General features: G+C 37.5%; 3 protein-coding genes and 2 long non-coding RNA genes across 5 annotated transcripts; 4 read left to right on the top strand and 1 right to left on the bottom strand.

Annotated features, from left to right (window-relative positions):
* Positions 1–13817: 13817 nt before the first annotated feature.
* On the top strand, positions 13818–37790 carry LOC120328515 (E3 ubiquitin-protein ligase HACE1-like). The gene is made up of 22 exons (XM_078114455.1): positions 13818–14358; positions 17100–17154; positions 18725–18814; positions 19177–19281; positions 20035–20125; positions 21888–22004; positions 22865–23044; positions 23440–23544; positions 24104–24229; positions 25323–25386; positions 26197–26283; positions 27763–27910; positions 29166–29256; positions 30026–30199; positions 30801–30908; positions 31927–32075; positions 32864–33045; positions 33587–33681; positions 34111–34216; positions 34413–34537; positions 35522–35721; positions 36816–37790. The coding sequence occupies exons 1-22, from the start codon at positions 14283–14285 to the stop codon at positions 36916–36918; spliced, it is 2577 nt and encodes an 858-aa protein (XP_077970581.1). The 5' UTR covers positions 13818–14282; the 3' UTR covers positions 36919–37790.
* A 2663-nt stretch (positions 37791–40453) lies between these two features.
* On the top strand, positions 40454–42280 carry LOC120328281 (caspase-2-like). The gene has a single exon (XM_039394722.2). The coding sequence runs from the start codon at positions 40659–40661 to the stop codon at positions 41820–41822; it is 1164 nt and encodes a 387-aa protein (XP_039250656.2). The 5' UTR covers positions 40454–40658; the 3' UTR covers positions 41823–42280.
* A 5484-nt stretch (positions 42281–47764) lies between these two features.
* Positions 47765–56065, top strand: LOC144425031 (uncharacterized). The gene is made up of 6 exons (XM_078114154.1): positions 47765–47989; positions 48667–48813; positions 50208–50291; positions 50511–50630; positions 53603–53829; positions 55652–56065. Exons 1-6 carry the CDS (start codon positions 47788–47790, stop codon positions 55826–55828), a joined length of 957 nt encoding a protein of 318 aa, XP_077970280.1. The 5' UTR covers positions 47765–47787; the 3' UTR covers positions 55829–56065.
* Positions 56066–58362: 2297 nt separating this feature from the next.
* Positions 58363–61391, bottom strand: LOC120328269 (uncharacterized). The gene is made up of 5 exons (XR_013477365.1): positions 61306–61391; positions 61139–61213; positions 60727–60836; positions 60479–60553; positions 58363–59960 (listed from the first exon to the last, which is right to left on the bottom strand). It is a non-coding gene; the product is annotated as an uncharacterized LOC120328269 (long non-coding RNA).
* A 7363-nt stretch (positions 61392–68754) lies between these two features.
* LOC120328408 (uncharacterized) lies at positions 68755–70379 on the top strand. The gene is made up of 3 exons (XR_005567646.2): positions 68755–68845; positions 68936–68991; positions 69075–70379. It is a non-coding gene; the product is annotated as an uncharacterized LOC120328408 (long non-coding RNA).
* Positions 70380–72089: the final 1710 nt, after the last annotated feature.

The following is a 72089-nucleotide window of genomic DNA, read 5'->3' as shown; positions in this document are numbered from 1 at the left end:
TTCGAAGAAAACACACGTCGATAGATACACCTAAGTAGTGTTCGAGCAAGGAGAAATAATTTTGTTTTCTGGTAAGTGTCAATGGTGGCAACCCAAATTTTCTAAATTGGAAAGAGGCAATACTAAAAATGAAACGGAGAACACCATAAGTTTTATTTTATGATGCTCCGCGACCGATTAAAAACGCTTTTTAGACATTGCAAATCGCAAAATTTCGAGTGCCACCGTGGTATACGTACCAGGGCATTTTCCCTTAGGATTCTTTGCTTTACTGCCTCCACATTGGTACGTACAGTACTGGAGGGTGCGCTGTAAGTGTTCTACGAGCAGCTCAGGTTTGTCGAATTCACAAAATACGAATCAAAATAAAATTTAACCGTGCACTTTACTAAGCATTTTTCTGTCCACGGATTGTCGGGATTTTTTCTGAGTATTGTTGCTTTTATTTTGTCAACAGTTTTTGATTTACTAATATACTTTTAAATACAGTGGCGGCGCGTGGTCATTTTGACAACCGGGGCAAGCTACTGCGGGACCAAGTCACCCCCATGTACGGGGACAGGATGAGCGCTGTAAGTTCTCCCATCATTTTATGAGTATAAAAACCATTTCATCGGTAACAACCAATCGGCAGAAGCGACAATTTTTAACGATAAGAAAGTGTCTTTAAAACCGGTCCAAGTCAAGGGATTAATAAATATAGACATAGTTTATTTTGAAACCTCTTTCAAAAGGAAAGGCAATAAATACAATGACATATTAACAGAAACTTCAGGAAAGCAGACAAAACCTAAAATAAGGTTTAAAACGTTACTATGAAGAAAGGAAAGGTAATGCAAAGATAAGGACATGCGTCGCTCACTCATAGATATATATGCTGCTAGACTTCTACTGCTTGAACATATATGCAACACGCCGCGGTTTCTCGGAAGCAAAATGCTCAATAACGCGCTGATTAAAGTCATGCATCCCAGAAATAACGTCTCTGTGAATGGATAAAACAGCCAAGGAATTTAATCTATCTTGCTTCATTGTGTTTCTGAGATACGTTTTAATACGCTTCAGCGTGCTGAATGTTCGCTCTGCGTCGGCGGAAGAAATAGGCGTCGTCAAAATGATGTCCAGAAATTTTGCAGACGCCGCAAAGGTAGTTACTAGAGTGTTATCTATGAGGAACCCATAGAGCGCGCAAGTTGATGTGATGTTCAGAAAAGTTTGATTGGTGTATATACATCGCAATTCATTTTCCAATTTACCCAGGTTTATCATGGGGTAAAATTTGGAGACAGTAGCCAACAAATGGATGGGAAATTGACGTGCAAATTTTGAAAATTTTATGGGGTTCATCAAAGAGAACGCGGCAAGGTGTTCAGTGCGCAGACGATCGCCTTTTTGATTCACCAGAATGTCACAGAATTCCTTTGCAGACAAAATCAAACGCTGCGTTGTTTGCCCGCGGCGTAAAGAAGCACTCCATGTGTCGTCGTATTTTATTGTTTCCCGGATACGAGATACAGCATCGCAGAAGTCTGAAATACACGACTGCACAGACGCTCCATCCATTAGCCTTGACTGCAATGCGCCGTATAATACATCCACGTGATAGAATATTGTGGAGAAAAAAGCGAGAAAAAATGAAAACTCACCATCTTCTAGCAGACGCTTTAGACCTGCCGCCTGCCTCACAGAGCGTTCGTCCCAAACCGGAGAGCTCTGAATGCCATTGAAACACTCAATGAGCTCAGACCTAATATCGGACACGCCCTGCACCACGCGTAATTGGAAGTTCCAACGTGTTGGTGCACAAGCTGGGAGACGGCGGCTACATATCTGGCGAAGGAGGTCAGAGCGCTTCGGCGAAACGGAAAAAAATGAAGAAAACTCCGAAACATTTGCAAAAAATATACGGACGAGAGGGGTATCAAGACAAATATTTTTAATAACGAGGTTGAATTGGTGTGCATAACAATGTAAAAAATGCGCATGAGGAAAATCTTCTTTTATATAAACTTGAACACCATGTTTCGACCCACTCATGACTGCCGCGCCGTCATAAGTTTGAGCTATCAATTTTGGCTTCGCGTTGTAAGGCTGTAACACTTCTTTCAGTACAGCCGATATCCCGCAAGCCGTGCGATCAACGATTGGTACAAAGCTGTGAAATCTCTCGGTAGACTGAATCGAAAGGAACTGGCAATTCTCAATTTCCAGAGCCAAATGTTGTAAATAAATTTTATACATTGAGTCGAGCAAATCATTTTGGATATCCTTAGATGTCCCTTTCGAAACAGTTGCGGCATCAAGATGATCTCTCAATACTGTATCTAGGGATGCGGTGTATTCCACCATATCCAAAAATACCCCTCTATTAGAAGAGCCAGCCCGTTCATCGTGCCCACGGAGGGACAGCTCGTGACAACCAATGAACTTCAAAACATCTATCAATCGACCGAGAACATGGCGGTTTTTCTCGACGTTTTGGTTGTGCCGACGAATAGAAACCGCGCGTCCTTCATCCAACTGTGCTGCAATATTAACATTTCCAAATGTTCGGTATTTTACTGCATTGTCCAGATGCTCCATAGAAGATTGATGATCCCTGGCACGCTCGGAAAGATGTTTAAGATCTCTAAAACCAAATTTACACCAACGTGAGTCACGGGCGTTAGCAAAAAGTAGGCAATAAAAACAAAAAAGTGCATTTTTGTCCTCGCTGTAACACAACCATTCGTGTTTTTTATACCAAGTTTCTGCGCAGAATGTACGCCGACGCTTTCCTCCGTCATGGGATTGTTCCAGTGAACAATTTTTTGGTTGATAAGGCCCAAGACGTTGTACCTCTAATTTTTGTTCCAGCGGCAGCTGCGAAAACGGAGTGCGAAGTGGTGCATCAACCTTATTCATCATGAGGTCTAAGGCTAAGAAATGCGAAGCCGGAAAGAAGTGAGGAGCTCAAAAGGAATGTGGAAAATCGAAAGCAAATGGACTAAAGATCTCTAACTGATTCAAATAGCGAAACAAGCGACAAAAACGAAGGCGAGGAAACTATCAACTCTTCAAGCAACCAACGAACGAGAAAGAATGCGTGAATATGTCCACACGTTGTTGTTAGAAACGTCGGCATTGTGTCGTGATAATTTCGGGGCTAGCCCCGATGATTTAGTAAAAAAAACAGAAAACAAACGAGACAAACGCGGCGAGTGGAAGATAAAAGAGAGAACACGATATACAATGAGCAACCGGGGCAAAATCGGCGTCGCCCCGTCGACGTTCGGCGAAGGCTTTGCGAGCGAAAAATGAACCATGTCGGGAGAATATGGCTAGTGTAGACAGTCTGTGCAACCGATATTGAGGTATTTTTCGAATATTTTTCATTATATCGAATGGCCCTATTGACGCGCCGCCACTGTGTATCCGTATGCATATAATGCAAAGCAGCTATAGCAAGAGTGAAGATAATTATCCTAAGTGATTCAATAGTCTTGCTGCACACTAACACAAATATGTGCACCCAATATGTTTGTATTATTATTATTATTATTCAAAATATAATTTATCAAACTGAGCAACAAGTTCACCCCCAAAACGTAATGCCCGGGGCGATTGCCTCTTTGGCCCCCCTCTAGATACGCCACCGGCTATACAATAAAAAATAGGGGCTGCTGAAGTATGCGAACCAAGATGGCGGACATCGAAATGTAATATGTGTACTAGGTTAGGGTTAGGCCATAATTTTAGGTACAAATACTACGGGAAGCACTTGGCTAGTCTTCGAACTTATAATAGAACTAAAATAAGGGAAATTGGAATAAAATTATGGCCTAACCCTAACCTATTATCCGTGCTACGTTCCGATGTCCGCCATCTTGGTTCGCATACAAAAAATATTTCGACTGATTAGGACTCACGTAAAGTTAAAAGTTTACAAGTCCTAGAACTTAAGTGCACAACACAACTTAAGCAAACAACAGAAATCTGATAATATATTTGCTGAAACACTCAAGCAATGTTCAAAGAGACACTTTGATGTTTACCCAGTGATATAAGGTGCGCAAGAACTTGGAATTATTGTCGCAGTTAGTCTGACAGAAGTGGATGGATGCCATAATGTTGCGAGTCTAATAGAAGAGAAAAATTATAAGGCGAAAAATTTTACGGCGTAACGGAAGGGGGGGTATTTAAAAGATATACAAAATAATTGTTCATTAAATCTAAGAACGTTGAACAGAGATTTGGAGAACTCGAGAAGTAGGCAAATACAACAAATTATAAAGTAAATCAAAGTATATCAGTTTGTTGATATTTTTTCAAGGATAAAATGACAGAGTTTCAAATTCAGACAAAATCATTTATTTAGTCGTATTTTATTTTTTAAATTTTTAAATGGGAATATTGGAACAAGAATGATTAATTTGACTTTAAAAAAAAAGAAAACACTTTCACTTTTAAAATAGTAGTTGTGGAATTGATGAGGCGCGCATAAAGTTGTTCCCGCGAAAATAAAAAATTATTTACACTTATGTTGATGTAGATCTATACATACATAGATAATATGTATATAGATTCAAGTTTCAGAATATTTGACTTTGTTTTTCTCGCACAGCTAGATTCAATCTAAGTAAGAAATGTGTTTGCCAAGCGATATATGGAAAACATTGGGTATATTGGCAACATTTGGCCTCACAATAGCAGATTTCATAACTGATATTCTGTCGGTGATCGTCTACTGGGAATTGGAGAGTGAGACTGTAGCAATTCTGGCTACCGTGTCACTTGCCCTGGGTGGGATCGTGTTCATCTGGTATGCCTTATTCATCTTGAAATTAACGTGCTGTCACGAGGGTGAGCCTGATGAGGAAACTTTATCGGTCATCAAGTGCCTTGAAATTGCTTTCGAATCCATCCCACAGCTTTGGATTAACCTTTACGTTCTCTCCTTTTGCGGGGAAAGTAATCATGTGCTGTTGTATATTTCCGCTGCTATATCATTTATATCCTCAGTCGTCGGTAGTATTAAGGTTGACAAATTCATCGAAGAAGGTTCGACAAACAATGATCTGTATTATTTGATTTTGCTTTCCGTTATCAAGTCTATCGCACTGTCGGCTCGAATTCTTATTCTTGTGTATTTTGTTTTTTATCTGGGATGGTGGACGGCTTTGTTTATGGGAATTCACTATGTATTAATTGGGATTTGGGTCATTATCACAAAACTGGACAAGGGAGGCTGTTGTGTAATGGTCACAAGATTCTCAATATGGAGCACTTTCTTCCTGTTCAGTTGGATATCGTTTGGTAGTGTCAGGATTGCCAATGTCGTATTTTCAATCCTTTTCCCTGTTGAAAATTTAATCGCTCTAGCTATTTCATATAATGTGCATGTTTACGACTATGAATATTGTCTCTATGACAACGTACTAGCTATCCATTTATCTCTGAATGTGGTGGGCCTTGTTTTGGCGGGAATTTTTTATGCGTACACCCGGCATTGTTGTTTGCCTAACAAAATTCACCCCAGCCCTGTGGATAATGATGACACGATAAATATACCAGATAGAAATGTTCAGTTGCCATCGGTCGACTATGAATGCTCAACTGCCTAACTAAACCAAGGTTCTTCAATCAGGGTTGGCGCGATTCCACAAAGCATTTAGTTACTATGGGGATTACATAATTTTAAGTGAGCTAACCATGATTTGTTCCATTGTATTCACCCCCAGTAAGTGAAATAATATTAATAGAATATATTTGCTCTTAATCTTCATAGAAACTGGAACTTGTAATTTGACGAAAAAATCTTTTCTAATTGGTGTTCAATGATTTTTGGTTCTCAATAACATATCATGCAGCATGTCTTTGGTCAACTGTCCGAATTCTTTTTCTCACTAATTTGTATGACGTAAACATATGCCATCAGTAATTGTTAATATTTTCTAAATGTTAAAATAGACCATTCACAACAAGCAAGTTCATCGGTGTAATTAGGTTTTACGATCTGGTATAGTACAGTACCAGAAGTACTTTTAGTTGTCGTTGCTCAATAATTTTTGAATATGTCATTCTTAACCCCATATGACTATGTCATCGAAAAATAACTCCATAACAGTGTCACAGTGACCTACCAAGCACGCTATAAATATATCATTAAAATTTCAACCCCCACTACTATTTTTTGAAATGTATTAAATATAATTAAACTAATTATTACACTACCATATGCAATCGTTGTTATTTTTTATCGTTCAATGCTTAAATTAAGACTCTAGATTTCATTTTATGTAAACTAACCTGATTGGTGAAAAATAAAATCAAAAAGCAATGCTGTTATTGTCTCACCACACATTTTTGATTAACTGATCCTTCCTATTTTAAGTCAGTAAAAATCTCTAGCCTAGCACATTTTTTAGTTATTTGTTACCCGAACTATAACAGAATAAACCTCGAATTTGGATACTTAGAAAACAATTTTTGTTCGAGTTACGTAGAAGCCATGAAGCATCATTTCAGTTAGCTTGGGTTTTACTTATCGATCTTACGATCGGTAAGTATGTTGATAGGTATTTGTCTGTGTGTATGTCTGTCTGTCTGTCTGTTAGATGAACGCGATATCTCACAAACGCGAGGTTGAATCTGCTCCAAATTTTGCACATGCATCATATCTTGGACCAGAAGCCTATTGATTTTGGGCTAATTATGTCGGATGATTAGCGAGTTATTAATTAATTAATTATCGCTCGATCGATGTCTTCGGTCTCCGACCGATATTCTCGTTTTTTTTTATCACTGCGGCTTATGATTGAGTTAATTTGTATATACTATGCATTTTCTATTTAACTGTGTTCGAATAAAAATTTTGCAAATTATATAAATTTGGTGGTTATATATGTATGTATGTTTGGTATCTGCCAGTATTAAAGGTAGCTATCGTTCCTAACTGCCAAAGTTGATTAGTGTTCCCAATTACTAAAGGTAGCTAGTGTTCCCAACTGCCAAAGTTGAGTAGTGTTCCCAATTACAAAAGGTAGCTATCGTTCCTAACTTCCAAAGTCGATTAGTGTTCCCAATTACTAAAGGTAGCTAGTGTTCCCAACTGCCAAAGTTGAGTAGTGTTCCCAATTACAAAAGGTAGCTATCGTTCCTAACTTCCAAAGTTGATTAGTGTTCCCAATTACTAAAGGTAGCTAGTATTTCCAACCGTCAAAGTTGAGTAGTGTTCCCAATTACTTAAGGTAGCTGTCGTTCCCAACTCCAAAGTTGATTAGTGTTCCAATTACTAAAGGTAGCTGTCGATACCTAACTTCCAAAGTTGAGTAGTGTTCCCAACTACTAAATGTAGGTATTTTAAGCTTGATCACTCAAGATATGAACATTCGTTTTCGAAATCCTATTCATTATACGAGACGTTAACTCCGAACAAGGTTCTGTATAAGCAGTCAACAGTATGTAAGGAGAAACTATTTCTAAAGAGACCGATAATATGCTTTTGCTCTTAACAGATTCAGAACTAAAACTAATTCAGTATTCGTCGTTAGGAAGAAGACACACGAGATATATTTCACCTTATCAAGCTTCTCCCTACACAGGACAACAAAATGTTGATTGAATAGGTTTTATTTGAACACATCAATACAAAAGCACAGTAAATCACAATTAAAATCACAAAGGGTATGTCTATAATGCAAGCAAAATGAAATGATGCCTCATGGCTACTTTTTTTATAATATATAAACCCATAAAAAGTGATTTCATGTAATTCCGGTTGTGCGACATCGCATTAGCAAATTATTTAACTCAGTAGTGATATCTAACGAAGTAGATAAATAGACAATGCAGAATAAATCAAGGCAGCTTTATTTTTTAACCAATAAAAAAATCAGTTTTACACAAAACAAGATAATAACACAATTTTACTGAGGAAGGGAAGCCACGAGGAACCAAAGCTAGTTATTCGAGCAGCGACACCCAAGTGAAGATTTGTTTCGGACTACTGTTTTTGCCACCAGTATAATTTGCATACTGTATAGAAAATTAATAAACTAATAAAGAGATAGATAATTATCTGAAATTATATTAGAGAGCCATCAGGCCATGAGATTGTCAAGGTATACTCTACTTCAACATTTCTTTGAGCAGAGTTTGGGAAATTTTTGAAGGTGACCTTGGTCCAGCCTATTTGAGTAACAAATATTAGTTAAAAATATCGCTAGACTAGAGATTTTTACTGACAAATTGATTCGAACAAAATCTGCAGATATGAAAATGAGTGGTGGGCAGAGCTGCGCATTTCGTTCAGAATCGGTTTAGAGAGGGAAATTTCGAATCGCCGCCATCTTGTTTTTTTCTTTCCGCCAATATTTTCAAAGCAATTCTGACATATGACTGTTTTCTGTAATGAGTTATTGATGAAACCATGTCCCTTATTGTGTGTGAACGCTCAGCAATCTGCCTGATCTGCCTTCGATTCGCAAAAAATATTCGATTCGATTCTGAAATCATCAGGTATTCGAAAATGCACAGCCTCAGTTAGTGGTGGAACAATAATGAATGATTCAATATGGAAAGATAAAGCTATTTTCAAACATTGCACGAAACTAACATCAACGAACAAAAACTGCACATAATTACTTTCCCAACAGTATGAAAGAAAGTAAAGGTTAATACAAAGCTGAGGGATTGATTCCAAAGCAATTTCAAAGATCCTGATAATTGTTAGGTCGACTGAAACATCGTCATCAGCGCCACATGCATTTTGGCACATCACCTTCGAGATGACGTAGCAGACCAGAACGATGAACACGATCCAAGCGACACGGTTGCCACAATTGCAATAGTTAAACTCTCTGATCTCCAGTAGACAATCACCGAAAGAATGTCAGTAATGAGATCTGCTGTTGCAAGGACTAATGTTAGATATGGGTTCACTTTGTACCAGAGATCGCTAAATTGACTCCAGCGATTGCTCAATGTATATAATAGACTCATTTCTTAATCAGAATCTGAATCTTAATTGAATCTGGCTGTACGAAAAATACAAAGCCAAATGTTAAATATATATTATCTATGTCTGTATATAAACATAAATTGTAAAGGAGATTTCTGTCTTTGAGATTAAAACCTTATGCGCGGCTCATCAATATTACAACAAATCTCAACATATATGTTTGTTCCTATTCGCATCTGAGCTTTTTGTGCTCGACTGTATCATCTTAATCTCATCAGTTTCTTTGACCAGATATGAACAGTATTTCCCTACATTAATAAAGAAGTTTATAATTAACAAAAAGGTAGGCGATATTCATTAAACATAGCAAGATACACATGGCAAAAATATAAACCTATTTCAAATAGAATCCCAGAACTCGTCACGTCCTCAGTGTTAATGAACAACTAACTATTTATATATCTTGTCTGACAACCTTGTGACGTCCATCTAATTCTCCCAAGCTAACTGTGTTCAGGAATGTAGGTTCTGGCACCTCTTGTCACTGGGTGAATATCCGAGTCGTTTCAGCAAACATATTAAATGATTGCTTTTGTTTGCTTGAATTGTAAAATGCATTTACGTGAGTTGAAATGAAAATATTTGTCATAGAGCATGTGAAGCAAACACGTAATGTACCTACAACCCACCTCGACAGTAATAGCATCCATGTACGGACAAATTAATTTTTACTGGGTTTACTCGATATGTAAACAAAACCTACTTTGTTGTTTTCGGAATATTCATTTATTTTATCAGGTGTTTACTCCGAACAAGACTCTTTACAAGCAGCTAAACAAGCTACTTTTTTTGGAAAGATCGGAATCATGATTTTCTTATTGATAGAATCAAGGGCGAAGAACAGACTGGTGTCACTTTGGTGTGCGACCTCACTTGCTTAACGTTATCTCAATTGTATACTGAAGGGACATTAATTTTGGTGCCAATTTGTGTTTAATCTCATAAAGACATTCTCATAAAATCCACTGTCCTAACTGACCCCAACTAAAATCACTGAGATCCCAAAGTAGTAACAGAATATCAATACATTTCATAAATTTGGGTTTAATAACAAAATTCTTCCGCAATTGAAAGGTCGTTGATATATCATACCCACACAAATCTTATCAGACATTTTCCAACAAAGAACAGCAAAGTTTATATAATTTTTATATGAAGATAGATATAGCGAAAATTCATAATAAATCACAAAGCTACCTTTAGTAGTAGGGAACCCGGCTTTGAGACTTGGGAACACGATCCAGCTTCGGTAGTTGGGAACACTACGCAGCTGTGACACTTGGGATACCTACCTTGGGACACATACCTTTGGTAGTTGGGAAAACAATTTAACTTTAACATTTGGGGAAAACGACCCAGCTTTGACAGTAAGGAACACTGCCTAGTTGACAGTTCGGACGATGACATACCTTTAATAATTGGGACACTACCAAGCTCTGACTATTGGGTACCTTACACAGCTTCGGCAGCTGAAAACACGACCTAGTTAGGCAGTTCCTAAACACTGCCCTGATTTATCAGTTGGGACGATTACATACCTTAAGTTTGGGTCGTCCAACTCGCGGGCCACATTTGGCCCGTGGAACGGTCTCGAGTGGAGTGCTGTATTTTTCGGAATCAAATAAAAAAAATTGAAGGAAAACTTATTTTCAAAATGCTTTGGGGTGATGTAGTACACGAAGATGTGATACAAACGATTTGTTTATCTTCCTAAAATGCGCTCTGCCTGCGCCATGCTCAAACGAGTCACGAGTGCCTATTTGAATCGAAACGAACTTGGAGATATAGATACATGAAGGTGTCATAGCCGCTTACACACTTGGTCTTTTATTACTTTTCTATTTTTTCACATGGTCTCTCGTTCAAATGTATCACTAATCAAATATCACTTGATCAAACCTGTCGGGGGCATAAATAATGATTGCCAATGCTGTATGTTTAGTCGTAGTACGTACATACATAAAATCCTTGATGTTTCGTCGATAAGAAAAGATAAAGTAAAAAAAGTATCAAAATGTCTTCTAGAAACTTTTTATGCACCAGGAGTCAGTCGTGGAAGTGGGGTACTTGGTGGGGAAATATTCGTAAAACATCGAAGCCATTCTCAGATTGAGAATTCGTTAAGGAATGTATTGTTCGGGTTGCCTATGTTCTACGTCTGGAAATAAAGGTGCTTGCAATGATAACTCTTTCAAGAGCGACCATGTTCATCCTGTTGAAAAACTAGGGAATTCTATAGCGGAAACTTTAATTGCAAAAGCGGGAAAGTTTTTATCCTATTCCTTGGCGCTTGACGAAAGCACACACATTAAGTCTACTGCTCAGTCGGCTTTCCTCTTGCGGGGAGTTGATGATGATTTTGAATTTACCGAAGAGCTTGCAGCCAGTTTCCCCAATTAAGGGCACGACTAGAAGCATTGATTTGTTGGGAGCTGTGATGAAAATGATCAAGCGTCTTGGCTTGTTTTTGGCGAAACTTTCGGGAATACCCACAGATGGCACCCCATCAATGGTTGGGAAAACAACAGTTCTAATAGTTGTGAAAGTTTGGTGTGAGGGTATTGTTTGTTTTTTCATTAACCTGTAGTCAGTGTAGCAAAACTAGTACATAACTATCATGTTAGGTGGCCCGCGCAATTATTAGTAAACCACATGTGGCCCTTCGGCCAAAAAGGTTGGACGACTCTGGTCTATATAATTCGACAAAATCGTACGGTACTCACTACTCACCGCCAATAACAGTAGTTTAGTATATAAATTACCCGATATTTTTAACTAGATATTAGAACCTTGGATGCCGCTGCTCGATAACCATCTTTGGTTCCCCGCGGTTTCTTTTCGCCAGTAAAATGATATGAATATTTCTGTTTGAATATGGCATATGATTGTTTTCTGCTGGTTGGAAAAAATAAACTTGACTTGACTCGAGAAGAGGTATGACTGTACAGTACTGAGAGATGCTAATTCACAAAAAAGTAAGGTAAATATTTGCAGTTGAAGGCACGTACACACCCAAATCAGACCAATCATTAAAAGCATATCACTTAATAATAACAACGTCATATTTATGGCACTACCAGTGCTGCAGACGAATTCTCCATAAATGGTACCAGCATTTTCTCGCAGGCAGTGGTCGAATGCAAAGTTTTAAGAACGGTTTCTCATTTGTATTAAACTTCCTAACAATCTCATTTCACAAAAATATGTATGTATGTATCTATACGTGCCTACGCACGAAACGTTAAATGAAACGCATGTTGTCAGCTGCGGTACACGTTACCCATGCACGACGAAGATAAGTTATCTGAATCATTTGATGATATCATCTAACGACTAAAAAAGTGCAAGAACGGGTTCGCTGATATTACCACCTTTCAAGAATGAGGACTTGCACGGGTCACGTGACCTTGTTTACTGGACGGCAATAAAACAAAAACGTCCATTTGGCTTCTGTCAGTTGCAAGTCGGATTATACGTTTACGTTTTGTTTGGCTGTTGAAAATGGTTATTTCGCATTGTTCCGCTAGCTGTACGTATAGTATAGACAACGAAATGGATCTTCAGTTATATTCCACTGTTTTCAAAAGATCCGGAACGTCGCGCAATGTGGATATCATCTATTGGCAGGACTGCTTGGTGTCAAGTCCAGAAGCCATCTCACTTGTGTGTCACTGTTTGCGGACAGCACTTCGTTGATGGTGAGTCATAATGTGCTGTTATCAATTTTTTTAAATATTCATAAGCTCCCTCATTTTAATGGAAAGCAGATGACAAACTACTGTTATTGGTAGGCCTAGGCGTAGGCCTACTTGCAGACTTGACTCGTGTAAGGTATTAATCAATAATTGCCATAAGGTATTGTTTCCCTAGTTAGCAGGTAATTTATTAGTAAGTGTGAAAAGTTAAATAGATAACCAAAGTTTAACGCCAGTGCTAATGCCAAAAATAACCAGAATTTCATTGAATTCTCCATCTAAGAATACGCTCGCCACCGCATCTCTGATCTCCCTGGGAGTTTCACAGGTTCCAATCCCATGCGAGGATAGTTATGTGCGAGGGGATTGCAGCTCTCCTCCCACTGAGGGTGGTTCACACGACCGCTGGTCGATTACGACATCCCCACCATCAAGTCCATGCTTCTAAAACAAATAACTGGCTAACTAATCCCGACATCGAATGGTAATCGTACGATGTTGCACCTTGCAATCTGTCCCCAACCACAGATAAATTCTATCCTAAAAACTACGCGCCGGACGAATTTCCGCCATTCGTCCGGCGCAACGACACTGGTGCATCCAACAAACTCATAATGAAACATCCGCTCGTTTATACTCAAATCTCTTCCTTACATTTCCCCTCGTGTGTAGCGCAGCGACCGTCCCTGGATGGCGAATTCAATTGAATTCTGGTTATTTTTTGCCTGACCACTGTTGTTAAACTTTAGTTATCTATTCAACCTTCCACACGTAGTAATAGATTATCTTCTAATTAGGGAAACAATACCTTATAGCAATTGATTAATAATTCCTTACTGTCTTACACAAGTCAAGTCTGCAACTGCAAGTAGGCCCACGCCTAGGCCTACTAAAAACAGTAGTTTGTCATCTGCTTTCCATTGAAATGAGGGAGCTTGTGAATATTTAAAGAAATTGATAACGGCACACTATCACCATATTATCACTCACCATCAATGAAGTGCTGTCCGCAAACAGTGAAACACAAGTAAGATGGCTTCTGGACTTGACACCAAGCAGTTCTGCCAATAAGCAATAGATGATATCCACATTGCGCGACGTTCCGGATCTTTTGAAATCAGTGGAATATAACTGAAGGTCCATTTCGTTGTCTATACTATACGTACATCCAACGGAACAATACGAAATAACCATTTTCAACAGCCAAACAAAACGGAAACGTATAATCCGACTTGCAACTGACAGGAGCCAAATGGACGTTTTTGTTTTATTGCCGTCCAGTAACAAAGTCACGTGACCCATGCAAGTCCTCTATATCTGGTGTTTTAGTCAGCTTGAAGTGATTTATTTATACTTATTCCGATTTTTGGATTACTCTTGCTCGTGTCTGTAATAAATGAGAAAAATGAGCAGATATTAAATTCAAAATCCGGTTATGATTCTTGTCGACTCCTATTCACCAAGAACGAACTTATTCATGCAAAGAAAAATAAACAAAATTTCGCCAGGAGCTGCCTCTTTCTGACATTTATTGTTCAAGATGGCTTAAATTTTTGCAGTTATCATCGTTTATTCTACGAATCGATATGTGGAGCCCTAAGGAGCAATTACTGCGATTAACAAGATCACTCAGGAGCGCCAGGACTGTGGAATTGCCCAAAGGTTTGTACGCTATACCGGTAGGTAACTGTACGGCTGTCTGGCTGTAAGGTACCGGTATGAGTTTATTTCGACTCCCATAACACTAACAGGCGATAAATCTATTGATAAAAACAAAGAAAATAAAAACGGATTATGAAATCAGGAGAGCATACAAAACCTTAGATAAGTTTTGAAGCATACAGAAAATAAGATGGAAGGTTTTATCAAAGTGTGAAAAAGAAATGTTACCGTAAAAGCGCCTAACTTCGGACAAAATTACTATATTTTCGTCAATAACTCGGCCATTTATTGTCCAAACGGCGCCAAAATTGCTCGGTAAAACATTCGTGCGGAAATTTACATTCCCTGCAAATTTCGGTTCAATTGGACTATTTTTACTATTGAAATAATCGATATTTCTTGCCATTTGACCGTTATCCTTCACTGCCCTAACTTCGGACAGTCATTTTCTTCACTGCGTAACCGCGACGCACAGAGAGAAAGAGGCTTCCGATGCGGATGAGGTAATCACGTCGTTGCGTGAAGATAAGACGCTCGATCGTCGTCGTAACGTAACATTGACGTCACGACGAAAATGCATTATTTGAAACTTCCGTCGTCCTATGTTTACATCTTTCGTTCGTTATTTTCGATACTTCAGATGAGTATAATAACACGTTAGTCATTTTAATCAGGAAATGCATACGTAAATATATCTGATGCAAACCGTTTCAATCCACAATGAAGTATTTTAACGGGCTTCTATCGAAGTCTTTGAAGTATTAATATTCTCGACAGATAGCATTTTTTTATTCTGCGCGGTTATCTTTATAAATGATAATTTATATCAAACACACGAAAAATCCGATTGTGAAGTTTAATTTAAAATTCAACTTAATCTTGTAAACATGTAGGTCCCGTTTATTTGTTGGAGATTAAATTTATTTTTAATTTCGAGTGAATAAAATTCACCCAGGCCGTATTCAATAACTGTCATTTCGACTACTAATCATAAAATAATGGCGCACTGTGCCATATGGACGTTGGAATTATCATAGTTTTATATATTCGATTTTTAACGTCATCGATTAAGTGTGACATGTATTTTCATTAATGTAATTTTGGCATATATTCATACATGACCGAACAAAATACAAAAATATTACGTTGGAACGCCGTCTTTATCTTAACGGAAATTGTCATATTGGCTCCGTTGTGTCTGGCGTCAAAATTCATTTCCGCGACGCAGTGTGACGTCGTTTCGGAAGTGAGCGAAAAATAATCTACGTGAGGTTGACGTAATTTTTGACGCTGCGTGAAATCTTAATATTCTTATGGAATTTATAATTCAGAATTTTAGATTTTATTTAAATCTCGTACGACATCTTGCGATCACTCAAATAAATTATATACATTGTTGTCGCCCTCTACCGAATGATGGTATTTTGACGACGATAGCTTCAGTAGGAGCGACGCTCTGCGCCGTTGAATGCCGGGCAGTCAATTTTCGGCAAAATTTCCGTTTTTTTACCAAAAAAATAATTATGCAACATTAAAAAAGATGAGAATAGATGTAGATATAACAGCACAACCTATAATATTTAAAATTAGCAATATACGGCGCGTTTTAGCCAAGATATGGCCGTTCAAAAATTTTGTCCGAAGTTAGGGACTGTCCGAAGTTAGGCGCTTTTACGGTAGGTGTTCACTCACCTAAAACTATTAAATTTATTCCTACACTAAGCAGAGCTAGGTCTGTGCATCAGTGCATGGTACACAAAGACACGATACCTGACTAGGAATGATAAGACCATACTGGGCCTGCTGTTTGCCATATCCTGTAGGCACAATGTCTTAGAATAGGATTTACATATTTATCCCGGGGGAGAGGAAAGCCGATAAGACGGCTTATCCATATGGCGAACCACGGCCTCTCGTCCGGTTACCATTCCAAGTCGGGTATGGGATTAGTTTTACTGTATTGTTTGTTTTCGGAAGCATGGACTTGGTGGTGGAGGAAGCCGTCCACCCAACGACGGCGAGGAGTCCAGCAATCCTCTCGCACATAACCATCCCTGCATGGAATTTAAACCTGCGAACCCACGCAGAGTAATTAGAGGTGCGGTGGCAAGTGTATTCCTAACGCTTAGCCCGTTGAGCCACATCGCCGCGCCATTGAGCCACACCGCCGCGCCACTTGGATAGACCTTCATGCTGAACATACCGTACACCGAAACAATTTTATTTCTGTTACATTTCCATTGTATTGATGACTATATTCTTGGATAACAAAATAATGAACTCTCTCCACAAAATGTTCTTTGCGAGTCAGCAGGGTCTAAACAACGCACTGTCAGACTGTACTAGGCTGAACGCCTTGTCAAGAGATGGGCTGAAATGTTGGTTGGTCAGTTGGTGGCCTTGTATTACTGTATCGATGGAGCAGTGCTTTTTCGCATCATGAAAAAACTTGTGCATATGCAGTATTAAAATTGTCAACTTTCCATCCACTTGTTCCATGGTCCTGAAACAAAACAAGAATTTTGAATTTGCCCAATGATTAAGTTCTTTTAACAGTACCATCTTTTGTTTTCCCAAAATAAATTAAAAAAAATTCTATTATGATTCCTATGTTCTTAATGTAAGTCAATGTAATTATGAGAAAATGATAATTTCACAGATTTACTGGGGAAGGGAAGTTGCAGGGAACCATAGCTGGTAATTGAGTAGCGGCACATGATTTGTTGATGTTTTTATTTCAGATAATGAAGCAGCTGCCAGATATCTGATGCCACTAGTCTTCGGAAATCAACAAAAGTAAGTATGAAGATGAGGAAAATTTATTTAACACCTAAACTTGTGTTTGTGTATGATTGTACTCAAATGTTGGAGTAATCTAGGACGTTTCGCCGGACTTATTGCCACCGTAAGGTGGTTCACATAATCGCTGCTCGGTTATGGTGTCCTCTTTTGTTAAAACGAATAACTGGCTAACTAATCCCATTTCCGACATGGAAGGGTAACAGTAGGATAGGCCGTGGTTTGCCATATGGTTAAGTCGTCTCACCGACTTTCCTCTCCCTGGGGATAAATATTTAAATTCTATCCTTTGCACTAAAGTCATGTCTTTCTAGAACAGTAGTTCTCAAACTTTTTAAGCCATGCCCCTTTTTACTTATCGATCTTGATCGGTAAGTATGTTGATAGGTATTTGTCTGTGTGTTAGATGCACGCGATATCTCACGAAAGCGAGGTTCAATCTGCTCCAAATTTTGGATGTGCATTCATCTTAGCTCGGATCATAAGCCTATTGATTTTGGATGGATTATGTTGAATAATTAGCGAGTTATTAATTAATTAGTGATGGGACACACGGTGTCACTATGGAGTAAGACCACTGTTTTGGAGGATCCCCTAACCTTCTATCGATAAGTCTTCGGTTTCCAACCGAATTCTAGTTAAGATATTGTCAAGTCTCGCATCTCACCTCAAAAATAACTAGCTAGCAATAAGCTACAAATAAAAGATAGTGAAACAAACATCTAACAAATAATTTTTTTAAATGTTTTTGCCCTCTTGTGTGGAGCGATCCCGCTGATTGAGAACCAATGTCTTATAACAGGGGTTTCCAAGCTTTTTTCAGGACGACCCCAAGGACAACTTTCAAGTGTCCAGTGCGACCCCAGGTCAATATATATATTTTTCATGGAACTTAGAGCTTCTTTCACTGGACTTTTGAGTTTGGTCATGTGGTGGTATTAAGTAAAATAAGCTAAAACCAAACAGTGATGTCACAATAAGCACCTACTTTTTCTATATCATGAGCATAGAGCGATGCCATGGTTCAAACTGCTAAATTCAACATAGTTTGTCAAATCTTAGATGATTTGTACATCCATCCTCTACTATACCTCAGCGACCCCACTGACCCCATGACCTGTTTGCGACCCTACCTACTTATCACTCCGACCCAATTTGGGGTTTGGGAACCCATGTTCTAGAATATGTTCCAACTGATCTGGATTCTGTCGGTACACCCTAGATATATTCATGTTGACTTTCAACTTTGTGTTGAGCAAGTACTGTATAAAATAGACTATTCAAATTTGACTCGATAGCTAAGCGACAAGTCTGTCTGTCTACTATACCTCAGCGACCCCATGACCTGTTTGCGACCCTACCTACTTATCACTCCGACCCAATTTGGGGTCGCGACCCCTGGTTTGGAAACCAATGTTCTAATCTAGAATATGTTCCAACTGATCTGGATTCTGTCAGTACACCCTGGATCTATTCATGTTGACTTTCAACTTTGTGTTGAGCAAGTAATGTATAAAATAGACTATTCAAATTTGGCTCGATAGCTAAGCGAGGAATTCTTTTCAAGGTCAATCTCTGATCTTCTGGAAAACTCTGAGTTTGATGTAAATTTTGCCTTCGGAAGAGTTCAAAGAACATTGCTGCAAATCGCTGCAAAGTAGGTTGCTTTTATTTTTGTTAGTGTATTCAATTGTTTAAATTACTCTAAGGTAGTTTTCTGAGGTTTTTTTCTTTTCGCACATCTGAAGCTGGAAACAATAAACATTTTCTCTCAACCTAATCTAGAATTGCTAAAATCTACTGTTCTAACCGAATAAACTACTCTCCCGAATCGCATATATTCTAAAATAATATTTTTAAATACGAGATATCAAACTGAAATATATACCGAAATCATTATAAATTGCTACAAATTGATTTAGTTTTCCGTTCTCCTGATTGGTACTTTTTAAGGAAGTGAACAAGGAAATCAATACTCATTCAAAACATCCATTTACAGCAGTGTTTTATACATTTCAGTGTTGGCTCTGCAGAATGTCTCACTATATTTCTCAAGCATGGTTCCAACCCCGATTATCAGGATATATCTGGTTGTACTGCTTTACATCTGGCTGCCAGAAATGGGTAAGTTAAAATCAATTTTCTGCTCATAATCACAACTAACTCAGGGTGTATGTAATAAAGCAGTTTTTTGGGTGTCGCTTCTCGACAACCAGATTTGGTTCCGGGCGGCTTCCCTTCCTCAGTAAAAATGTGTGTTGAATTTTTTTTTCTTTTTTAAATTTGTATGTTATTTTTTTGCTGGTGGGATAAAATAAAATTGTGTATGACTATTTCAAACCTATGGGTCGCCTAAAAATTTTCTTGGCTCAAATGTTTTCTTAAACAAAAACTTAAAAGTTAATCATTTTCTTTAAAATTTTATTGTAAATTTTATATTTTGTAAGGGATTGTTGCTCAATAGTAATTTTATTTGTTGGAAGTATCAAAGCCTCACTGTGTGCAAACTAGCGCAGCTTTCTCAGTTTGTTTATATTAGTCATTCAATTTTGTGTCCATAAAAGTACTACACGGCATTTAGTACTTGAGCCCGGATCACGAGATTTTACAAAATTTATTAATTGTCTTATATCTTGACTCTCCGCTGGGATATGTAAATCCTATCCTAATCAGAATCATTTTCAACCTGTAGTCTGGATTCATAGTCAATTGAAAATTTTAACATTCCTGCAATATAAGGTAGTTGATAAAACATATCAGATGTTTCTAGTAATGATTTTATAGTAGAGTACTCGCATACCTTGACGCTTCCATTCACTATCTCGCAACATTTTTATTTTGTTTTTCAATCTTCATAATCAGTTCAACTACTTTCAGAAAGCATCGTTGCGTCCAGAAGCTTCTCGAATTCAAAGCTGATCCAGAAATAAGAAATAATGAAGGATTTACCACAATACACTGGCTTGCTGTGAGTTTTTTTTTAATTCTCATTCTTAAAAACGAAATTCTTTATACTGTAGACCAGAGGTCGGCAACCTACGGCCCGCGGGCCAGATCCGGCCCGATGAGTAACATAATCCGGCCCGTGACACTTCACCGAATTATAGTAACAAAACAGTTATTTTGACGATCATAATCTTTATGTAACAGAATTTATTATGAGACTCGTGTAGACTAAGTTATATTATAATCTAAGTATAAAATGCACAATTACTCGTTTAGTGAGCCTATAATTTAATTATACGGCAACAAAACGTAGAAAAGTTGTGATTTGTTGAAATGCAATGCAATGAGGAAATCAATCTATATTCTATTCGAGAAATTTATCACTGCATGATTTTTATTATAAAAAGTAACATCCGTTCGGTTTTCAACTTTCTTAAAATTTTTGCGGCCCGCCAATGACTTGCAACGCTTAATTTTGGCCCACGAGCGACAAAAGGTTGCGACCCCTGCTGTAGACCCAGTAAAACTATTTATAGCCCGCGGAGCAGCACACATTTCCTAATGTTGTTAAAATAAATTAGAGAGTTCGATCAGGAATTATATTTCCAAGGTCAAGGTCAGTTTTATTTTTTCCAAGCAGTAAAAAAATATCACACAAGTACAAATTATGAAATCCAATGTTCAGGACATTTCCAAATAAATAATACATTCATAGTAAGTAATACATTTGCAATTTTACAACATCTAAATCCAGCAATGTGGAAATTCCCACTATTTGAATAAGTATGAAAATAGAATAGGATTCGGTATTCTGGATTCGATTTAACTATTCTAGAATATTCTAGAATAGTAAATTATTCTACATTGCCCATCCCTAGTTCGATCGGGAATTATATTTCCAAGGTCAAAGCCAGTTTTATTTTTTCCAAGCAGTAAAAAAATATCACACAAGTACAAATTATGAGAAAATGTTAGTTACACAGTTCCATTAGGGAATTTAAGTCGCGGGAACCAAAGCTGATTATCGAGCAGCGACACCCGAGGTTTTAATATCTAATTCAAAAATTTTGGAATTCTAGAGTTTTGAAACGATTAATACTGACAGTGAGTACAGTATGAATTATCTAGCTAACACCGCTTATCAGAGATTATATAGCAAAGGTGGACCTCCTGAGGTATGCGCACCAAGATGGCGCACAACCTGATCTCAGGTTGTGTACCAGGTTAGGGTTCAGGTTGTGCGACATCTTGGTGCGCATACTTCAGGAGTACCGCAAAGGTTATATTAATTTAAGAGCCATAAGACCAACAGATGGACCATCCAAATCTTCCTAGTTTGGCATTGTCTACCCATTTAATTAAGAATATGAATCCATGAATTCTAATTTGCAATACTGACATATTTAAGTCCATTTCTCCAATCCAACGGTGGGCAAACCGCAGCTCGCCAGATTTTTATGCGGCTCTTCTCGCTGGCGATAATTATATATTATCCAAATTTTATTAGGAGAAACTGTAGCGTGACAGTTATTTTTTAATTCATTAAGCGGTTGAAGAATATATACTTTGCAATATTGTTATTATACTTTTGTGTAAAGTTCTTTTCAGTTCACAGTATTCTAATATTATTAATTTTAAAAATTATGCGGCTCTCACATATTTCTGACTTGCTGCATGCTGCTCTTATACTAAAGAAATTTGCCCGCCCCTGCTCTAATCACTCAGCTATCACACCCACTTACCTCTGTCACCCATTTAAACATCTTTTATTATTAATTACTCAGGTAAATGGTAGAGCAGAAATACTAGGTGATGTTTTACCTTATGTGAAAGATGTAGATTGTGAGGACGATCGTGGCCAGACAGCTTTGCATGTTGCATCTCAGAACGGACATAAATCGGTGAGAAGTTAAGTTGGTTGGTGTGGTGATATACCTACCGGTAATAATTAGATCGGGGTTTCTCAAATTATTTTTTCCCTGGAACACCTGAGCTTTTTTTATCGATTTTAATTGGTAAGTATGTTGATAGGTATTTGTCTGTCTGTCTGTTAGATGCACGCGATATCTCACGAAAGCGAGATTGAATCTGCTCTAGATTTTGCATGTGCATTCATCTTATCTCGGACCAGAAGCCTATTGATTTTGGATGAATTATGTCGTATAATTAGCGAGTTATTAATTAATTAGTGATGGGACACAAGGTGTCACTATGGAATAAGATCGCTGTTTTGGGGGATCCCCTAACTTTCGATCGATAAGTCTTCGGTCTCTGACCGATATTTTTCGTTTCATTATTCTCGCAGAACACCAAGAAGCTTTACGATTATGAACAGTAAATGAAAACGCCATGCTTTCGCCTGTATACTTGTTCAGTTAACAAGGCTTATCTGAATTGGAACACGTTCACTTTTTTTATCTTGCTGCAAGAAATTAGAAGGTGAAATTGATGGATGGTTTCCAAAATATTCAGGCTATGGTAAAAGCAGAAAGTAAACTTGATGAGTGGCGATTAAAAATTCAGGCCGACAGTTTACGATTATGAACAGTAAATGAAAACGCCATGTTTTCCAGACTGGCACAAGGTCTCTCTGCCTGTTAGATAGAAAGGTATGTTGGCCTGTTTGTCGCCAGTTGGGAGACAAAACTTACGGCCCAGATTTGCGGAAGAATGGCTGAGATCGCTCATACTACTAAAATGGTGTATCGAATTATGGCCATTCCGGTTCCTAGCCTTTTAAAAGTAGCTTTTTAACTCACAGACTGTACAATGCCTTCTGGAACACAATGCAAAAGTGGATAAAGCAGACAAGACTGGATATACAGCGTTGCATTTTGCTTGCAGTCACGGACAACGGCACACTGTACCACTACTTCTTGAGCATGGAGCATTACATATACCTGACCAAAGTGGGGAGACGCCCTTGAATATGTGCTTAAGGGTATGGTTTATTATTACAAAATTACTTTATTATAAAAAATTATTCAAAATCTTACATCAAAACTCTCCTTTAGTACAAACGGCTTCAATCCATTTTTCTACATGGAATAAACAATTGCAAATATTCTGTACTTAGAGATAGATAAAGTCGCTAGAAAGCTATAACTTCCATTTTTTTTTTATAATTTTCTCGATTCCTTAGGGACCTGACATAACATCTAAAATTTTGCTGCTTTTTTCTGATACATGAGCACACTGTCATATGACATCCTGTTCAATTATTATGACATTCGGTAAATCTCTTGAAAATGGCCTGAAATTTTGCTGACATTGCTGTATTAGGTCTTCGACCATTTTTTAAAATATTTTTTGAGCATCGTTGTCTTGCTATTTTAGGGAGGATACGGTCCAACGCTTCAGCTATTACTCGACCATTTTCCCAGATTGTTAAACACACTCGTTCCTGCTGCTGCAAAAATAATGGAATCAAGATACGATTCTGTAAGTGGTTTCATTGATTGATTTTGGGTGTACTTCAATGCTATTTAGATTCTTTTTTCACAAAGAGTCAGTGAAGTGTAACTGGTCGGAATATTCTTATTCTGATATAACATGTTTTTATTTTTAAAGGTATTTCAAATTTTAATGCAGTGGTTTTCAAACTTTTTGCGTTGCGTCCCCTTACTAGATTTTGCTCGAGTCTCGTGCCCCACCTCAAAAATAAATAGCTAACAATATACTAAAATTACAGATGGTAAGGCGAAAGTATGTTTTATTCAAAAAAACATGTTGAAAATACGTAGATAGAACGTAAATAATGAAATAGATATCCAAAACAAGGCAGGCAAGATCACATATAAAAAACATTTTTATTTTAAATTAGCTTTACGGCCCCCTCAGAAAATTGTCTAAATACTGTATTTATATATTGTATTTTGCGCATGTTTGGTGCTGTATTAATCCTATTTAAAACACACAACATGCACTGTATGAAACTGGTTCAAGGCAATTTTTGGGGGTAAGTTAATAAATTCACTCAACAGCTCATTTTATGTTTTAGGTTATGTGTTGTTTCCGAAACTTGTGTTCGGTCCAGAAAAAAGAATCCATTTTGAAAAATATTTCTGAGTTTACAGCAAACAGCGGGTTCCAACTTCTTAGTGTGTCAAGTGATTATGAAACACAGGTAAATTTCAGATGGATTGCTGAACCCCATGAATGGTTGTTACTTATCGATCTTAAGATCGGTAAGTATGTTGATAGGTATTTGTCTGTTTGTCTGTCTGTTAGATACACGCGATATCTCACGAAAGCGAGGTTGAATCTGCTTCAAATTTTGCATATGCATTCATCATATCTCGGATCAGAGACCTATCGATTTTGGATGAATTATGTCGTATAATTACCGAGTTATTAATTAATAAGTGATGAGACACACGGTGTCCATATGGAGTAAGAGAGCACGAATCGAAACCACAGTTTCTGTTTTGGCGGCTCCCCTAAATTTCTATCGATAAGTCTTCGGTCTCCGATCGATATTCTCGTTTGTTAAATTGTCTAGATTAAGTGGTTATCTGTTTATTAGCCAATTAGGAAGTTAATTTTGAAAAATAATTGTTTCTAAAGTATTTAAAAGTAGCATTCTTTTATGTTCTATCGGTCAATTTTAGTAACCCCACAGGTATTCTTAAATTTTGTTCATTCCTATTTACCTCTACCACCTTTGATCACTAGAAAATTTGAAATCTATTAGTTGAGAAGGGTTTTTCACACTTTCATCTCAGAAAATCGATCCATTTTTTTCAATTTGCATTCATGATCCTCTACTTTAGTAACAGAAGTCTTATTTCATTTCTATTAATTTGCATAGATCTCTTTCATAATAAGCATTGGAAATTTGAAATCTGTTATACCAGTAGTCTATGAAAGCATTTTTCTCACAACAATTAGCTAAAGAATCTATAAATTCACTCTAATGAATAGTTTGATCACATCAACTTCGCTACTCCTGTAGTATGTGAACCAAGATGGCGGGCCCCGGTAGGTAGTATGTGTACCAGGTTAGGGTTAGGCAATAATTTTGTGTACAAATACTACGGGAGTCACTTGGCTAGTCCCCGAACTCGTAACAGAACTAAAATAAGGAAAATTGGAATAAAATTTATGGCTCAACCTTAACCTGGTACACATACTACGTTCCGGTGCCTGCCGTCTTAGTTCACATACGACGGGAGTACCTCAACTTCAGCGTCTCTCTAATGACTTTTTGTTCATTTCAGGTGAAATGTTTTAAATCTTCAGTTGAACTTCTGACAGTCTTGGATGAAGAAGGAAATCTAGAAGGTGAAAAGAAAGAAATTAAATAGTTTGGAGTTTAGCTTGTTTTCACTGGTGTCGAAGCCAGAGTCCTTTCTTCAAACATCCCAGCGGATGGATTTGATAAAATTGATTGTTGCAAATTGCAATCAGGCCTTAGTCTAAATCTGACATGCTTTCTATTTTCAAACCATTCAGAGTCAAAATTTTGAACCAAAATTTTCAATTTCAAATTCAATTTTTACTTCCAATGGTGACAAAAACTCAAAAAATATTAAACTTGCTACACATTCCTAATAAGGGACTGACAAGGCTCGCAAGCGAAGAAATTTGATATTCCCAGTGTATAATGCTTTCGTTCTGGGTGAAAAATGAGAATTCTTTTACAACCTGGGGTTGAGAGCAGAGTCAATTTTAAATTTTCTGCGACCAATCAGGGCTGTGGTTATGAAGTTGACAGGTTTCTACTAATATTTGAGTCCTGAGTTGAAATTTTTTAAACATTGCGACCAAAACATAATAGCTTTTGAACAAGGCTCTGCTCAATTGCCATGTAGCGGGGAGTAGCATATTTTTGGGCTCTCCACGAGTATGTGTACCAATATGAAGGTAACTAATTTTGTTTGCCTATTTTACATCAAGTTGTGTAAAGGGACTGAAACCTATGGGCAGGGGGTATATTCACTTGGCCAACATATACAGTTCCGAACTCGTAATAGAACTAAAATAAGGAAAATCGGATTAATAATATTATGCTCTAACCTTAACCTGGTACATTTACTACAGGAGTACCTATTTTTGGAACATAAGAAATCATTAATTCATTCCTATAATTAGTGTTTCAGAGTCTTGAAGTTCTCTGGTCTTCACTGGAAGAATGGATGATGGTATTAAAAAAGGAGATTGAAGAAGCTAGTTGCAAAGGTAAGAAATAATTAGAACAGTGTTTCCCTACCAGAGACACATGGCCCGCCAAAGAGAGCACAAAGCCTTTGAGGGTAGCCAGAAACTGATTTAACTTTACACTTTACAAGAAAACCCCCTTGTTTCATCGCTGAATAAGGTTATTTCACAGAGTGTTTTCACTTTCTTTTGCATGAATTGTTTGAACATAATAAGATTTGGAATCTACCAATCAAAATAACACTATAAAAACCACTGATAAACAAGGGAGTGCTAAATGCCATGCTACGAGCCAGGGTTGGGAATCACCGGAAGATTTAGCACTGTGATTCCCTTTTTTTTAAATTTATTCCTCCCTTTTTATTCATAAAAACTCTCTTTCTGTTATTTATTCTATCTATAAAGTATATTATCTGTAACTGGACCTCTTAGAAAAGTAATTGTCATCTCCTGGTTTTCAAATGTGTCACGATGATACCAAATAAATAAACAATTTCTGAGTCTAGGGCAGGGGTTCCCAAGCTTTTTTCAAGACGACCCCAAAGACTACTTTCAAGTGTCCAGTGCGACCCCAGGTCAATATATATATTTTTCATGAAACTTTAGAGCTTCTTTCACTGGACTTTCGAGTTTGGGGTCATGTGGTGGTAATAAGTAAAATAAGCTAAAACCAACCAGTGATGTCACAATAAACACCTACATTTTTCAATAACAAAAGCATAGAGTGATGCCTATGGGCCTGTTTTAAATTGAGCCCTGGTACAAACTGCTAAATTTAACATGGTTTGTCAAATCTTAGATGAGTTTTACATCCATCCTCTACCATACCTCAGCGTCCCCACCGACCCCATGACCTGGTTGCGACCCCACCTATTTATCACTCCGACCCAATTTGGGGTCGCGACAGCTGGTCTAGGAAGTTTGATATTACACCTGGGCTCTGTCTCCAACATCGATAATAACTTGCCAGACTTGTTGATGATGGCTAATGATGCCTCGTTGAGTAACTTGCGTCACTCGCTAGTTTTTTCTGTTGCTTTGAGCATCTATGTTGTGTGTTATGCTGGTGTAATAAAGAAGTGTAAGCGTACTCGGTTGAACCCTTATTCTATAATAGCTTGGGTGTAGAACTTAACATATAACCAAGACATTATTAACAGAACTTTAGCATTTTAATACAATCTTATCATTTTAGACCAGGGGTGCACAACACGGGGCACGCGGGCCAAATTTGGCACGCCATACGCTCAAACGTGGCACGCAAACGGTTTTGTAAAGGAAAATTATTTATGATATACATTAAAATATCATGTTTATATCAAAATCAGCAGTTTTTCAGGACATTGAATTGTTTCAATATCCGTTATTATGTATTATTATTGAAATTTGTTTGTTTTGCGGGAGTTAATATACAAAACCACGATTGTACGTGGCCCGCGACAAGATTATTTCGAAAAATTTGGCACGTATCCTCATTTGAGTTGTGCACCCCTGATTTAGACAACACAACTGAAGATAATTCAGACGATTCTCCTGAATCTACCACTGTGTCAACAGAGAGAAACATTCTCTCAATGACCCATGACAGAATCTGTGCAATTGTGGAAGGTTTTTATCTCTGCATGCAATGTTTGAACCATGAAAAGGAGTAAGTGTACATTTCGAATTTTGCTCAACATTTTTACTTGTCTTTCTCTCTGAAAAAAGCTTTGTTGTATAGAGCAGGGGTCGGCAACCTACGGTCGTAATATAATCCGGCCCGTGACGCTTCACTAAATTATATTTACAAAATAGCTGTTTTGATTCGTATCGTAAATTCTTTACGTAAAAGAATTTAGTGTGAGACAAGTGTAGACTAAATTATATTATAATCTAATAAGTATAAAATTCACGATTACTCGTTTAATGAGCCTATAATTTCATTATAATTAGACAAATGGCATCAAAACGCAGAAAAGTTGATGCTAAGTGCAAAGGGTTCAATGGCGCCGAAATATTCAGATGGAATTTTTTGAGAGGCATTGCAATGAGGAAATAAATCTATGTTCTATTCGAGATATCGCTGCATTGTATCACTGTATTTTTAATATAAAAGTACCATCCGTTCGGTTTTCCACTTTCTAAAAATATGTGCGGCCCGCCAATGACTTGCAGCCCTTAAATTTGGCCGGCGAGCGACAAAAGGTTGCCGACCCCTGGTATAGAGGGCTACCATTCTATTTTTAGGATGGCTACACACCTTGTGTAGCTACCCTAAAAAGGAATTTTGCTGTCTGTATGGCAGCCTTATCTGGGAAGACCATCCAAATGGTGATTGGAACCATATATCCATCCCTATTACTAACCTACTGTCTATAACAGGGGTGGGCAACTTACGGCCCCCGACGAGATTTTGAGCGGCCCGCTGACTGTATCCAACCACACTCTGTAATGTGGTCCGACGCATCATTCATGAAAGTTGCCGATCGCTCTCCTCTCACCGCACTGTCAGTGCGAGCTGGTGAAATAAACAATTGCCTTAGTAAACAAACAATTGCGTTAGCACACTTGTTAAACAAACAATATAAGGTCAGAGCAGAGAGCGTCGTAAACATTCCCCATTACTGTTATCAGTTATATTTGGAATCTAAATATAAAAAGATTTTAGAAATTAGGATTTATATTAAGTTTTATTAATCATGGAATATCCTAAGAAACGTAAAGTTGACAGAGAGTGTCGAGCATTTAACAAAGATTGAATATCGAAGTATTTTTTGTAAAAATCCGGCCCGCCGAGGACTTATTTTTTCACATCTGGCTCGCCGACTAGAGAAGTTGCCCACGAGATACATAAGACTATTGTGCTTATTTTCATATACTTGTCTTGTTTATACATTTATCCAAATATCACACTATCTTTTCAGTTCGACTCCTGTTCGCTTCGAAGACTTTGTCACTCGCCATCACTCGGTGATCAACTATCTCATTGAAAAAGATAACAAGATTATATTTAAGGTGAGATAATAAATTTTAGTTGAATACAACTATTTTTTCATGGCGCACCTTTTGGGAATTGCTGGTTTAAGTACTAGACAAGAGTGTAATATAAGATGGGCGATATTGAACTATAAAGATTCTTTCAAGAATTATTATATTCCTATACAGGGGTTCCCCCAGGGGTTCACGAGAATATTTCCAGGGGTACTTGGATGGCATTCGAGTTTTTGTGTGTGTTTTTTTTTCAATATTCTTTACAAGGGACTAAGTAACTACAGGATGAAAATGCATGCCAATTGAATCTCAGCGTAGATGCCTGATCTAGCGTTGTTGTGATTGTGACGCAACAATGTGAATTGCACAGCTTTTCAGCCAAACTGTGAAATTTCAAAAGACAATGTGATGTGAGCATTGCAGAAAGTGATATCGAAACTTGAGAGAGATCCCAAGAATTCATTAGTTGGGTGGATGGCAAGGACAATAACATCAACACGAATATTTAATTTAGTTACAGCAGTTGGTCAATAAATTGTCGTTGCAACAAGTTGTCAGTCAATATTATCACAATTTTGTTTGGTGTCTGATTACTGGGGGTTTGCGTTGATTATTTGTGACTCGGGGGGGTGTTTAACAGAAAAAAGGTTGAGAACCCCTGCTATGCATTGTCAAATATCTGTCTGCTTGTACAGTCTTGCTTGGAGCAAAGAGCGTGAATAAGCGTCATGTGGAACAAAGAATCACAGTTGTACAATATATTACTAAAATAAACAATATTTCCTGTTTTCAGCATTTCAGTTTTCTTCTGAATTGTCCGACTATTATGTCACAATTTCTTTCTGTTATTAAAAAACGTCCCTTCAACGAACGCTACGAATGGTTTTACGAGAATCTTCACTCTAAGAGAATCAAAGAGGCAGAGCAACGAATACGAGCTAACATGGGACTACCTGAAGCTTTGAAGGTTGGCGCATGAAATGCTAAGGGTTTCATATTTTTTTTTCTTTGGCGCATCGTGCTTAGCGTTAGAAATATACTCGCCACTGCACCTTCGCAGGTTCGAGACAAGGCTGCGTAGGGTGGTTCTCGTAACCGCTGGTTGGTTACGGTTTCCTCCACCATCAAGTCCATGTACCTGAAAAACAAATAACTGATTAACTAACCCCATACCGGACGAGAAGTCGTAGTTCGCCATATGATTAAGCCGTCTCATCGACTTTCCGTTCCCTCGGTATAAATACTATCGTGTCCTTGGGGAGAAAAGTCGATAACTCGGCTTAAACATATGGCGAACCACGGCTTCTCATCCAGTTACTAGTTTATATCGGTATGGGGTTAGTTGGCCAGTTATTTGTTTCAGATGCATGGACAGATGCATGATGGACTATATTAATTTGTGTTGTGCATTCACTCTTTAATAGTTGGATGAATTTCTTAAAGGAGCCTTTCGACTGTTCGTTAAAAATATCGACTCATATCTTATTGAATGACAATGCAAAATTGACTTGATTAACATTGAATTTAGAGTAATTTTACATTTCATTCCCGGTCTTATCTTGTAACAGATTCGTCGCAGTCATGTTTTTGAAGACAGTTGTGAGGCACTGGAGAAAGAATCTGCTGATTCATTGAAGTATTACATCAGCGTTTTATTTCAAGATGAAGAAGGAATGGTTTGTTGTTATTTTTTTGTTTTTTTAGGCTTTGCTCTGAAAAAGGCTTCAAATAAGCATTTATGCATATTATTACTATTTACTGATGGAACTGTTATTAAGTTTGCGCATTCGAAATGCATCCAATTGAGTTATTGACGATGATGATTTGAGTTATTTAGCTTGCAATACGGCGCTCCAGAAGTGTGTATACCAATATTGGGGTAACTAATTTGGTTCGCCTACTTTACATCAAGTTGTGTAAAAGGACTGAAACTTATGGGCAGGGGGTATATTCACTTTGCCAACACAGACAGTCCCTCAGAACTCGTAATAGAACTAAACTAAGGAAAATTGGAATAAAATTACGCTCTAACCCTAACCTGGTACACACACTATGAGATTACCTGCAGTGCAACAGTGAGAACATACATAAAGAGCACTATGCCTGATGTCTTTCTTATGAAACTCTGGGTTTTCCTATTTAAGCGCTGGATTGAGTCATAATTTTTTTCAACCTGGTGTTGGGTGCCAGATTCATAGTCAGAATATTTGTTGAGTCTGAGTCGTTCCAGAAGTACGTGTACCAATATTGGGGTAACTAATTTGGTTCGCCTACTTTACATCAACTTGTGTAAAGGGACTGAAACTTATGGGCAGGGGGTATATTCACTTTGCCAACACAGACAGTCCCTCAGAACTCGTAATAGAACTAAAATAAGGAAAATCGTAATAAAATTATGTCCTAACCCTAACCTGGTACACACACTACGGGAGTACCTGCAGTGCAACAGTGAGAACATACATAAAGAGCACTATGCCTGATGTCATTGTTATGAAACTCTGGGTTTTCCTATTTAAGCGCTGGATTGAGTCAAAATTTCTTTCAACCTGGTGTTGGGTACCAGATTCAGAGTCAGAATATTTGTTGAGTCTGAGTCGTTCTTTAAAAGGCGCGGAGTTTGTGGTCAGATGTAGATTTTCCCAGACCTTGTTTACCAGTTGTCATCGTTTACCCTTTATCATTGTTGTTACACAGGGGGCTGGAGTTCTTCGTGAATGGTTTGACGTTTTATCGAATGAAATCTGCAATCCAGAATACGCTCTCTTTACTCAATCTGATGACGGTTCAACATTTCAACCTAATTGTAATTCAGCCATCAATCCTGATCATCTCAATTATTTCAGGTAATTCGTAGTTTTTGATTTTTTGGAAAAAATTTGCTTAAATCATGCCAATGATCTTCACCCTATGCCAGCATAGGCTCAATGTCCTACAGCAGGGCTACTCAACTTATTTCACCAAAGGTCCGTTTACGAAACTTTAAAATTACTGGGGTCCGGACATTACAGGAAATTTATTTCATTAAATAAACGGAACTTCAAATGCAATAATAAATTAAATACAAGAGCAATGAATGGCTCGCAAATATGGACACAAATGCCGCACATCGGTACCAGTACGACAAACTGTATAACTGTGTATTTAAATTGTATCAAAATCATTTAAAACTAAAACGATGCTTATGCTGCCAAAATAAACAAGCAGACGCGATCCAAATTGAATGGTCGAAAGGTCTGGATTCGGACTGCGGTCCGCCAGTTGAGTAGCCCTGTCCTACAGTTTTCTCCCAATTTCCCAACCGAGGTATCCAAATTTTTTCTCAGTTTTACAGCCCTTATTTACTGGGTTTTCTCCCAATTTCTGGTTTTTACTGGTTTTATCCAGATTTCTGTGAGTTTGAGTGTTCATACCTTGTTTATATTTCTTAGTTTTTCTCCTTTTTTCAATTTTATTCTGCTTTTCCCCACTAGTTATACACATTTTATTTCAGTTTTACAGGCCGCATCCTGGGCCTAGCACTTTATCACGAACAACTTTTCTCATTTTTTTACTGAGCGTACCGATTTTAGAAGGCTTATTTACAGACACTGTTCATATCCCGGGTTTTCTCTCATTTTTTGTTTTTTCTCAGTTTTACAGGCCGCATCCTGGGCCTAGCACTTTATCACAAACAACTTGTGAATGTTTATTTCACACGCTCTTTCTACAAACACATTCTTGGAATCCCTGTCGACTACACCGACGTGGCTTCTATCGATCCTGAATATGCAAAGAACCTACAATGGATATTGGACAACGATATTACAGATCTTGGTAAGGTTCAATTACCAATATTCAAACTAACAGTGTATTCACCATATATCCTCGCACATAAGCCGAAAAAGATTGCCAAACTAAGAGGGTCGTCGGCTCATACACGCATATCTCTGATCGAGCTGAAGGGTCAGCTTATATGCACAAAACTCTGATTACACTCCAATGAAATGACAGTGTGATAATTTCAACAGATACTGCTCGAATCATGCTCATCATGAGTTCGCATGATAAGAGCGCGCGCACACACATACGACGCAGCGATTGTTACGACAGACTGGTATTTGAATAATACAGCATTCTTGCTTTATATGCATACGGATCCACTGCACACAAGCATAGGAGAAGGATAAGTTCCTTGGAAAGCCAATCATTAGAGAAAATAATTGCTGCAATCAAATAAAGCTCAAATTGTAATCGTTAATGAGTATTTTCGTTTCTCTTGGGAACAACCGCTGATGTGGTGGATAAATATATTGCAAAATATTCCTATCTTGCGGTGCGAGAACCACTTGAAAGTTTTTAAATTCTCAATTTTCAGGCTTGGATTTGACTTTTATTGTGGAGACAGACGTTTTCGGTTCGATGCAAGAAATTGAGTTGAAACCAGATGGAGCAAATATTCTAGTTACTGAGGTTAGTTGTCTCTAGTAGGGATTAACTTTTGAATATTTCTTTTCCCCAAATTTGATTCGTATTTTATTGGTATTGGAGATGAAGTCACTGTTTTGGACTCCAATAGTGACAATCTAAATCAAAATTTCTGACAGAAACTCAAAAGGAGACAAATAAAACAGACTGAAATTTTTGAGGTCTTACAACAATATTTGGTCTAAACAGCTTCTTACATCGCCTGAATAATATTTTTGTTATGAAGATTTAGTTTTGTCGGATTCAGGAGTTGGATTGGAATCAGAATTTCCTTAATTGTGAATTTGGGAGTGAACATTTTATCTGGCCATTGAATCGGAACCTTGTATAAGTTCCCTCAACTTCATGAGCCTTTTCGAAATGTTCAACCTCATTACTCTATGCAAATTTTAAAAATTAAAGTATTATTTTCAGAAAAACAAAGCAGAGTATGTTCAACTTGTCACAGAACTTCGAATGACTCGAGCTATTCAACCTCAGATCGATGCTTTCAGAGAAGGATTCAATGCTTTCATTCCTCGTAAGTAGGATACGATTTACGTATTTATCAGGGGGGGAAAGGAAAGCCGATAAACACCATATGATTAAGTCATCTTATCATTTTTTTGCCTGGGGCACTCTATCCTATACTAAGGTGGGAAGCACCGATATAAAATATCCCAACTCACCTTTTAACCATTCTCAGAAGCTATTTTGAGTAAGAATTTGTAATTTAGAGTCTTTGATCCAGATATTCACTGAATCAGAATTAGAACTCCTACTTTCTGGGTTATCAGAGATTGATGTGAAGGATTGGAAAAACAACACAAAATACTCTGGAGGGTATAGTGAAGAACATAAGGTAGAATAAATATGGAAATCTCTGAGATGTGCCGCATTGTGCTAAGTATTAGGAATACGTTTGCCATTGTACCTCTGATTACCCGAAGGTTCCCAGGAGAGTTGTTTCGATTTAGTGACCGTATGGTCCTTCCAACCTCCTATCAATTCCGTTAGTCGATTTATTCTTCTTTTACTTATTGAATGTTGTTGTTTGTGTTTGATTTGTTGGCTGATGACTGGATGATGAATAAACTTCTATCTATCTATCTATCTATCTAAAATCCCATGCGGGTTATTTATGTGCGGGGATTACTGGCTAACTAATCCCATATCCGACATGGACTGGTAACGAGGAGGCCGGAGACGAACGAGAGGCCTTGTTTTTCCATACGGTTAAGCCGTCTTAATTTGTAAAACCCAAGCTATTCTAATAGTTGACAAACTTTCCTGATCTACGACCCCCTCTCCAACGAGTTTCAACACTCCATGACTTACTGCGATTTAATAAAAATCCCTAGTTTTGCTTTTTAAACTTATCAATCAATCGCCTTTGATGATAAAAATGGGGGCTCCCGAAGTATGCGAACCAAGATGGCGGACATCGGAATGTAATATGTGTACTAGGTTAGGGTTAGGCCATAATTTTAGGTATAAATACTACGGGAGGCTCTTGGCTAGTCTTCGAACTGATAATAGGACTAAAATAAGGAAAATTGGAAAAAAATTATGGCCTAACCCTAACCTGTTACCCATGCTACGTTCCGATGTCCGCCATCTTGGTTCGCATACTTCGGGAGCACCTAAAAATCTAATAAAAGTAATTAAAAATTAAGTCCATACTGTGAGAGAATTAAAAAAATCACAGTCAAGTTTCTTTAAATAAATGTGGTCACTGCAAATAGTACCTATAAAAGCCCATAAAAACCTGCCTCATGGCTTCCAATGCCGAGCAAGTGCCCAGTTATGAAACACTGTTTTACACCAGTCAATTTACTTCATGCAGGTTGTCCAATGGTTTTGGAAATCAGTGGATTCTATGTCTAGTGATGACAGAACCCACTTGCTGCAATTCTCTACTGGATGTTGCCGCGTTCCGCATCGGGGATTTTCCCAGCTTCAATCAGCATCTGGGGGCAAAGAAACGTTTGTTATCACATATCTTCCTTATCAAGATAATGATGAATTACCGACTGCAAGCACTTGGTGAGATTAGTAATAGTAGCTTAGAAATATATGAAGGGTAATTAGTGCATGGTGTCCTGTTATTTTCGTTGCCAAGCTAAGGAGTGCTCAGACCCCCCTCAGCATTTTTGTTATCTTCAGTTTGTGTGTTAGAAAACAATGCTAGTCACTAAGGAGGGATTGAATATAATCAGTAAAGTATAAGTTTAATACATTATATATTGGATTGAATCCTGGATCTCTTTTTACCTATATACTGACCACGAAAAACCTCAGCGTCTCTGTTCCCACCAGTATTGTGTGATAATAACAAAAAATAATTTTTTCAGTCCTTACCTAAGCCATGGAAGCACTTGCTTTTTGTTCTTCTTGACAGGCGACGCGGCACATGTTGCTAAGAATTAGGAATACTCTTGTCATCGCACTGCTGATTTCTCAATCCAGACTTGTAGTTAGGCAGTATTAGGTGTAGAGGTAAGATCGGGCCCAAAAATTCCAGCCCAACCCGACCTGGGCCCGTGGGTATTAAACCTAATCTGACCCGAGCCCTTCTAATTAACTGGATTCGCAGGCCCGAGCCGGGTATGGTAAAGTATAGGAAAAATATTTTCGGGCGGCAAAGGTCGGGGAAAGGTCCATTACAGCTTCTCTGTTTTATTCAAATAAAATAATTTATAACAAGTATTCCTTTGTTTAGTATCTACACATAGTTTAAGTATATATTTTTTTTATAAACATATAGTTATTTAAAAAAAAGTCAGCGATAGCGAAGCCTGACCCGAACGTAATGATTAACATTTCAGGCCCGACCCGAAAAGTCAGATCTTAGCTCTAATAGGTGCTTACATGGATAGGTCCTAGACCTAGAGCACTAAGTAGACTTATGACTTATTTTGCTTAATTGTTGTTATTTGGGTTGATTGATCTCGACCAATTGATCTCAAATTATCAGTACCTGAAGATTAAATAAGTCGCAATTGCTTGTATTTTCAGTCCTACCGTACCAACCTCCATTTATCATCTGGTGCGCAGTTTCGCAGTTGACTTTTGTTTTCGTATCTTTGAGCATTGCTCTTTGGATTGCACCTTATTAACACAGAATGTAATTATTTTAGCATAAACATGTTAAAGTTACCTGAATATCCAAGTTTCGAATTCCTTGACGAAAAATTGAAGATTGCGGTTCGTTGCGGAAGTCAAGGATATGCCAAGACATGATGAAGCGAAGGAATCAATCTTTCAAAGTTCCAAATATTAGCTATTTTTGTTCCGAAAATGGGTGCTTCCATAGTATGTGTACCAAGATGGCGCACAACCTGAACGTAGTATGTCTACCAGGTTAGGGTTATCAGGTTGTGCGCCATCTTGGTACACATACTATGGGAGCGCTCGAAAATGTTCAACCTTTTTACTTCCCTTTCTGCCTTTGTTCGTAGTGGTTCACACACACAACCTATTTCCTTATTGGACACGTTTAGTGGCCATAACGATCGTTTCAAAATTTTGTTGTTATTGGTATTTGTCTTCGTCTCCATTTTTAAAAAATCGCTTTTCCCTTCGAATACTGGACCAATTGCTTTGATATTTTCAGTGGTTAAAGATAAAATTTTCCTCCAGAAGGCTATTACTTTTTTCTCTCGCTATGACGTCATCAAAATTATTGCCACTGGGTGGCGCTACGTGTCCATATATTTGAGCATAGCTCTCTTGTTTCTATTATCCTTATATCTTGCTATTTTCATATATTCCTACACTCTCGCTCAATGGCTTGCGCAATGCAAGGTTGCAAGAGGTAACAGGTGTGTGTCAAGGACATCAGCGCAGCATTTGATTGTTTTCATGCCCGACTAGAGGTCTAACAGACGACATATTGTTTGAGTCATATTTTTTACTCTAAATAGTTGGTAATTTGTGCTTCACTTTCTTATACATAAACTCATCTTTTTACCTTATATTTCAACCAGAACAACTTTTTATCGTAAATCTGCATTCTCTGTATTTGGAAGTAGTTTGTGGAATTTTATTTATTGTAGTTTGCACAATTTAATTGAAATATATGCAATTATTTGAATACATATAATATTATATGAGTTTGCCTGGTCGTTACATCTGTACATTATTAAGATATTAATTCTTTATTTCAAATTCGAGCTAGAGAGCCGGAAAGTTTTATTGGAGCTGCAGCCATGCTTACCATATTAGATGGAGCTGCCAGACATTTTAGTGGCTCCAACTTATGATATATTTTTTATTCAACGTTCATCAAAGACATGTACAAACAGACTTTGATTATTTTTATTCTAATTTCATGTCCATGCATATGAAGCAAATAACTGGATAACTAATCCCATACCCAGCATGGACTGGTAACCCGACGAGAAGCAGTGGTTCGCCATATGATTATGACGTCTTAATGACTTTCCTTTCCCCAGGAGAAAAGTTGCCAGTCCATATCAGGCATGGGGTTAGTTAGCCAGTTATTTTTTTTCAGATGCATGGACTTCATTGTGGATGAAGCCGTAACTGACCAGCGATTACGTGAACCACCCTACGTCTGCGAGGAGTCCAGCAACCCCTCGATACGCCACAATGCCAAGCCTGTTACTAAAACTTGAGCCGTAGACCAATGGTTATTACATTCGATACTTGAAGATAGCAATTTTATTTAGATTGCTCAAATTAATGGTAACTTGGTCAATGACTCCCCAGCATTGATAGGAAGCCTGATTAAAACTGGATTGAATATTCAGTTAATATTCAAAGTCTCTTATTATATTCAGTAATTCGAGGTCCCGATCGTTTGCATTATTTGAGTCACAGTAGCTATGAGTTCATTTCCTGATTCAATGGCGTTACTGTGTGTGGTTGATCCCAGATATCAATTATGATAAAATCAGGCTTGAAGCTGGTAATATAAAGAATAATTATCGATAGATTATAGATAACCTAAATTTAACACAAATTCGAAATTCATGAGAAAATGAATGGATATTTCATGCATCGTGTTGATAAGAACTTATCTGGCTTAATTCGTCATAAATACAATTATAATAATATTATGACTAAACAATCAAAAACTGTGATAACGATAAGGTGTGGTTTTATGGCAGTTACTTCGTGAGCTTCAGGTTAAGGCATCTTTCGGTAGCTTAGCAAAAAAGGCACGCACATAAGTGTTGATAATTTTCATGAAAGCCAACAGGAAAAATTCTCAAATTACGACAGTTGTACAATTATTTCTCTTCAAACTAGGCTTTGTACAAGCTACCACTGATATCCAGGAATGTGTCAGAAACTACTGTGGTTTGAAAGGACTAAAATCATTTTGGTTTAATATTTCCTACACAATTTTTTACACTCAGGGTAAGGTGGTTTATATTCGGGATGATTTGTAACCTGCGATGCCAACTTAGTTTAAGTCCAAGAACCTTGAGTTTCATTGCTTAATTACCAACTTTGCTGCTCCGGGATTTCCCTCCCCCAGTAAAAATGTTTGATTATATTTTTTATCTATAAATTTGGGCGCTCCATAAGTGTGTGTACTAATGTGAGGGAAACTAATTTTGTTCGCCTATTTTACATCAGCCTGTGTAAAGGGACTATTTACTTGGCTAACACGGACAGTCCCCGAACTCGTAATAGAACTAAAATAAGGAAAATCGGAATGAAAATTACGGTCAAACCGGAGTATCGAAATTTGTAAATGATTGATTTTCACCGGTTAATAAAATAAACTTGACTTGATTATTATCTGCCTTTAAGGTCTATGTGTAAAAATATTCGAGAAAAAAACCAGCTCTAGCTTATTAGAATTATTAGACTGGACAATCAACTTCGGGAATCACCGCTTTCTTTGATATTTTATTCGATTTTATTTAGTTGGCTCGATTTCATGACTGCCTAGCATTGCAAGGAAGTCAAAAATGTCCATTAATTGACTTTTGCCTTTGATCATAACTGGAAACTGTTTGATTATTATTTCCATATATCTAGTAATTTGAGCTACCATTCGTTTGTAATATATCAGCGGATATACCGAAGCACATTAGCTATGAGTTCATTTCCTGGTTTAATGGCGTTGCTGTGTGTGGTTGATTCCAGATATTAGTTATAATAAATCAGGTCTGGATATGATATTATAAAGCATGAATTTTGATAGAACATAGATAACTCAAATTTAACACAAATTTGAATTTTTATATGAAAACGAAAGAGATAGCTTCATGCATCATGTTTATAAGAATCTATCTAGCTTGATTCGTCATAAATACAATTATAATGATATTATGACTAAATAACACAAGCTGTGATAAGGTGTGGCTTTATGACAGTTACTTAGTGAGCTTCAGGTTGAGGAAGCTTATGCTAAAGTAGAGCAAAAGCATTTGCGTAAGTGCTGAAGTACTGATAATTTTCGTTGAGACCAACGGAGTATTTTTAAAATACGACGGTTTCTATAGATTACTCTATTAACAAGGCTCTCAGCCAGCTACCACGGATATCTAAAAATATTTTAGCAGCTAATAGCGTAACCAGCACCTAATTTTGGAAGAGCAGATTTTTTTTGTTTATATTGACGTAAAACGATGCTTACTCGTGATTTTTGCTCCGAGCACGGCTAGATAAAAGAGTCCCTAATATCTACCTATATCGTAAAGTTTCTCCCTGCAGATTTTAAAAAAATATATTGAAAATTTCATAGGGGGCCATGACTCTTCTGGAACTAAATTTTCCCGCCGTCTTGAATAAGATGTTACAAACCTTGGGTGTCGCAGTTTAAAAATCAGCTTTGGTAATCTGCTGTTTTCCATCCTCAGTATAAATGCTCGATCATCTTTCATATCTAGAAATTTGTATATGATTGAAATTTACTGGCGAGAAAAATACAACTTGACTTGCTATCATCTGCCATTGCATGTGTGAAAATATCCTAATCTAGATCTGACTTGAACTCTAAGATGAATGCGCAATTCATTTACGATGCAACGGCTGTATTTCATGAATCTCAATGGAAAGAATTCACTCGACTAAAACTAGGTTTCAGCGACACCGAAATAAGAGAAATGGAAGATGGGGAAAAAAGTTTCGCGGAACTCAAACACAAGACAGTTAGAAAGTGGATCGGAGACGATGTGGAAACAGAATATATGCGAAACAAATTGACTTCTCTAAAGCAGAAATATTTCTTCAGCAGATCGGAGTTCAGTTTTTCGAATCCAATGAAAGCACAAGGCGATCTTGTTGGCGAAAAACCAGTTGAAAAACCCAGGTATACATTGGCGAAAAAGAAAGGTATTGCGCTCATCATAAGCAATTCTTTCGATGGCAATGGCAGCAAATTTATGTCTAGAACACCAGGGTCTGACGTAGATTTGGGAAACATGAAGAAATTATGGAACAAAATCATAGGATGTGAGCTTGTAGATGGGAAAGTTCACCGAGATAAAACAGCCGATGAAATGAGGGGTCTGTTGAAAAACGCGGGGGAAGCAAAAGATTACGATTATGCGGTCGTGGTGATAAGTACGCATGGCGGATTTGTGCCAACAGAGGAACAAAAAGCCATAGATCCAGAAACCAAGCAAGAAACAACGCTGAAGAAATATGAAGAAGTGTTATATGGAAACGATGGCAGTTACTTAAAAGCGAGTGAAGTTCAAAATAGTTTCTGCAATAAGGAGGCGCAAAGCTTGAGGGATATACCGAAGTTAATCATTCTTCAATACTGTAGGGGGGAAACACTGGATGAAGGGGTTCCCAGAGATGCAACTTTCAAAGTTGAAGAACGTGATTCTACCGATGCTGATTCATATAAGCAGCAGAAAACAGAAGAGTCCTTTCCTGAAAAAGATTCTTTAATGCCCGCATTGTGTGATATCATCACCGTATACGCAACTCATCAAAGCTACATGGCTCTCAGAAATAGGAAAAAGGGCTCCTGGATTATTCAGCACATTTCTGAAGTTTTCCAAAACCACTACAAGACTAAGCACGTCATTGATATGATTACGCTGGTGAATGATTTGATGAAAAACAGGAAAGGAGACTTAGGCAACAACAAAGAATGCAAAGCAATGAGCATCTACGAGTCCAGCCTAACCAAGGATTTCTATTTGTATTAATATATAAATCAGAAATGGTTTACATAATGATCAAGACTTTCACCCTTTATAAATGGATGTCAATATTTTATTAATCCTTATCAATTATCACTATATCTTATGTAATCTAATCTTCATAAATTTATTTCAGATAAGGTTGTAGCGAATGTGGATTGTAACTATGAATTATAATGTTATTTAATTAAACCATACATACTAATAGTATGTTGCATTCTCTGAAATAGGTCACTTAATGTTTCGCGACAGCGATAAAGCCTTCATATGTATGCCTTCTATGTAGCCGTCTCTGTGAGCGACCAATTTGATGACGTATGTTTCCGGTTCCGTGGAAAGGGCTGAAATATATTGTGCTTGTGATTATTATTCTGTTTTTGACTGCATTAAGAGTTAAGTGTTTTTAATATATCTGTATTTGGATCGCATTGTGAAACTTTCAATATAACAATTGACATCCAATACATTGTGTGCTTCATTGATCTCTAAAGGAGTCCTGATTGCGGGTTACATTCCATAACGTGTGTTCAATAACACGGGAATCGACTATCTATCTATAGGGCTGACTAAATTCCCTAAAATGTAATCCAAATAGACCAACCCATTTAAAAATCTTCCAATAATAATAACAATTGCAACAATACACCTTATTGTTTAAGACTAGTTTAGGTCGATGGGATTCAGATTTCAGGATTTTGAAACGTCGAGCTAACCCGAATACAATGAATACGCATAACTGTTTAGGACTAGTTTAGTTTTCCACACTCAAGAGACGCAAGTTGAGGTGTTTTGGTGGCGCTCCAGAATTATGTATACCAATTATATGGAGGTAACGAATTTTATTCGCCTACTATACATAAAGTTGTAAAGGGACTGAATCCTATGGGCAGGATGTATATTCACTTGCCAGGAAGTATATCCACTTGGCTAACACAAACAGTACGCGAACTCGTAATAGAATTTTAAATGAGGGAAAATAGAAATAAAATATGGCCTAACCCTAGCCTGGTACACATACTACGGGAGTGCCGATTTGGTCATGTAACAATAGGAAGGGGTCTTGCCAAGACTATGATACAAGAAACAGTAAGGAAGGAAAGCCGATGAGACGGTTAAATCAGTAAAATGACGCCCATGGCAAAGTCTAAAAATGCGCCACCTATATAGTTGGTTGACAATTTACAATGACTCTTATTCAATTGAGATACTTGCACGTTATTATTTGAGTGAAAATACGAGTTTTAGTTATTCCCAATTTGACAATATTTCATTGAAACGTTTTATTATTAATACTTTCGCCGTTTTTGCGCCCCTGTGCGAACGGCGCTCATGACACGAGACATGGCTGCCACACCCTAGATATGCCACTGTAGAGAACCACTGCCTCTCGTCCGGTTACCAATCCATGTCGGGTATAGGATTAGTTAGTTATTTGTTTTCAGGCGCATGAACTTGATGGTGGAAGAAGTCGCCCGTGAACCACCCCACGGCGGCGAGGAGTCCAGCAATCCCCTTGCTTATTTATGGTTATCTGTCACGGTATTCGAATCTGCAAACGTAGGGTAATTAGAGGTGCGGTGGCGAGCGTAACGCTTATCACGATGCGCCACACCGCCTGTCAAAACTTCAAAGATACAAAAAACCATGGAATCATTCGATCTATCTTGATACACAGTCTTCTCTGATTCATCATGATAACTTGCATTATTTGTTCATAAAGTGTATTTCGTCTATGGTGGAGTATTAAGCTACTGACTATACTTAATCACAACTTTATTCTTTCCTAAATTAATTATATGTCTGTTTACTTTTTAATTACTATTAAATTCAGATAACTTTACTGTATATTTTAATATCCTATGTAAACTCATATTATAAATTCATTGCAATTTCTTTAAAAATATAATATTGCAAAAACAATAACTAATTCTGCGATGTCATTGTTTATCTCATAATGGTCACGCAACATCGCTAATCCGAAACTGCGTCACGCCATAAGTGCGCGTATGTTTCTCTATATATCCGATTTCGGTAAATTTTTAGGCATAAAAGCATGGCGACAAAAACACATCATTATTGTTTGGTATTGATTGTTGCAAGTAGCTAATAGAACAGTTGGCTAAGATCTCGAAATTTGAAAGTAAAGGATTGATCTTTCAAACTTTTAGACGTGATTCGATACGATAAGATTTACATACCGGTGCATGGTAGGTTAGAACCAGCGCCGGATTAACCGTTAAACAATATAAGCACGTGCTTAGGGCACTAAGCAAAGAGGGGTACCACAGAAATTTTAGAGCAGAATTTTATATAGTTTATTGGTATTTATTAAAATATTACGAGTTTACCAGACGACTCAAACTTCAAAATCTTCGCTTATTTTTCCTCCTCAAGTATTATATTAACCTTCTTTAATGAAAATAAACACTGAAACTTATTTATTGGACACGAAATGGGCCTATGAGTCGTTTTCTTGAATTTTTTTCACCTTTCTTTCTAGTATTCACCTTGTTGCTGCATTTTTGTTTTTAAAAAAATTCTTTTCTTGTCAACAATTGAACCAATGAACTATTTACAATATGTGGCGGTTCCACGATCGCATTTCAACGATCTAGTGGTCAGCGAAGTCGGGAGTTTTTTGATAGGGTAGACCAGGCCCAAGGTGGTTCTAACCCTGTCATGCTGATACCCTCTGTGCGGCTCACAGAACAATTTTAACGTAAATTTGTATCTAATAGAGGAATGTTTTTGAATTTTTTTCAGCTATTCCAACTGGGGTTGGGATCCCGAGATTCGAACCCCTTTTCTAATGCTTTGTGACTTTATTTTAGTAAAAACACTCCTCTGTTTTCAAGCGTCGGTCATGTGACAGTAGTGACGTGACGAAACGCAGAGCCGATTTAACGCCGCGCAGTCCATTTTTTAGCTAGGTCCCGAAATACCAACTTAGACGAACTTGGTGGTTACTTGACGATGACACTAAGCTTGCTCACGCTGCAAGTTTCTAAATTACTCAATACAACAATTCGTAATAAAATGAGTGTCGCATGAAAGACGACATCAGGAAAACACGGCGGAAACGTATTTCCTTGCCCATCACACAGTGTCTGGTTTGATTTCAAGTAATATTTGTCACAAAAGAATATAATTTGGAGCGACATTAAACGCGGGATGCGCAAAACACAACGGTAATTCTCGGGAATTAACTTTGAAATAATTGAAGGCTTTATATATCTTCTTTAAAAGAACGCCACCCATGCAACATAATAATAGTCTGATTAGAACGGTAAACTCAAGTAACTCGCGATATTTCGATCACCTTTGGGTTTGCTCCGACTTGCAGCCCGCGAGACCTCAAAAGTTTTTGCGGTTCTTCAACCTAGCAACCTTGAACCACTCTGAAGTAGACTACTAGGTACCAGTAAAATTTTAAACTACAGTTGTGACTTGTATTCTTTGATAATTCGATTCACGTTGAGACTGGAGGAATCTTAATTGTCACACTCCCTCAGGATTAGAGATCAATCGATATATCGGCCCGATATTGCGTGTTTGCCGATATATGTTATGTATATATATGTGTATATATGTATCAGCAGTAAACGGCCGATATATATATCGGCTATATATAACAGTTGAAAAACCTAAAAATGTTCGTAAAAGTTGTTTTATTTACTGTTGGTTGTGATTATCTTTAATGGATAATACACTTATGGGGTTTATTGTTTTTATAATTCAGGGCTTAGGGCACCGAATGGGCCCAATCCGTCTTTAGTTAGAACCGAAAGAAGGTCATCTTATATAATCTTTGTGTCCAGTGCATGCTTTTGGTGGTTCAGCTGCCAAAGCCGCACTCACATCAATGATAGCAGAGTTCTGAAAACTCAACTTCCGAGCTTATAAATAAAATTAGATAGTGAATTAGATAGTGAAACTTTGGTGTCGCTGCTCGATAACCAATCTTGGTTCTCCGCGGCTTCCATTCCCCAGTAAAAATGTGTGTTGAATTTTATTTATTTTTTAATTTCGTTTGTTATTTTTTACTGGATGAAAAAAATAAATTTGGCTATGACTATGATAAGATATTTCTAAAAGTAAAATGGTAGCTATTAAAGTCATTTCGGCTACTTTTGAAGCTTACGATACTGAAATTTGAGTTTATATATATGTTTACTATAGCGGGATCATTGGCGTATTCATGTAAAATGGCGCCCATGGCAAAGTTTTGAAATGCGTCCATTGTTGACAGCTTTTGCTGAAATGAGATACTTGAATGTTAGTATTTGAATAAAAATACAGGTTTCAATTTTTATAATTTAAATTATTTGACTGAAACATTCTACAATTAGAACTCCTCGCTCCTTTTGCGCCCCTATTCAAACGGCGCCTATGGGACGAGCTATGGCTGCCACACTCCAGATACGCCTCCGAGCGGGATTATGAGTCATCAAGAATGACCAAATTTCGTTAAAAAGCCAGAGCGTAGCGCCAGATGAGAATTTTTGAAGTTTATTATTCGTAGTCTAGTAGTTGTGTGTGCCTCAGGCGATAAGAGTCACAGTTCTTACCACTTCATGGCAGCTCCTGCCACGAACGAACTGATGGCGGCTCTTGCCGTGGTTATGGCGCTATTACCGGTGTATTCACAAAGTCATGTACTAGATTTTAGTTTATCATGCGGAATTTTATCTACTTAAACCTGAAACCTAACCCCAAATCTCTTAAAAAGTGTAACATAAGAAAAATGTTCTAACTTACTCAATATTTGTCACCATCAGAGACAGCCCTGCTATTACAGCCGTCATGCCGTGGTTACGGCAGCACATTTTTCTCCGCCATTGGTTTGTTTTCAATTTGCTGCCGGGCTAACAGCATCTCGCTATTGGTTTGTGGCAGCTTAAAAGTGAGTCGCCATGGATTTGGCCATAGCCCCCTTGGTTTGTAAATCCCGCCATGATTTTGCGGCAGTTTCAGGCGCCACAAGATACTCAAATCTGCACTTGGGCGACGAATTCGAAGGAAATGATCAACTTCGTGGTGTATGGTAAAGATGAACGACTGTTTTAATATATATCATATATGGCCATGGACGGTCCTAACTATATCTCTTTACAAAACAGATCGCGCGACCTATTCAGATTCCAGTTATACAGTTTAAACACGTTGATCTATGATAGTTGAGTTCAATATGAACCTAGAATGAGCGCAGAGTCTCTGGCCCATTGCGGACGTATAGTTTGCAGTGGCCTAAGGCCGGCCATGTATATGGTATATGAATATAGGCAGAGTTGAAGTGATTACTAACTAATTAAAAGACACAGAAGCTGGCTAAGTACCAGTAATTGCCCCACATTCCCTACACGGGGTGAACGCCCATCCTTCAACCCCCAAGCCCCCCACCCCCACCCACTTTTAAGGATTTCAAATATCTCACTGTGTAACCAAAATTTTATTAAAATGAAATATTGAGAAAGTGGCCGGTGAAGATCAGTCAAATACTTAACACATTTATAAAAGTTACAAATAGTTTTATGACTAATAACAAAATGATTCACCCTTAAGCACCCTCCCCCCTAAAATAAAAAGCTGGAGAACATACTGCTAAGAACTAACTAGGAAAATAACAAGTCGGTCAACAAACTCCGAATCGCGAGTTTCAGAACAACTTAAGAGTAAGAGTAGAGTCATTTAATTTATTAGTAAGTCCATGCTTCTGGAAACAAATAACCAACAATTCCCATACCCGACATGAAATGGTAACCGTACGAGAGGCCGTGGTTCGCCATATGGTTAAGCCGTCTTATCGGCTTTCCTCTCCCCCGGGATAAATATGTGAATCCTATCCGATCAGAATAGTAAGCTTATAGTTTGAACGAGATTTGCAGCATTCCAGAGTTACGTATTGCTTTGGAATAAATACAAACAATTTTTATTCATTCAGTTATAACGTAACTACCCTTGAATCTCGAAAATGAAAAACTTAATCGTTTTTATTTTAATCTACGTCATCACATTATCCTGGTGTCAAGATGAAACGGTGTTTTACTGCTCAGACAAGCGCATTGATGAAAATATGCATGACAAGGAATTCCCAATTACATGCAAATCTATGAACGCTACTGAATCAAAGAATACTGGCAATTGGTTTCCTGTCGTAACTAGGAATAGTTTAGGTAAGTTTGAGCTGTTGAACATGATTTGAGTTGGCGCCCCAGAAGTGTGTGTACCAATATGGAGTTAACTAATCTTGTTCGCCCACTTTACATCAAGCTGTATAAAGCAACTGAAACCTATGGGCAGGGGGTATATACAGTATACACATGGCTAACACAGACTGTCTCCGAACTCGTAATAGAACTAAAATTAGAAAAACCAGAACAAAATTATGCCTTAACCTGGTACACACACTACGGGAGTACCTGTTTTTGAACAATTCATAATACGTATATACAAATTGTATAGTTATAGTAGGACTAGGCTAATGTCAAGTTAAAAATATAGTAATAATACAGCTCAATCTGAAGCCCAAATTTTGTTTCTAAAACTTTAAAAAAATGTTGGGGGAAAATTCCTATCTGGTTTAAATGAAATTTAGATTCTAATTTATTGGAGAGCTGACATCTTTTCTTGAGTAAAACGATATTCATTGTAGGTTTACAAAGATATTTCCAGAGAAAACATCTATTTCTCTGGGCGGGCCATGGATGCTCCCGAAGTATTCGTACCAAGATGGCGCACAACCTGAACATAGTATGTGTAGGGTTGTTCAGGTTGTGCGTCGTCTTGGTACCAATACTGTTGGAGCGCCTGAACAAGTATATGAATATGTGAATGTAATTATTTCTACTAGAAATTCGCGAGAATCGTAACAAGATCACAAAACAAACAAACGAAATAAAAGATTTCCGTGATAACACTCTTCAGCAATCTCGTCATATTAACAATCTACTGAATGAAAACAAAGAACAAGACTCTGAAATCAGGGATTTGAGGAAAGGTTAGTGTGATGTTTATGATAGGATAGAATTCACATATTTATCTTGGGGGAGAGGAGAGCCTATAAGACGGCTTAATCATATGGAGAATCACGGCCTCTCGCCCGTTACCAGTCTATTTCGGGTATGGGATTAGTTATTTATTTGTTTTCGGGAACATAGACTTGATGGTGGAGGAAGCCGTAACCAACCAGCGGTTACGTGAACCTCCTCACGGCAGCGAGGAGTCCAGCATTCCTCTCGAACATAACCATCCCCACATGGAATTCGAACCTGCGAACACACGCAGAGTAATCAGAGGTACGATGGCGAGCGTATTACTAACGCTTAGCACGATGAGCCACACCGCCGTGACGTATGACCGTATGTTAATTGTTTCCAATTAAAATCTGGGACTTTCACTATTTAAATCTGTGAGAAATTGAAGTTGACCTCGATATAAACATTCATACGTTTAAAAAAGAGTTGAAGTTATTACGATATTATTAGAACAATAGGATTGGTAATTCACTGCACCCCTTACTCTAAGACAGTGGTTCCCAACCTTTTTTGGCTCGCGACCCCTTTTGGTGGTTTACAAATAATACCGCGCGACCCCCTGCCTCACTTTCTATACTTATCAATAAAATAAGCGGCAACGAAGAGGCGAGGTTCTTACCACTTCATGACAGCTGCTGCCTCGAACATAACGATGGCAGCTCTTGCCGTGGTTATGGCGCTTTTACTGGTATATTCACAAAGTCGTGTACCAGATATTAGTGCATCATTCGGAAATATATCTACTTAAACCTGAAACCTAACCCCAAATCCATCAAATCTGTATCCATAAGAAAAATGTTCCAACCCAACCCATATTTATTGCCATCAGGGACAGCCCTGCCATTACAGCCGACATGCCGTGGCTACGGCAGCAAAATTTCAGCCGCATTTGGTTTTCAATTTGCTGCCGTGGTAACGACATCTCGCCATTGATTTGTGGCAGCTAAAAAGTCAGTCGCCATGGGTTTGGCTATAGCGGCCATGGTTTCAAATCCCGCCATCGCTTCGAAGCCCGCGTGTTTTCCGCGTTGTCACGCGCGGAAATGCAGACGAGTTCGTGTGACGTCACAATGGTTAACTTGCAATTAACACCTCGCGCCGCTTGCTTGGTTTCCAAGCAATTAGCGACATTCTGGGGTCTCACGACAGCTAGTGAAAATCTCTCGGAAGCAGACGAGAGTCCATTCCAGACTTTTTCGCGTTCTATTGCCAATATTTACCCTGAACTTTTGTATTATTTTCTACTGTTTTGTCAGACTTTTGCGACCCTCCTAGAAACCCACCGCGACCCCCCTGGGGGTTGCGCCCCCAGGTTGGGAACCACTGCTCTAAGACTAAGTAATCTTTCTTTCAATAGATTTCGTCAAATTTAAATCAATGAACAGCAAGCTTACGGAAGAATTGGACGAACAGAAGCAAACAAACAATGAGATGAAGAAAGGTGAAATAATGTATTTATAGCTGAGCAAATTTTAAATTTAATGTTTTACAGAATAATGGCGCAATGAGTTTTAAAAAAAATTAGGCATTCTATTCAAAATTGAGAGTATAGTCGAGTTACAAGCTTAGATGCAACCAAGTTGGCCTTTCTGACTCTGACAACATTTAGTTTTCGATAATTCTAGAAATTGACGCTAATTTATTATATTTTTCTATTCAGCAATGGAGCGGATTGAACAAAAACTTACTGCAGTGAAGAATCCTCAACAAGTTCAATTTAGAAACCAAGGGAGACCGAAGACAAAAACCACAACAACATCGAAACCGACCCCACCCCCAGGTAATTTGCATAGTCAGTGGTAGTAAAGGGGTTGCATCAATGTGTATGTGTCCAGCAGTGGCGGCGCGTCAATAGGGCCAACCGGGGCAATGCCCCGGTTGTTTTTTCGGTATAATAAAAATATTCAAAAAATACCTCAATATCGGTTGCACAGACTGTCTACAATATTGCAGCACAGTTGGATGAAGGACGCGCGGTTTCTATTCGTCGGCACAACCAAAACGTCGAGAAAAACCGCCATGTTCTCGGTCGATTGATAGATGTTTTGAAGTTCATTGGTTGTCACGACCTGTCCCTCCGTGGGCACGATGAACGGGCTGGCTCTTCTAATAGAGGGGTATTTTTGGATATGGTGGAATACACCGCATCCCTAGATACAGTATTGAGAGATCATCTTGATGCCGCAACTGTTTCGAAAGGGACATCTAAGGATATCCAAAATGATTTGCTCGACTCAATGTATAAAATTTATTTACAACATTTGGCTCTGGAAATTGAGAATTGCCAGTTCCTTTCGATTCAGTCTGACGAGACAACTGACATCACGTGCGTTTCCCAACTGGCTGTGATTTTTCGGTTTGTGAAAGATGGTAAACCTACCGAGAGATTTCACAGCTTTGTACCAATCGTTGATCGCACGGCTTGCGGGATATCGGCTGTACTGAAAGAAGTGTTACAGCCTTACAACGCGAAGTCAAAATTGATAGCTCAAACTTATGACGGCGCGGCAGTCATGAGTGGGTCGAAACATGGTGTTCAAGTTTATATAAAAGAAGATTTTCCTCATGCGCATTTTTTATATTGGTATGCACACCAATTTAACCTCGTTATTAAAAATATGTGTCTTGATACCCCTCTCGTCCGTATATTTTTTGCAAATGTTTCGGGGTTTTCTTCATTTTTTCCGTTTCGCCGAAGCGCTCTGACCTCCTTCGCCAGATATGTAGCCGCCGTCTCCCAGCTTGTGCACCAACACGTTGGAACTTCCAATCACGCGTGATGCAGGGCGTGTCCAAAATTAGGTCTGAGCTCATTGAGTGTTTCAATGGCATTCAGAGCTCTCTGGTTTGGAACGAACGCTCTGTAAGGGAGGCGGCAGGTCTAAAGTGTCTGCTAGAAGATGGTGAGTTTTCATTTTTTATCGCTTTTTTCTCCACAATATTCTATCACGTGGATGTATTATACGGCGCATTGCAGTCAAGGCTCATGAATGGAGCGTCTGTGCAGTCGTGTATTTCAGACTTTTGCGATGCTGTATCTCGTATCCGGGAAACAATAAAATACGACGACACATGGAGTGCTTCTTTACGCCGCGGGCAAACAACGCAGCGTTTGATTTTGTCTGCAAAGGAATGCTGTGACATTCTGGTGAATCAAATAGGCGATCGTCTGCGCACTTAACACCTTGCCGCGTTCTCTTTGATGAACCCCAAAAATTTTTCAAAATTTGCACGTCAATTTCCCATCCATTTGTTGGCTACTGTCTCCAAATTTTACCCCATGATAAACGTGGGTAAATTGGAAAATGAATTGCGATGTATATACACCAATCAAACTTTTTTGAACATCACATCAACTTGCGCGCTCTATGGGTTCCTCATAGATAACACTCTAGTAACTTTTGCGGCGTCTGCAAAATTTCTGGACATCATTTTGACGACGCCTATTTCTTCCGCCGACGCAGAGCGAACATTCAGCACGCTGAAGCGTATTAAAACGTATCTCAGAAACACAATGAAGCAAGATAGATTAAATTCCTTGGCTGTTTTATCCATTCACAGAGACGTTATTTCTGGGATGCATGACTTTAATCAGCGCGTTATTGAGCATTTTGCTTCCAAGAAACCGCGGCGTGTTGCATATATGTTCAAGCAGTAGAAGTCTAGCAGCATATATATCTATGAGTGAGCGACGCATGTCCTTATCTTTGCATTACCTTTCCTTTTTTCATAGTAACGTTTTAAACCTTATTTTAGGTTTTGTCTGCGTTCCCGAAGTTTCTGTTAATATGTCATTGTATTTATCTTGCCTTTCCTTTTGAAAGAGGTTTCAAAATAAACTATGTCTATATTTATTAATCCCTAGCTTGCCCCGGTTGTCAAAATGACCACGCGCCGCCACTGGTCCAATGTATATGTGTATCAATATGGAGGTAACTAATTTTGTTTGCCTACTTTACATCAAGTTGTGTAAAGGGACTGAAACCTATTAGCAGGGAGATATTCACTTGGCTAACACAGACAGTCCCCGAACTCGTAATACAACTAAAACAGGAAAAATCGCAATGAAATTAATTAGAACCTAACCGTAATCTGGAACACACACTACGGGAGTACCGAATATTTAAACTGTCGGAAGTTGGAGTCGCTTTATATCATACGACAAAGTTGAATTTCACTGGTACGGAGCTACAGCTGGAGTCAAGTTTATTTCAACCCCCAGTCGGAGATCGAATAATATTTTCCCCAACTACACAGCCCTATGCAGGAGACCAAACTGGCAACTTCATGAGTAACAGTATAGTATATATACAATTCAAGAGTCCTGCTTTACCACTAACACAAATGTATTTCTGTAACGTTTCGTCTAACCGAAATCAGCCTTCAAGCAGTTTACAGCAATGCATATTTTGGTATTTTATTCCTGCTACAGCATCCTTGCATTATACGCATACGGATCCACTAGCGCAAAGGCATTGAGAAAGGATTGGGAGTTATTCTCGCGCAACCCATACTGATAAGTATATATATGTAGTTGGCGAAGGTAATTTAATTTATTCAAATCTGTGATCTGTGCTTTAAGAAAATGTCTGGCCAGACACCTATGGATGTAGAACTTGCAATTCGCAAAATTAAACATGGGAACCAAGTATAGAGGCGAAATGTACATGTTTATCGGGTCCGTCAAGCTTCTTGTTGTTTTCAATAATAAAACTTTTTGAATTTGAAAAAACGAAAATCATTACATTTCAGAAAACTGCGAATTGAAGATTGGAAATATCTGTTATTTTGCTGTGATACATGATAACCATGATATCGTCTACGACGAAGCAGTTGATATTTGTAAGAATCGTAACGCAGATATTGGTTTGATTCGAGATGAAGAATCTTACAATGCAATCATGAAATACTTGAGAAAGGTAGAGAGAAAGGGAGACACGGGAATATTAATATGGACAGGAATTCGTTTTGATCCAATGGTTAGTATGCTATGCCTTTTCTATATATACTCGTGAAACAAGGATCTGTTATTAGACAGGTGAAGTGAGGAAAGTCCGCAAATGCAATAAAGATTTGCAAATATTATAAGAACGATTGTGGAAGGCAACGATGATATCGTTATCAAACCGGCACTTTCGACACATCAGTATAATTGAACTTGCTTATTGAAGAAAACCATCAGTCCTGATGATTGTGATGGAATATTGTGAGTCAACTAAATTAGGAATCTGCTAAATATCTGGTTTCGTCTTGTTAATTACTGTAGATTGCGCTTATTAGCATTTGACTCCAATTATAATCAGCTTGGCGAAATCATTTTTTTGTCCTTATATTAAATACTGGCCACTCTTGTTTGGAAATTTTATAAAATTATTAAAATGGTGTGGCAAACAATTCTTATTTTTTATTACATTTCTTATCTTTTATTCTAATTTTTTTTTACGTATTTATTTTTTATTTTTTGGTTGCCATATAATTTATCTACAGTTTTTTCTTTTTTCTAATTTTTTTTATTGCCCTATGATTGTGTGTGTGTTTGTGCGAGTGTGAATGATTTGATTCAATAATTTCAGGTGAGTGAACACGTACCACTTCTTTTGGCATTACCTTCCATCTTATATTTTGTACGTTTTAAATCTTATCCAGAGTTTATTTCTACTCTCCTGATTTCATAATCAGTTTTTATTTATTTGCTTTTAAAGTAACATTTCTTCTAACATTTCTAACACATCAGATTCTTTGGGTACAGGGGTCACTGTCAAAAATACCATGCGTTCGAAATGCCATACGTCCGTACAAGTGATAACAAATATCCTAATGAAGTAAATTTATAATAATTGTGCAGTTTTGGACAAGTCAATCCCATGCAGCGTGAATATAAAGTTTCACTTGACAGCCATGAGAAGACAAAATGCATTTGAAGTGCCCGCACGTCTACAAAGTGATAACGAATATCCACATCAGACCTTATTTTTTATAATAATTGTGAAACCGCATGGAGATAGACTGCCCTTGAGAGACTAGCAGGGACGTAGCCAGGGAGTGGTTTTGGGAGTATCCCCCCCCCCCCCACTTTAAAAATGTAAAAAATGAAAACATTTTTAACAAACTGTATTATACATATCAATTTTTCGTAGCTCTAACGCTTTTTAGACCCGCAGGACTCATGGAAACACACGTTTCCGCCCGCCCCCCTTTGAAAATTTTTCGCTAGGCCCCTGAAGACTAGTGAAAGTTACAGTTGATCAAGTATAATCCATTGATAATCTTCATCTAATTTTTGAACACGTTAGTGGACATAACGATCCTTTTGCATTATTTTTGGACACCTAGTGAAAAACTTAAAAAGTCGCTTTTCTCTTTGATCACTGGACAAATTTCTCCAACATTTTCAATGGTTAAGGATGGAATTTTTTTCCAGAAGGCTATTATTTTTTTTCATTCAAATATTTCTGTTAGCTCTGTGGAATTCGTTTTTTGTTTGCTATGACGTCACCGAACGTTCTGCGGATGCACATCAGCTGATTCCGTGCTCGGCCTTTGCAGCTGGATCTAATCACTTCTGGTGCTTAGCGAAAGTAGGAAGTTTTTTATGCCGAGAGGTGGAATGTGGTATGATTTTCGAAAATTAGCGAAATGGCCTACGTGTCTATATACTTGAGCATAGCTCTCTTGTTTTTCTATAATAATTGTGAAATCACACGGAGATAGGCTGCACTTGAGAGACTAGTGAAAGTTACAGTTGATCAAGCATAATCCGATGATAATATTCATCTAACTATTTTTATTGTTTGTTTCTAGACTCGTGACGTCACACCTGCTGATTCATTTATAAAATGGCGTCCGAGTTCTCCAGCCGAATACAAAGATTATACGTATGTTTCTCTCTATGATCACTCCACCGAGAGATTGCTAGGAATGATGAATGCGCCTTCTTCTTGGAATCTTCGTGGAGTTATTTGTGAGATCAAGATATGATGAAACGTCTGCCTGGTTACATCTTGTTCCTCTTGATCTACCATATATTATAAATCATTGATTCCTAATTTGAAATTGCTGTTGAAAATTTATTAAGAGTTCGATTATCTAATTTTTTCGTGTCGCAGATCTAACTACTTTGCATCATAATGGTATAGGTGTGAAATTCAGAGATTTATTGTTTAATTTGGGTAATTTTAGAAATTCGGAAATAAAAATATTATGAACTTGCCTTGTTGATCCGAAATATATATCTCTTCCATAACTGGTCTGTTGTATTCTGACCATCTAGACAAGGGTGCGCTAGGTTTCGTCCACCCAGACTTGCCGGACATGTAAGTGTGACGTAAAAAGTTACATTTTATAAACAATATTTACAGTGTTACAAAAGCAAAACGAGAAAACAATCTTCGTGCTAAAACTCAATTAAATCGCAATCTCAACAAGTTCCTTGAGTTATATATTTAGCTAAAACATCAAAATTTGGTTTTAGTTTGGTTGTGGAAGCATCGGGCAGGCCAGATTGAGTTACCTAACAGGCCGAATTTGGCCCGCGGGCAGTAGTTTGCCCATGTCTAAATTACTGTTCTTCTCCCTGCCGTGGACTTGAAAAATTTAACTTTGAAAAATTTGGCGTATTTTTTCTTTTCTTTTGTTTGGTCAAAATTTCCGACCCCAACTTGGGGATATAGAACCTTTAGCGGGTAATTATTCATGTTGAATTTAAAATTGCATACCCCACTCTGTATGCAACTTATCATTACATGTCGACTAGGCGCGAAGCATACCTATGTTTTCTGCTTTAGGTGGTCGACCGAATTCAATTTGCACTCGACTTTATATAGCATGGTTTAGTGAATAATTTGATTGGTGAACATCTATCTATCAAAAAATAAATTGGAATAAAAAACACATTAAAATGTTTGTATCATCGTTGGCATTCAATAGATTTCGGCATGTTTTCGAACTCTCCATGTATTGTGAGAATTTTATAGTCAATATTAAATATAATCACATAATATATTGTTTACATGGGATTTCAATATGTTACTAACAAATGATATAGGCTTCTGTGTATCATTTAGGAGGATATCTTCCATATATGCAGAGTTAAGGATCATAATGCATTATTCCCATCACTACTCACAATTCAAGTAAAGTTCTTTTTCTACTAACCGGTAAAATAATAATAGAAAAGTTAAAGAGAGAAAAGGAAGTGCAATATGAAAAAAAAAACGGGACTTCATTCATTTTGTATATAAAACATTAGCAACTTTGACCACGAAAAACTTTACAAAAGATTTATCATGTGAAGGTAACACAACATTAAACCGATGGCAACACAATCCCAGTAACGGTTTTTAGTATATTCTACAGATTGAGCCAATAACAATTATGAATGCTTCAAAAATTTAACATTTTTTCGGGGAGCCATATAAACCAACTTCAGACATCTAGCCGGATCGCACAAAAAATTCAGAATTTTCCATGTGGGAAAGGCGAGAAAAGCAAATGAAGCTATTGTACGGCCTTCTAGTAATAAGGGCACTTGGTAAAACGGCAAACAATTTGATGCAGCGACAAGACCAAAAAAATATATAATTTTTCAGTCGTTAGCGACTTTTTAACCATAGACCCTCGGAGTCGGATTTCATGCTTGGTTGAGAAAAAATCAACCCGCGGGCCGACTGTTGCACACCGCTGTTCTGGGTGATCGTACCCTGTGCCTGCCAAAAATAGTTCATTTTTAACAGATCACTATTGCCTATTAACGGTTAGAAATACTGCAATTTTATTTACAAAGATGACGCACTTTCGCCGAAGTCCTTCGAGAATATGCTAATCATAATTGAACATCGTTTTTCCAAACCATCAGGCATGCGACTTCTCGTTTTGATATTACAACAGACATTAGCCTACTAATTTTCAAAGTTAATTTGTAATGCAAAATTGTGAAGGCGCGTGTCCACTGAAGTGACCTTTGCTACACCACGGTCATTCATGCCGCACTTCTTCGATATATCAGACCCACAAACCTTAGCAACCAAAACCGCATTAGCTCCGACTGTTTCCACATGATAGTATGCATCAAATTGACATAGTTTGTCATAAATGAAAGATATGACCATTAAAAAGTTGGAATGAGTAGCGCAAGAACACTATCGGAGTAAATATTTAAGTTCATAGAGATTTTAGCTGACTGTTTCCACTTCTAAAACAAGCATAAATCATAGCACGACCACATTTGCAATATGGCGTCCCTTTTCTTGGTCGTGATACAAGGGGAATAATACGCAAGCACCCCTCAAGAAAGGTGCAGAAAGTCTTCAGAAAGTCGCTCAACTTTTTATATATTCACATCGTTTCAAGCTCTTTGTAAAAAGCCCACCCACCCCAGCCTCGCATAGACATATGTGATGAAACAAGAGTAATCTTGTCATTTTATTTACTACTCATGTCACAAAAAAGTAATATGTCTGTCTGCCGCACCATGATAAAGATCAACTAAGAGCCCAATCTAGATAACACAAATATCACACCAATATTATTTTTTATTTTCAGTAATTTCATTGAATTAAAAAAAATAACAAGACAGTTTTATTCAATCAAATGAATAGTAACAAGACACAATTTAAGTTAAATTGCTGTAGTTCATGCAACTGGACACTAATTCCAGCTGATGTGTTAAAGAGCCCACCCAAACCCTACAGCAATTAACGTTAATTAAAAAAAGCGATCAACACATTGCAAAGAGAAAATCAGGTAAATTTAAATAAATGAAGTAGGTAACCAAACAAGTTGCATATTCAAGAAAAGTAACATTTGGCAACAATATTTACTGTCTAATGAAGAAAGAAATTAGATTCAAAACATTAAACATTGGAAAACATATGAAAACTAGTATACAGATCTATTCTGTGCACAAATGATACTTGTCAACAAAAAGCAACACACATAACTTATAAAAGCAAAGCAGCACAATATGATCTCAAATGCAAAGATGTTCAAATAAAGAAGTAACTGATTGGTTTTGCGACTGGAATCTGAATGATCTTATACAAAGCTTTTGTGACATTTTATTGTCTGAGGCTTCTAATCAACACACAGAAAAAAATGTTGGATAGCTTCGTGTACTAAGCCCACCTCAACCCTACAGCAATTTTAAAAAATTTCGAAAACACAAAGTTTAAATTGTACGGCAAAAACCATTAAGCAAAATCATCTAGTTGTGTATTGCATAAAATAAAATAGGCCAGATTTTTAATATATAAAATCAGATTTCACATAATATTGATAATGCAAAGTTAGAAAAATAGGATTCTTCTAAAAAAGAACATAAAATATGAACGATAGCTAAGGCAAAGATGTTCAAAATTTAATAATAATTATCGGTTTGAACCTACATAGTCGTTGCTTTGTAACATATTTCGAAGGTTGACGGAAATCAACAGACAAATAAAATTGCTGTAAACCATACACAAGAGCTGGGTACTTCAATGAATTAAGCAAATATCATTTTCATCACCATCTAACTTCGTATAATTAGCCCACCCCAACCCAAAGCAATTTCAAAAAACGACGAAAATGTAAGTGTAAAAGGAAAACCATAAATCAAAATCATAATAATACACTCCTATTAAAATATTGTACAGATTTGAATACATAATAATAAACTTTACATAAGATTGATAATACAGGGTTCTACAAAACCATGGTCAATTTACATTTAGAGCATTAGCTAATAATAGCTTATGTCTCTAAGCATTCCAACAATCTTCGCAAAGTTGGGAGCGTGCGTAAGATCAGGGTCTAACACTTGTGGTAAGATAGCTCAATACAAATTAATTGAATCACTGTTAATGCCTTAACCTAATGCACTGATCATAGTTTCAAGTTAGACAGCATTAATAGTATAATGCGGCATATGACAGTGTTTCTAAGTTAAACAGTGTTGAAAGTCGGCTTGAGCCTCGGAATCCATATTCTGTAATAATCAGTTCCTGAATTCATTTGATATCAATATCAGATCAAAATATTGAAGAAAAACCCATTGATAGTTTTTGCTAGTTTGTGAGATCGGGATTGACTGCTGTATTGACAAATCACATCGATGTCCTCCAATGCGATCGACCTGCAAAGAAACATGATATTACATAAATTTTGACTTAGTTATTAACATACAATAAACAACAAATGACACTAATACACAAGGTCCAGTGACCAGCATTATTTGAGAGTTTGAAAATGTTTTAGACCAGGGGGTGCAACAGTTTCGTTCCTGGGCCATGATATAACCAACCAGTCTCTAGCCGGGTCCCACAGATTTTTTTTCTTGCAAAAGAAAATGCAGCTGTTGCTTAGGTGTAATAAAGACACTGAACAAAATTACAAAAGATTTAACGCAGAGACAAGAGCAAAAAAACATTATTTATTTTTACCCACGTGAGGAATTTTTATACATCAACTTTGGATTCGGATTTTATGCAATGGGGAAAATGTGGGTGGAAAGTGGGTGTTGAGGAGGATCACACTAAATGGCTTGGGAGCCGCGGGTCGACTGCTGCACATCCTTATTTCTACAAATCTTTACAGACCATTGTTATGTGTTGCAAACTAGGCAAACAAAATAAATATTAATGAATTTGTTACCTGTTTCAGTCTTTGCCAAACGGCAATTTGTAGATTTGATGTTAACCACAGTTTCACAACGCCACTGTCATCACGCTGAACAATAGAAAACGCAGTTTATAACAAACTACCTGTAGCGCTACTAATGCACTGAAATTGATGTATTTATTATATTTACATAACTTACGGGAGATCTATGATTTCAAAGAAATTCCGATTTACTACATATTCGCTTTAACTATGTCTAAAATGATTAAATATTTGCTTACCAATGTATTTTCATGGAGAAGCAAGAGTTTTTATGAATACTTTAGATTCTGAGAATGCGATTGAAGTCATTCTTCCAAATATGCTAATGAATACTTCTCCATATGGCAATCTACAAAGAATAGGGTTAAAAAAATCAATTTCTAAACATACAGTCAAAATTAGTTTCCTGTGTGCACCAACAACTTCCGCATCTTCAATTTGAATCACAAAGATTACAACACGTCAAAATGAATTCATGAGATCACATTCGTAAACATTAAATGCTTCTCCACATACTTCTGTGAATATATTGTTCCAAGGACTTTTAAGGGGATTCTAGAATATACTATTAGAATAACTTTTTGAGTTATTACACTATTTCACATTGTGCCGTTCTCTTATGTCTCCTAGAAGGATTAAAAATTTGCTCACCAATGTGTTACTGTAAATACTTTTATTTTACGACTAGTTCAATATTGTTGATGATCATTTCTCCATAGTTAAAATCTATAAAAATAAAGGTTTGAAGAATAACTTTCCAATTTACTCATATTTATACGTTTTGACATGTTTCCAGAAAGTATTGAAACTTTGCTTACCATAACGTGTTCCCGTGAATACTTTATTTTCCGATGAGTAAATCGCAAAATAGTGTTCATGGATCATTTTTCCACGGTGTAAATTTATACAGATAATAAAAAAGATTCAAAAAATTAATGAAGTTAATAAGTATTCAATCAATATATTTGCTTATCAGCATATAAACAACTTCCACGTCTTGAATTTAAACTACAGAGATTCCAACACGTCAAACTTAATTTTTTAGATTGCCTTTGTGAATGGATTGGATGCATTGCTCCATTCTCTCGGGGAAAACAATTGGGCAAAAACACTAAAAATTAGCACCGACTATGTTATGGTGAAAGGTTTACGTTATTTTATATTGTAAAAACCCGATTTTAGGAAAATCCCAACCCCTTTAAAAAAATTAATCATTTTTTCGGTTTTGGGGTGTAACCAATCAGAAAATAATAATTAGAAGTCTGGAACACAGGAAGTGTTATACGAAAGACATTGATTTTCATGAATAACAAATGTTGTATCTTACCCTAATCGGTCAATATCGTTGCCGGTCTTCTTAGATATTCCGATATAGGGAGTTCTTTGTATGAAAATAAAAATAAAACATAGGTGACGCTGCTAGATAACCTTCAATGGTTTATCGCGTCTTCTTTCACACTGAAAAGTATTTTTTTTTATATATGTTTCGTAATTATGTTTGTCCATTGTGTACTTTCGGTATGTGATAAAATAAAACTAGTGACTGACTGACTGATAAAACAATCAATTTATGATTTTATTTTATTCGATGAATATGTAAAAAATAATTCATCTTGGGTGTTGGTTCACTTCGTTAAGCTATTTTTTTTTGACCAAAACTATGACAGCATGAAGAAAAAATAAATAAAATTATTTATAGTTTCAACAATAACCTTTTTAAAGTGGATGATGTATTTTACGATCTTCTAAACATTTTGTCAGCTCGTGATACCGTAAACGAGCATGACAGAAACTTAAAAACAAAATCTGAGACTGATCGTAATTTATACTCTTGATTATTGTTTGAACCACTGATCCAAACTACATCTCCCACGATGCTGACCACCTTACTTACTTTTTGAAGTCGACGATCTCCAAAGAATATAGCCCATTATAAAACAATATCGTATGAAACAGGAATTGCAGATTCGCTGTTGCCTAATCAGTTTTAAAACTTCATTTAAATCTGTGAAACATATGAACACCCCGTTGTTATTATTATTCACCAAAAAAACATCAACTTTTATGCTTAAAAGTGTGCAAAGGAAGACAACTAGAACTACTTTAGATTGGATGCTGATTTCGAATTGAAAATATACATTTGCAAGTTATTATTAAACGCAGTGGCGTAGCAAGACTCTCGTGGCCCCCCCCCCCCCCAAAAAATATTTCGTGGAAATGTCCCTAAAAACTCTCGGTAATAAGCTAAAACAACGCTTTTTTCCCCTTCCGTCAAAAAGCATAACATGTCGCTATTAAAAGGCAATGGTAACCTAAAATTTGCCGTTTATCTTGGTTACTATAACTTTTTTTCATACACGCTTCCTTTTGTGCCCTTTTTCTGCGTTTCTGTGCGCCACTGAGAGGTTTTGTTTCCGACATCATTCTGACAGCCTTCGCAATTTCGCCGGTGCGATCAAACCACAAGACGCCGAAAATCGACGACTCCCTGGCATTGTTACGTAACAAAACGATTTGAGCAGAACTAACATCAACTTCATAAGATGTGCATTACTGGTTTTGCAATGCAGCTTTTGGTTTTGCGGCTCAAATTATAACCGCTTGGGCCCCTTTGCGCTGTGGGCTCCCCGCGACCGCGAGGGATGCGGGGGTGGATGCTACGCCACTGATTAAACGTATTTTGCAATAAAACATTTTGTTAATAAATATTTATAGCATTCTTTGGTTATTTTGAGAACAAGTTTGTAAAACAAACGCCAAGTAACACCCCCGTCACCGTTGAATATGAAAAATATAATTATACAATTAGGGTTATGGCAACGAACATGGACTAACCCGAACCTTAATCCTAACTAGATAGTCATAGTCAAGTTTATTTTTTCCATCCAGTAAAAATGTTAACATGCTAAATTAAGACGAATAAATAATATTGAATACACATTTCACTGGGGAGGGGAAGCTGCGGGGAACCAAAGCTGTTTATCAAGCAGCGACACCCAAGGTAAAAACAATTACTGATTTTTCATTTTAAAAAGTGGCCGGCTGTTTTTTCTCAAATCTCACAATTTTGCATTAGTAGCAGGGGCTTTGTACATAGGATTTTGGGGAGTATGGCCAACAATAGCATCTATATAATAATAACCATAATTACAGCCCCTCGTCTGCTACCATTTCATTTATGGGTAAGAAGTGCATTCACTTGTCTATAACAGTCCCCGAATTCGTACTATATCTAAGAAAAGGAATACTGGAATGCAATTATGGCCTAACCCTGACCTGGTACACATACCACTGTGATAAATTGTAAAAAAAAATTGAAAATTTAATAATGATTGGCGCGTTTTTTCGTTGTTGCCATGGAAACGTATATTCAAACGCACACATCTAGGTTGACAAGATAACTCACATGAGAAATTTCGTCCAGATAGGCCCAGCCGTTTTGACCTATAGGCCGCGAGCCGAGGCCCTGATAAACGCCTAGAAAGTGAGTTTCGTAGCGCACATCAGGTAACTAACTGAAAATGATTTCAAAATGTTCCTTAAAAATTTAGTAACAAATATTGCCTTGTTCCCAATTCCAAAAGTTGCACGTTTTACGGAAAAGACGCTTTTACTACAAAATATATGTGCTACGATCTGTCCTTTATTCTCTACATTTCCGGCAATGAACAATGACTTCTGCATGACGTAACAATTGAATCGAATCAGCTGTTAGCGAGCGGATGAATCTTAGTTATTACTGCTCGATCTTGCGTTGAGTTGGGCAGCCTTTCTTTCCATAGTCCTGTTTAGTTATTATTAGTTAAGTTACGCTTAGACGTTGTTAAAAAGTATAAGTTAGTCACTAAACACTTGTACATCCTTACCACGGATATGGGCGTGAGACGAGGCCTTGAAAAACGCCTAGAAAATGAGTTTCGTAGCGCACATCTGGTAACTAAATTAATTCTTTAGTTTTGTATGAGAATGAATATACTGAACGCATCACGGCTTGTTCCACAATCCTGATGCGGAATTGAATATAAGGTTCCCGGGAATTCAATAACCATAGGTTTACATCAACGCAGCATAAGAACTATGCAATTCAAGAGCCCTACAGCACACTAACACAAATGTATTTCTGTAACGTCTTGCCTGACCAAAATCGGACTTCCTCTGTCAATCATAATTTATTAGGTAAATTACGAAAAATATGGCATACATGTAACCAACAACAAAAAATTTTAATTGCGTGACAGGATTCGCGAAGGACCTCGAAAGGTCTTCAAGCATGGATACCAACAACGCTGATTCAGATTAGCGAATATATTTTATGTAATAACCACAAGCAGTTTACAACAAGAACAGCATAAGAAGTTGCATTCATTTTATGGAAACTATCAAACGTATTTATTTTTAAGCAATCAAGTCACAATTAACATCGTGAGCACAAAAACACAAATAAATCAGTTATTTCTCACTTAGAAATTTACAGGAAAAGTCAAGAAAATTAAATGAATGTACAATATGTACATAACATAGTGAACAGAAATATTACAATTAGTCTTTTTTTAGTTTATGTGGTTATGTATTTGAACAAAGGGAATATTATTTCTAGAAACAGGACTACGACACTAACAGATGTCCGAAAAAAAAAATAATATTTATTAAATCAACTTCAATATCTAATCCACTTTCTTCTGAATTGTTTCCGAAATCCACTATCTTGAAAATCGACCTTTCCTCTATAAGTGTACTGTGGTTTTTGCAGTCAATACAAAAACAAAAATCTGTGTGCAATTTAGGTGGCTTTTGGCACACGTGCATATATTATTTTGACTATTGCCAACACTTGCAGTTTGCCAACTCAAGAACTGATTTGGGGGCTGGAAGTAGATCCATCAATTTAACCCGCAAAGCACCCTTATCAAAAACACATCTATGGCCGATAGGTGGGAGAATAATTGGTCTTGGTTCTAGGCAACAATGATGAAGTCATGCCAGGTAATTTTCCATCAGCTTGCTTGCTTCTTGCCCCACATGCTTCTTCAGTGAATCATTGTTGGGTGGAAGAGTATAATCCATATGTTTGCCAGTGATAAAAAGACGTGCCTGGTATCATTTACGTCAGGGGTCGGCAACCTACGGCCCGCGGGCCGGATTCGGCCCGCGACGCTTCACTAAATTATGGTAACAAAACATTCGTTTTGACAAATATATTTTTTGTATTATAACCTAACGATTATATAATTCACAATTACTCGTTTATTGAGCATATAATTTAATTATAATTAAGCAAATGGCAACAAAACGCAGAAAAGTTGATGCTAAGTGCAAAGGGTTCAATGGCGCCGAAAATATTCAAATGGAATTTTATGAGATGCAATGAGGAAATAAATCTATATTCTATTCGAGAGATGTATCACTGCTTAATTTTTATGATAAAAGAGTATCATCCGTTCGATTTTTCAACTTTCTAAAAATATGTGCGGCCCGCCAATGACTTGCAACCTTAATTTTGGCCCACGAGCGACAAAAGGTTGCCGACCCCTGATTTACGTTATTCATATCCATACAGTGAACAAACAAATTCCTCAGCTTTATTTATTAATGGCTCGTAACCTCAAAAGATCTTCATATTTGAGAAAAAAATGATTTGAAAAACTCAATGAAGTCTCCAACATCGGTTTGATGGGCAGTTCCAATTGCAGAAAAGCGAGAAAGTATTCCATTATAAATAGCCCATCTAAGATGTTTGCAACTGTTATGATTCTCATATACCTTTACACTTCAAGACTTCTTGTTCGATCCATTTTATAGCACTGATAGCAGCAGGGATTAGAGCCTGCGTTTGGTTGAATTGGTGGAACATTGCCGTTTTTTTTTTGTAGTACAGTATCTAAAATGAGGAAGAAAATCATATTTGGAATAGCATGTGTGTAAAAATACCACTAAATACTGACTAATACATAATGCATTTTATCTGATGTACTCAATAAGCGTATACATGCTCATTGCATGTACTACAGTCCTGCAGTGTTTGCATACCGGTACTAGACTATATCTACACTGAATTTCGATTTATCACAATATGAAATGACCTATGGACAATATTTTAAAACCTTAACTGTCTGTCTACAACTTGATTTCTCACCTCTCAATCGCTTCCAGTGCTACTTTTATTTCCACTGCGGCATAACTTATCATTGCTTCCCAGGTTCTTGTCCACTCTATGAATTTAGATTTAGACCAACCGACATCAGTAAAATTGATTATTTTCCTCTCTTTCACACAACCGTGCATTACAGAAACAGCCATTAATTTATATTTCCAAATATGCCGTGGCCTATATAGTAGTATAAGTCTGCTGAATAGTCAATAATTGTCATTTAATTAATCATAAACCTTTCATGCGAGTCAGAAAATATCGTTGTTTGTGACATATTATTCTAGGTCTAGCCTTCCTTGGAGTTATCGTACCTATTTAACAACGCCTTATGAGTAGGTGCTCAATTAAAACTGCTATTTATGGTAAGGGTATACAAGTGTTTAATATCCTACTCATACTTTTTCACCACCTTCTTAGAATAACTCAATTAATAATAACCGAAAAAGACTGTGGAAAGGCTACTCAACGCAAAAGCGAGCAGTAGTACATCTGATATTCATCCGACCATGGGGGATCCACCTACAGCTGACCAATTTGATTGTTACGTCATGCACAAGTCTGCGTTCATTGGCCCATGATACCGAAAAACAGAGAATATAGGACAGGTGGTAACACATATTTATTGTAGTAAGAGCGTCTTTTCCGTAAAACGTGCAACTATTGGAAGTGGGAACAAGGCAATATTTGTTACTAAATTTCTAAGGAACATTTTAAAATCATTTTCAGGTAGTTACCTTATGTGCGCTACGAAACTGAAAGATAAATGTCCTCGGCTCGCGGCCTACTATAATAGGGGCCTCCTATAGCGGAGATCCAATAATACGCAGCGAAATGGCTTGAATTAATAACTTGTAGCAGGATGGGCCTGTGGTCGAGTAGAAAAAATCATAATGCAGATATAAAATTGATAGTACTAACCAGAAAGTTGTTTGATTGATCTCTGCGTAGAATTAATAATATAATAAGGTTTGCATTCTCTTTACAATATTTAACCTATTTTGATACAGATGAGTTTACAATATGCTATATATGCCTATGTCATGTATATTAGGCTGAAACAAGAAAATGAAATGTTAAATGAATGAAATGGACGGCACAGTTAATCAATTTTTACCAGTTGCTAGAGTACACCACTCAATGCGTAAGTTGGAGGGAAATAGCTGTTACAGTCGCACCACGCATTGGACGTCGCCAGCAATACCGATGTCTTGCGTAATCCCATAAAAGCGGCCCAATCAGGAACGCCCGTCTATGCGCGCGTTAAATACCCCGGGAAGACGAAAGCATAAGAGCAGTGGCGCGTGGGATATTGCAAAATATGACCTTGATGACGTGTATCACACACGTCACACACACTCACAATGAAGGTTTTCCCAGACCTTTGATCCCAGAAAAGTTTGCCTATACTTCCAGCACAAGATTATTTTGGGTGTTTTCGGACGCTCTCAACCAATATTTGCAAAACGACCATTTAGTTTCGAACCATCTCAACATTAAGGCCAGGGTGGTCCGAGGTTGTCGGACCCGCGGGCCACAAATTATTTTTGCATTGTTCGCGGGTCACAATAGTGCCAAGTATAGGTAAACAGTGCAATACAAACAAACACTTTTATGGAGCGAACACATAGTTATCAGAAATAACCATTCCAGGCTAATAAAATTCGCTTTCGATTTTGATGCCTATATTGTTTTCGTCATTGTTGTCATCATTGTTTTCTATATTGTTAGCATATATTCCCGACAAAAAAGATAGAAAGCCAGATATTAATTTAGACTGCCAAACACGTCATTCAACTTTGCTAGTTGCCTCAGCTAGCCATAACACTAATCAATTCAGTGACATTAATGATGTAACAACATGTCAAAAGATTTTTCTGATTAATTTTATTACGAAACAACACAAAATGCGATTTTTAGTTACTCTCCGAATGCGACGCGGGCCACAGATAATGGAGCAGTGGGCCACATGTGACCCGCGGGCCGGGGTTTGGACCACCCTGACATAGAATGATTCATTATATGCGTTTCAAATGTAGTAGCCATTCTCGTGGACTCCGGCGACCACAATTACCCATAATTCCTTCGTTACACGTGTGCCGTCTCTTTTTATTGCGACCATGCCGGCAAACGTTCATTTCAGTCAGTTGCACGTTTGCTCCAGGTGTTCGTATCTACAGCTGTCGTGTGGAATTAGCCTGGGACACGTTAGGGTAAATATGCTATTATACTTTACTTTGTATTTTTCATTATTTTGATTTGTTCTGTTTATATGACATAACTTAATCGTCCTTGTTTTGTAGGAGCTGGAAGCCGAAAGAGGATATTCGATATGATCACTTTGCTCGTGGCATGTAAGGTAATAAGGCGGATAAATTTATGCTTTTCATTTTAAATTGTCATGTTTTTTGAGTTATGATGTCAAATTCATATTTTTTAAAGCTGACAAGAGATAGCCCACTGATGATGCAGATTCGCAGCAACTAGACTTATAGAAACAAGACTCCAGCAAGATGCGGAGAGGAGAGTGTGACAAATGAGATAAGTTTCAATATTATATTACTAGAATAGGATTCAGTGTTTTAGCATGGTTTTATTTTAATATTTCAAGTCTAGGTGTTAACATTTGAACATGTTTGTCTCACGCGCATAGTGGCAACGATGCCGTTCGGCTCGTTAATTACCTGAAATGATGCTGTGTACCGGTTTTAAGTATTTGACTTAGTTGACTCGTACCAGTGCTCAAACGGAAGGCGGATAACTCGCTTTTATTTGTCTTTTGATCTAACCATTTGGAATAAATTTGCGTATATAAAACCATGCTTTGAATGTGCTTACTAAGTGGCGACTAATATCAGTTGTAAAATAATCGCGAGCAAGATATACATTTAACTATTGAACTTAATCGTAGCATCAATGAACTGAATGATATTCGAGCTCACCGTAGTTTTTCGTTGGTCGCGCATACTTATCGCTCACGCTTCTAATTTCCTTAGGTATCTCCGCCTTATCCGACTCTTTTTTGACACTTACCTCATACTCGTACATTTTGCAATGGGGCTGTGAAACGCCACATGTTTTTGCGCTATGTTATCAAATAATCAATATGAACTTTCCTTGTGATTATTTATCTTGATTTCTACATCAAATACTGACCTTCCTTTATTATTTTGCATGTCTTTGTCGAACCTGGAAGACGTTTAAGGTTAATTTCAAATTAAAATTTCTCTCTATGACAACGTTGGTTTATTAGGTCGGCTTTTTATATAAAAATATTTGTCCCGTGCTTCGTGGTGGAGGCTTTGTGTGCGACCAGTCACAGCTGCAACAAGAAATTCAGTTCGTAGTACTGTTAAATATTTGAAAGCTCTACTGACGCAGTAATAGGTTGTGTTCAAGTAGACACTAACATACGTTCTTTCACACAGTAGCATCAGAACAGTGGACTAGAAATCGTAGATTTAAGTAACGAATGATTAAAATGTGGCAAAATTTATTTAGGTGATATAATACTAGCAAGCATTTCTTGAAGGATTTGATGACTAAAGAGCATTATGCTATATATATTAAATTTATTCAAGAATTGCCCCATTCGACCGGGCAATCTTGATCGAGCCTTGTCCACATCACTTGCTATTCAAATAATTTTATAGAAATTTAAGCAGCGTTCCAAGTCGGTCGATGGCGTAGGCTCGTGCGTCATCAACATTTGAGGGTGGCGTCATGACTCCACGTCTTCAGTTGCTTTTTTTTCTCTTCCAATTTGTAAATAACATTCATCGTGCTGTTATTGAGCCTATTTTCCACGTCTCGCTAAGCAGCAGCCTCAAAGTATAGGGTACGAGCGAGAATCTTAATTTCGTTTAAACAAGATATTACTCGCCTTTTATCCATGTATGCGCAGACAATCTCATTCATTGTTTTGTAGATATCTTTTGCTTTCCGGAGGCTCCTTTGGAAGCAGCGAGTATCTTGAGCCTACTACTGGCCAAGGACTAACCCTTTTCGAACGCAACATTTCCATGACATGACTGCTGTTAATGTAAAATGGTTTTCTCATCGAATTATTACTCGCTTTTTATCCATGTACACTTTTATAATTAATCCATTCACTATGGATAGATTTTCGAAAGTTTTTTTGACACAAGCAAGTCGCTTGAGCCTATTACGACTGGTCAAGAATTCTGTGATGAACAAACCGCTGCTTTTCGGTAGCCATCTTGATCCTTGGTCGTATTCGCATAATTGTTTTGTCGTGCTGTGATATTCTTACTTGTAGTACCATATTTTGTGTTGTCGTTTGTTGTAAACTTTATTTCGTCGATCTGCTTTATTCAGTTGACGTGTTTGGGTCACCGTTAACCGTCTCCAATCCAAAGGTGCTACCAGCTGTCGGCCAAATTATTAGAATACGAGTCCACAATGGTATATGTGATGTTAGAGAAGAGACCAGGGACGATTGTCATATTCTAGTTGTATAGGACAAATAACAGCCAAAAACAGTTCTTTCACCACTTCATGATTTTCTGGCAAATCTGTAATAGGACTTATATTGGCCAGGCGGGGTTACATCTACCATGTACTGTATGTATTTATTGTACGATTCCATGAGTAATGGTTTGATCTGTGGTGATGTACATCTTCGTATATCTCCTCTATAGCAAGTAGAGTTTGCACTTACTGCACGTTTGTCATGTTAGCTTGGTAAATGAATTTTTTTACGAGTTTTTCAAAAAAATATTAATTGACTCGGTACATTGTAGCAACACTTAAACGAGAATATCGGTCGGAGACCGAAGACTTATCGATCGAAACTGCGGTTTCGATTCACGACTCTATAGTGACACCGCGTGTCCCATCACTAATTAATTATTAGCTCCCTATTTATACGACATAATTCGACCATGTCTGGTCCGAACATGATAAACGCACATGCAAAATTTGGTGGAGATTAAACCTCGCTTTCTTGAGATATCGCATGCATCTAACAGACAGACAGACAAATACCTATCAACATACTTACCTATCTCAAGATCGATAAGTAATGAATTTGGTCAATGATAGTGATGGAACACTCGGGCACAGGTTATCAAACTAATTTCATTTAATGTCATATCAGGTTCATTGGATCATTGAATTGTCTTCATTGAATTGGCTCAGTACATTTTGGGGTAAAATCTTCAATACGGGTTTGGAATCCCGAAACATATTGAAAAGAACATGGCCAGTTTCATAATCGTCTGTAGCATCTGCTCAGTCGGTATATTTTATTTCCAGTCACCTAAGTGCTTAAGGTCGTCATCTACTTCGGCGCGGTGCAGAAGGCTAATCTACCTCATTATCACTATCCTCCCACTTGTTGACCCAAGAAGAGAAAATCACATGGCAAAACATATCTGACTCACAAAAATCGACGCCCAGTGACGTATGTATACTTCTGCGACTCGACAGTTTAAA

This window comes from Styela clava, chromosome 7, assembly GCF_964204865.1.
Source record: "Styela clava chromosome 7, kaStyClav1.hap1.2, whole genome shotgun sequence".
NCBI lineage: Eukaryota > Metazoa > Chordata > Ascidiacea > Stolidobranchia > Styelidae > Styela > Styela clava.
Note: the sequence above shows the minus strand (reverse complement) of the source record. Positions and strands in the feature narration are given on the sequence as shown.

Bases quoted from the DNA above. Each gene is read 5' to 3' on its own strand.
- LOC120328515 (XM_078114455.1), top strand. From the start codon at position 14,283: ATGTGGAGCCCTAAGGAGCAATTACTGCGATTAACAAGATCACTCAGG. The intron at 17,155-18,724 runs GTAAGTATGAAG...ATTCTTTTCAAG, and splicing joins GTCTTCGGAAATCAACAAAA to GTCAATCTCTGATCTTCTGG. The intron at 19,282-20,034 runs GTAAGTTAAAAT...AACTACTTTCAG, and splicing joins CATCTGGCTGCCAGAAATGG to AAAGCATCGTTGCGTCCAGA.
- LOC120328281 (XM_039394722.2), top strand. From the start codon at position 40,659: ATGAATGCGCAATTCATTTACGATGCAACGGCTGTATTTCATGAATCT.
- LOC144425031 (XM_078114154.1), top strand. From the start codon at position 47,788: ATGAAAAACTTAATCGTTTTTATTTTAATCTACGTCATCACATTATCC. The intron at 48,814-50,207 runs GTTAGTGTGATG...TTCTTTCAATAG, and splicing joins AATCAGGGATTTGAGGAAAG to ATTTCGTCAAATTTAAATCA. The intron at 53,830-55,651 runs GTTAGTATGCTA...GTTTGTTTCTAG, and splicing joins GAATTCGTTTTGATCCAATG to ACTCGTGACGTCACACCTGC.